We start from the raw sequence: 72,089 nt of genomic DNA, 5'->3' as shown, positions 1-72,089 counted from the left end.
AAAAAATGAGAAAGCACTCCTAAAAAGTAAGACACAATACCTTTGCATGCTTGTAAAACTTGTAGATGTCCAAGCTGAGTTCCTCCTACATACAGTTTCAATTGAATACCACATACACAACCACACGTACACACCCAAGTAAAAAAAAAAACCTAAGAATAAGCTAAGAAGAAAAACAAGAAAGCTTGCGAGGACCATGAGAAAATATATGAAAGGAGAATAGAAGAATACGAGAAGAAAAGAATGTGAAGAAGGCAAAAGAGAGAAAGAGGAAGAAGTAGACGAAGAAGATGAAAAGGAGGTGAAGGCGAGGAAGAGGGAGAAGGGAGTTGGAGTAGGAGTAAGAGTCTGAGTCGGAGTCGGAGTCGGAGGTGGATGAGGACAAGCAGAAGGAAAAGAATGAGAGGAAAGAGGAAAAGTAGAAGAAGACGATTACGATGATGGAAAATAATGGGAGAAGATGAGAAAAATGAAGAAACAAATTAGAATTTTTAGGTTATAAACATAAATAGTGCTTAGTAAAAGAAAAACTTGGAAGCAAAGCTAAAAGCCATTAGAATGTTGGAAAACACTTCGCCAGAGATGGCTTAGAACCAATAGTTCATTATCTAATGATTTTTCCGTTCTAAAATTCCATCCAAGAGTTATTAGTATTTATCAAAACCGTTCCTATCTAATGGTGGACCAAAAGACAAAGACGTTTTTGAAAAAAAGATGGCTTTTCCCGAATGAAATGAAAATTGGATTCATGTAATAAGATAAAGGTTTCCCATTTGTTAACCTGAAAGATATATGTATTGAAAAAAGTACCTCTTGTGCCTGATTACAAATTACAACTAATTGGAGTTCCTCCAAGATACTTCCTCTAGTGCCTGATTAAACACGCACACCCACATGAACCCAATACCAAAGCAAAATAAGTTGATAAAATGAACAAGAATGCTTTTGAGGAACATGGAAAAATACATGAAAGGAGAAAAGAAGAATACTACAATAAAAGAAGGTGAAAGAAAAAGGTAGAAGAGAGAAAAGGAAGAAGTAGACAAAGAATATGAAGAGGAGGAGAATGTGAATAAAAGGGAGAAAGAAGTAGGAGTATGTGGACAATGGGAGAAGTAGGAGTCTTGAGTGCAGTGTGCCTGTCAAGACCCCATCAAAAACTGCCCTAGGACATGGTCCTAGGCATGCATAGACAACCAAGATTGGGCCACTTCCGGAGTCAAGGCGAACGTCATAGGACTTCCTTATGGGTCTAGTGTATGCCCTAGAAAGATTTCAAGAATGGCAAGGGTCAATTAGAACGTGGCTCACGTTTCCCCTCTTGACCTTGCCATGGTTCAGCCTTGACAGCCCCTTAACACTGCCACTGACATGCCATGACAACCTCTTGACACTGTCGCTGACATGTCTTGATAACCCCATGGCACATACCTTGACACTGTCCCTGACATGCCATAGCACGCCTAGTAGCAGCCCAACGTCCAGCAGAGTGCCCAGCTGCAGCCCAATGCCTATCAGCATGCCTAGCAGCCCCATCAGCATGGCTAGTAGTCAGCCCCAAGCCCACCAGCCTGCCCAGCAGCATCAGCAGGCCATCAGCATGCCAACCCCTGCCATGGCAAGCCCAGGATAGGACCACGGACATGCCATGGCTCCTGCTATGGTGCCCACCTGACATGCACCAAGATAGCCCCACAGGCAACAACCCTACTGCCATGACATGCCCAAGACAGCCCCACTAACATGCCATGGCCCTTGCCATGACATGCCTTTGATAGCTCCACTGATATGCCATGGCCCCTGCCATGACATGCCCTTAACAGCCCAAGGTGAAGGTAGTGACATGCCTCAGCGAGCACCAGCAGCACATGGCATGGCCATCAGCATGCAAGGGCCATGTCAGGATAAGCCTGCATGCAGCACAGCACACGAACGCCTGCGCGCGCAACAGCCCAGCACGCACGGTCAGCGTGCACGCCCAGCGCCAGCGCACGCAGGCTAAAGCGTAGGTCCAGCACCCAGCACCCAGGCCCTTGCCTGGGCCATGCCTGGGTCATGCCAGCCACATGCCAGCCAAGGCCACCAAGGGCCAATGCCATGGCCCCCCATGGGCTCCACACCACTATCACTTGTTTATTTATTTATTTTATTTATCAAGTGACCTATTAGGGTTTCCACTTTGTATTCTCTATAAATAGGACCCTTAGCACATTAGTTTACATCTTTTGAACCTTTGGCAAATTTCTTAAATGGGCAGATTATTGTTCATGAGATCACCCTTTCGGTGCTAGGCACTTGAGCTACTTGGGTGAAATTCGTGAATCCCTAGTAGAGGATCATCACCTTACAATTCGTGAATAGGTATTGAATCGTTTATCTATCAATCTTATGAGTATTTCTTTGTTCCATTCAATTATCTATCCTTGTTCATTTTCCATCTTGTTCATCTACACTTTCTTGCATATCTAAATATCCATATAAATCAAAAAGAGTCTTCATATTCCTTTGTTGAGTCCATTCATCTTTGTGCATTCTTGAATTGGTGGTGAAGTTGTTCATCATTATGTTCTTGAATGTTCATACGTGTTCATCCATATATTTTATTGCATCCATTTTGATCCATTCCATACCACATACTCAACCATCATATTGTTTGTCATTCATGCCATAAGTTTGACACACTTTCCATAAATTGCTTCACTCATTCCATTATGTCCTAGCCGTGAGTCATACTTATCATACTTGGCTTGCCCAACTAGCCGTGAGTCATACTTACCATACTTGGCTTGCCCACATAAATCTTTTCATACCCATAAAACCTAGCCGCCAACCTCAAGTCTCTAAAAGGTAATAATTTCCTTTTAGGAGTCTTGCCTCCATCCACTCACACAAACCCTAGCCAACCATTAAGAGTCCGAATTGGCAACTTTCTTAATTTTAGGAAAGTTGACTTATCACAACCACATCCCTTAATTCTAGGAACTTTCCTAGAATCACTCCATTCCTCAAATCTTTCCATCCCTCCAATCACTCAACCAATCCCTTAAATCTCTCATTCCCTAGAATCACTCTAGTCAACCAAGACATTCTTCACTTACCAAAATCGAAACCATATCCTTCCTTGATAGATTCCTACCACTTAGGAATCTTTCCTCAATCATCTCTATCTTCCAATTCCTCCAAATTCGAAATACATCCATTGCTTAACTCCCAATTCCTAACAACTCTCATGCATCTTACCATCTAGAATCAACCCTAGCCACCTTACCCATCATTCAAATCCTATATTCTTTAGCTTATCCTAGCCAATCCCTAAAGTTAAGGAACAACTCTAGATTCATTCAAACATCTTCCAATCCTACCCACCAATCCCTAGTCTCATCTTCCACATCATTTTCAAATCCTAGCATCTCATCCAAGACTCCAACCCTAATCTATCTCTTCCTAATCTCGAAATCATCCTTAGCCACCACACAAAACCCTAGCTATACTTCACCATACCAACCCTAATCATCATCCAAGAGGCCCCAACATCAAGGGCAATCTTCATGCCATTCCACTTAGCATCAAACACCTATATTCATCACTTAGATTACCCGAACTCATCATCATCACCATTTCACCACTAAACATCATACCTTCATCAACCTAGGTCATACATTGCATTATTGTTCAAAGTCCAAGTAAGAGGGCTAAGGTAATCAGTCATCACAAGGAGAACCAAGGCAAGGACAACCCAATGTTTAGGGACTAGACCGAGGTCCCTAACAGTGCCTTCAAGCACTTTTAGTTGTCTGTGTGCAGTTAGGCGTCTTGATCGGTGTCTTACGATAGGTCTCAATAGGCTGCCAAGCCCCGAGTCGATCGCATTAACATATCCGAGCTTGGTGCTAAAAGGCCTTCCTGGATAGGTTTGGGGTCACGGGCTCAGCACGTGATTCTCCTGCCTAGACTCTTAGCTCAAGGAAGGGTTTCGTCATTGGGCTTGGAGTTCCTGAGCTTGGCCTCTTCAGGGATAGGCCTCTCCCTCACAGTACCACGAGAATTCCTATCACGTGCACGTGGTAGGAATTCCTAATACTTTTAGAAAAAATCTATTCATCATCCCAACTCCCATCATCCCATGATATGACATTAAATGATATGTTCACAAGTGAAATGTAATAAATAATTTCAATCACCTAATGCCACATCATAGGATGATGAAAGGATGATGGAAGTTGGGATGATGAGTAGCATTACTCTTCTCGAGGCCAACTGTTTATGTCGTGTTTCGCAACCCAAGCACTTCCGCGATGACTAAGCTCACACTCCTTGCAAACAAGAAAAAAGGGCTTCAGTGACGTCAAAGGTCACTCCGATGCCAAAGTCAGTGAATGACTCTACGAATAACTTTGAAGTATACTAAGAATATTCAAAAGTTGAGAGAGCTCCCATAGAAGGGATGCCCGTTATTTATACTTGATCCGGGTCCTGAGGGAGGTCGTGGCTTGTCAGGTGTCAGACTTGCGAAAGTGTGTCAGCCAGCGGCTCTGCGGCTGAAAGAGGTCGTGGCGTGTCAGCCATGCTAGGTCTGTCCTACTGTGAGGGAAGTCGTGGTGTGTCAAGTGTCAAACCTGCTACCAGTCATTTCCAGCTGCCACGGAGTGTCAGCCTGCAACTCTAACGGCTGAAGGGGATCGTGGTGTACCTGCTGTGCTAGGCCTGTCCTGCGGCTTTTTGCCAAGGTTGGGTGTCAAGTTGTGGGTGAGCCATCCTTCGTATGCAAGGTGCGCAGTTGCATGTTTGGTTTCCTGACACATGCATTTAGGGCAGTGTGCCTCCGAGCACGTTCAGCCGTCCGTGTGTGCAACTGGGCATCTTGCTGGCGTCCTTTCGTAGGCTGCAGAGCCCCGAGTCGATCTCATTGACATATCCGAGCTCGGCACTAAAAGGCCTTCCCAGATAGGTTTGCAGTCACAGCCTCAGCATGTGATTCTCTGGCCTAGACTCTTAGCTGACGGAAGGGTTTCGTCCGTGGGACTGGAGTTCCTGGGCTTGGCCTCTTCAGGCCTGGTCTCTTCCCTCACAGTACCCCGTGAATTCCTATCACGTGCGCGTGGTGGGAATTCATAATACTTTTTAATTACGTTGTTGCTCGTTCTGCTTCCGGCGCTTCAAGTTCTCAAGGCCAACTATCATTGATGGGGCGCCTTTCCCCTTCTCCCGAAACCATCCCACCTCCCGACTATTGACTTGATGTGCTGGCGCCCTTCCCTTTGTATCCTAGGACTTGATTGGTCCATGCCCCTCACTCTCTCAACACGACGCTTCCATTCCTGTCGTCGCTTCAGGGACCGTGCACCGCATGGCGCTTGCTAACGTCACTACTATCAGTGCTGCTTCGTTTCCCGTGCACTCTCCATCCTGCCTTCTTCTTCTTCACCGATGTGATGGCACCCAAAGTTAATCCCATTCCTCCATATTTTGGGGGGGAAACATTGGGTTTCCTCCATCTCCAGTGATGACCTCAGGGCGTTCCGCTCTAAGTACATCCGCGACTACCTATCTATGCCCGACCATTCGTATACTATCGGGAGGAATTTCTTGGGTAGCATTCCCCCCCCCCCCCCCCCGATGAGGCCTGGCCCTCTCCCCGAAAGCACGCTTCAAGCTTTTCTAGCATCCAGGCAAAGCAACCAAGGGTACGCCATGATTCTCCCCCACAGAGTGGTGAGGCTAGCGGTTCTTCTCCTTTTGGCAATCGTGCTGGGGAATCGGGAAGCCGACCCCAAATGCCTCGTGACCGGGACTTCTCGCGAGTGGAGATTCTGATCCTTCAACAAGGGGAAGCACGACGTCATTCCTTGCTACTGGGCCCTCTACTCTGATGAGGTCTCAGCCAGCTCCTGCAGAACCTTTTCCGGACCCGTTGGTTCGTTCCGTAGAAGAATTAGAGGCCTGTGATCTTAAGGCAGCATTTTTTGCCTCTCTGGCGCATTCCCTACCTTATGCACCTAACCCGAAGCTCCTTCTACTGCAACTCAAAGTTCTGATAAGGCCGCCAAACCTGCTTCTCTAACTATGGGGGTCGTTCCCCCTTTCAGCTGCCTGGCCGAGTAGGGTCGATTGCGGCCCAGACTTTCAAGAGCCTCATGTTTTCATATATCTGAGTGATGAAAATGACTCTGAGGCTCTATCTCCTGTGGTGCCTGGCCACTGCAGCGAGACCTAAGGGTCCCTTCCGATTTTCTCTTAGCAGGTAGCGGTCGCGGGCCCTTCATCTTCTTTCAAGGCAGAGGGGACGCAGGCCCCAGCCTCAACCCTGGACGAGGCTTGCGGTGCCACCACCGAGCTTGCGGGCTAGATGTTGCCACCCTTATTTGCCCAGTTATCTTCCTTCATTTGATATATTTCGCTGTGCCTTCTCCACTCTTCTATTTCTCATACATAAATATATCTTGCAGGCCGCAGCCCAATTGGCCATGACGATTAGTGGGGAGAACTGGGAGAGCTGGAGGAGGCCAACCGGGAGCTCGAGACTTTGTCGCACTTTGGATATTTTAGGTTGAAGATGGCGGCCTGAAGAATAAAGAACCTTAAGATCGAGTGGAAGGATCTGATCAACGAGGTGGTGTAGGTGAAGGAACAAAACCAGCTCCTGGAAGAATTATTGCGCGATTCCAAAGAGGTCTCACCAAACTTCCGAACTGAGCTTGGTCACTCGGGAAATGGAGATGAAGGTCACTCGAAAGTAGTTGGAGTCAAATCGAAAAAGAGCTACGAGAGTCTAGGGAGGAGATAGAGTCTGTCTGAAGGGAGTTGGAGGAATCCCAATGGAATCGGGCTCTAGCTGTTGGACAGCGTTCACAGCTATTGTTCGGGTATTTTAGGCATTCTCAAGAGGCTTAGCACTTAAGAAAGTAACTGCAACAGGCTAAGGCGCGCATCGGATGGCGCGCATCGGTGAGCTTTCACAGTCGGGGATTTAGAAGAACATTGACCTCTTATCCGCAACAACGAGATTGTCGCCTGAAGTCTCGTCTAGAGGACATCGCCAAACTTTCCTCGGAGATTCAATCCCGGATCATGAATGGAAATGCCATCCTAGATGGGCCTGGTCTCACGGCTATCTAGAGGGCCTCGATCGAATTCACAATCACTTGTTGCAGAATCCCGAGCTGGACTTGCACATTTTGTCACTATCCTCCCCTCCTTCTAATTCTGAGGCGCAAGCTTATGTTAAAAACTTTGGGAAGCCAAGGTACCCTATTCCCCCTGAGCACTCCTCAACCTTCTTCGCCCTAATGATGGGCTCGACCTCTCCCCCTCCATCTTCTCCCTTTTCTTTTTAATACATTGTAACCTCATATGGCGCTCCTGACTTTTTTGTAACTATGTATGTTTGGTAATAAATGAAATGAAGACGCGTTTCTTGTAGCTGCTGTTCTTTTGTTTCCTTTTCCCTCTCCCTTTCACTTTTCTTGTTGCGATTGTGACTAGGGTTTTGGATTTACTGGTTGGGGGGTCGGGTCCCGGTCCGAAGACTTGGGGCCCTAATCTGTAGTAAGTCAAGTGACCCATTTTCTTGCTAGTGTAAGGGCCTGGCTTCTTTGACAGGGGGTCGGTACCTAATCGGAAGATTTAGGTCCTTACCCCGTAAGGAGTCAAGGAAAGCATTTTCTTGGGATTGTAAGGGCTCGACTTTGTTGGACTGAGGGTTGGTACCCAGTCCGGAGACTTGGGTCCTTACCCGTAGCGAGTCAAGGGACCTATTTTCTTACGAGTGTAAGGACTCGGCTTTGTTGGATGGGGGGTCAGTTCCGAGTCCGAAGACACCCCACAGCGGGTCAAAGGACCCATCTTCTTGCGAGTGTGAAGACTTGACTTTGTTGGACGGGGGGTCCGTTCCCAGTCCAGAGTGAGACCTTACCCCGTAGCGGGTCAAGGGATCTGTCTTCTTGGGAGTGTAAGGACTCGGCTTTGTTGGGCGGGGGGTCGATTCCCATTGCGAAGACTTGGGACTTTACACCGCAACGAGTCAAAGGATCCATCTTCTTGAGAGTGTAAGGCATCGGCTTTGTTGGACAGGCGGTCGGTACTCAGTCCGAGGAGACTTGGGTCCTTACCCAGCAGCGAGTCAAAGGACCCGTCTTCTTACGAGTGTAAGGACTCGACTTTGTTGGGTGAAGGGTCAGTTCCAGTCCGGAGACTTGGGACCTTACCCCACAACGAGTAAAGGGACCCCGTCTTCTTGCGAGTGTAAGGACTCGGCTTTGTTGGATGGGGGTCGATTCCTAGTCCGGAGACTTGGGACCTTATCTCGTAGTGGGTCAAGGGACCCATCTTCTTACGAGTGTGAGGACTCAACTTTGTTGGATAGGGGGTCGGTTCCCAGTCCGAAGACTTGGGTCCTTACCCCACAGCAAGTCAAGGAACCCGTCTTCTTACGAGTATGAGGACTCGGCTTTGTTGGGCAAGGTGTTAGTTCCCAATCTCGAGACTTGGGACCTTATGTTAGGGACCCCGGTCTTGTCCCTCAACATTAAGTTGACGAGCTCGCCTTGGTGAAGATGGTGACCGAGTGATCTTGCCAACTTGCTTAGCCTTTAACAAAGGGTAGGTGTTTGGGAGATGGAATGATGGAGATGATGGTGGAATTGGGTAGGCTAAGTGTCTCTGGTTTGCAATTCACAATGGACAGCTAGGGTTTGTTCCTTGAGTGTGGCACCAAGTGCGATGGTTAAGGTTGATGAGAGATGGTGAGACTAAGGTTTCGGGTGTGTAGCAATTAGGGTTGCCGAAGTGAGCTATTGGGAGTGAGGGTTGGTGCCAAGGTGGATGGAGGCTAGGGTTTCGGATTGCAAGGCAACTAGGGTTGCCTAAATTGGTGAGTGGGGGATTTTTTGAAAGATTCCTAAGTGGTAGGAATCTTTGGGAAATTCGGATTCGGCTAGAAAGGGAAGTCAATGGTTGACTTGAGTGATTTTAGAGATGAGAGATTTAAGGGATTGAAAGGGATTGTCAATTCCTTAAATTAAGGGATTTGAATTTGAAGAAGTCAAGACTCCTAGAAGGAAAGAGTTTCCTTATAGAGACTTGAGGGTTTCGGCTATGGCAACTAGGGATGGAAGAGGGGCAATTAGGGAATCGCTGAATATGGAAAGTGAGGATTAGGGTTAAGGTTTTATGTAAGTGGAGTCAAGGTATGTTATGGCAAGTGGACTAGGGCAAACACTCCAAGGGCCGACACTTAAGTGTTTAGATGGATCAAGACAATGAGCACAAGAAGAACACAATGTAGTCTCAAGAACACTTCAAGAACACTTAAAGACCAATGCACATAAATTAACAAGAACAATGAAGAGACAATGGAAGACAAGAGAATGAATGAATAATACCCATAAGATTGATAAATCCAATCACACTTATTCATGATTGCAAAGTGTGATTCTCTTCTTAGGGATTCACGAATTGCACCTCAAAGAACCCAAGTGCTAAGTACCGAAATAGTTGATCTCAAGAACAAAGCCGTCCAAAAGGAATTTGTCAAAAGATGTAAAAGAAAAGACTAAGGGTCCTATTTATAAGAGTTACAAATTAGAAATCCCCAATAGGTCCCTTGGAAATAAATAAATTAAATAAAAGAAAATAACATAGTGGCATAGGCCAAGCTGGCTGCGGCATGCATGAGCCCATGGTGGGCTAGAATGGTGCGTGGTGGCCTTTGGTCTGGTCCATGGCTAGGTGGCACAACATGGTTTGCTGATGAGCATGGCTTGGTGCCATGCAAGCCCTGCTGGAGGTGAGCCATGTATGCGTGCTGCATGGCTCAGGCTGGTGGCCTGGCCGTTTGGTCCGCATGGCCCAGGTTGGTGGCCTGGGCGCTGAAACTGCAAGGCATGGGCTTGAGCCATGCGCTGAATGGCATGCTTGGTGGGCATGCCACTGGCCTAGCCTGCAAGGCATGGGCTGGAGCCGTACACTGGATGGCATGCCTGCGAAGGCATGCCATTAACCACACTGGTGTGCGGCGTGGGGCGCATGCAAGGGCTTGCTCGTGGCTATGCGGAAGGGCTTGCGCAGGGGTGTGTGTAGGGATCCTCGCATGGGTGAGCCTAGAGGCACTGTTAGGGACCTCAGTCAAGTCCCTAAACACTATGATCTTCACGCCAAGGGTATCCTTGTGATGACCAAATCTTCGTTCCTCTCTTGCTTGATTCTCGACAATAGTGACCAAGATGATCACTTTGGTATGGTGAGATTAGGTGTTTAGGCTTGAATTGATGTATGGAATGGTAGAAAGGTTAATGGAGTGTAAGTCCTCAAAGGTGGAAAGGGGCGCACGACAATGGGGTAACTAGGGTTGGCGCCATTTTGGGGTTTAGGGTTAGGGTTTGGAAGATGGTGTTGGGCAGCTAGGGTTTGTAATTAGGGTTTGGGAATTAGGGTTTGGAGATGGGCGGCTAGGGTTGGACGGCCACAAGGAGTTTGACTTGTGTGATTGATTGAGAGACGGTTCCTAAAATCATAGGACTCAATAGGGAGGGGATATGCCCGGCTATGGGAAGTTGATTGGGTCAAATAGGGTTCTTAAATTATAAGAACACCAATTTGGAAAGGAAAGTGAGCAGCTAGGTCAATCCCAATATGGCTAGTGATTGCTGAAATTGAGAGGAGTGTAGCAAGAGTGATGTGTTTGGTTAGGGCACAAAAAGATGAGGCAACAATTATGGAAAGTTGACAAACACTAGGATTGGTCGAAAATATGGATTGGATGGATTGGAAAAGCAAATGGATGAAGAACACCAAAAACACAATGAATGACACTCAAGAACAAAGCAAAAATACTTATAAATTTGAATGAACAAATGACAATAATCCAACAAATGACTCATGGATTGCACAAGTGTTGAATAAACCTCATATATTAATCAAATGATAAAAACATAGATGACACAACTTGGATTCATGAATTGCACCAAGTTGTAAGAACAAGATAATGAATCACACCTATTCAATGAATTGCAAGGTGTGATCCCCTCTTTGGGATTCACAAATTTCACCCAAAAAGCCCAAGTGCAATGTCACCGTTTATGATCTCTCAAACAATAGTCTTCCCTCTAGGAAATTTGTCAAAAGATTCTAAGGCAAGTGAATGATGTCCTATTTATAAGCAATACAATTTGGAAACCCCTAATAGGTCCCTTGAAAATAAATCAATTTAAAGAAATAAACATGATAGTGGCATGGACCAAGCTTGGACATGGCATGCATGGGCCCATGGTGGGCTAGGTTGGTGCATGGTGTTCTCTGGGCTGGTCCATGGCTAAGTGGTGCAGCATGGCTTGCTGATGGTGAGCCATGTGTGTGTGCTGCATGGCCCAGGCTGGTGGCCTACGCACTGACTCTGCATGGCCCAAGCTGGTGGCTTGGGCGTTGAGGCTGCAAGGCATGGGCTGGAGTCATGCACTGGATGGCATGCCTGGTGGGCATGCCACTGACTTCGCTGGTGTACGGCAGGTGGGCTCGCAGTGTTGTGCTATACGTGGGCGCGCACACGCTTAGAGGCTGTGCAGCGCATGGGCACGCGCATGGCCTTGCAGAACCTAGGCGGGCAGGGCCATGCAACACATAAGAATGCGCACGGGCTTGCGCAATGGGTAGCGCATGGGCGCACGGCGTAGGGCTGCGCGCAATACAACGTGAATGGGCGTGCGGCGCAGTGCTGCGTGCATGAGAGTGCGTGCACACGCCAAGCCACGTGTGGCTACTAACCTAGTTGGGTGCCCCCAGCGTGTTAACGTGTGGGCCAAGACATGCATGTAGGTTGGCCATGGTGCTCTGCCCTTGCCACCCAAGGACAGTGCCAAGGCATGTCCCGAGGCCACTTTTCTAGGGGTTTTAACAACTTACCCAGCAACGAGTCAACCATCTTCTTGCAAGTGTAAGGACTAGACTTTGTTGAACGGGGGTCGATACCTAGTCCTAAGACTTGGGTCCTTACCTCGCAACTAGTCAAGGGACCCAACTTTTTGTGAGTGTAAGGACTCGACTGTGTTGGGCGAGGGTCGGTTTCTAGTCTGGAGATTTAGGACCTTACCCTACAGTGAATCAAGTGACCCATCTTCTTGCAAATGTAAGGACTTAGCTATGTTGGCCAGGGAGTCGTCTCCCAATCTATAGACTTGAGACCTTACCTTGCAGTGAGTCAATGGATTCGTCTTCTTGCGAGTGTAAGGACTCGGCTTTGCTGGCCGGGGGGTTGGCTCCCAGTCGGGATACATGGGAGCTTACCCCGCAAGCTCATTTTTATTCATATATATATATATATATATATATATATTTTAAACAACAAGAGATTTGAGATGAACATCCAGGCGCCACATTCATTCACGGTCGTTCGTACAGAGTATCACAATATACTTCTATACATAATACTTCAGTGTTTGGTGTTCTAGGGTGGGGTAGCTTGTGTCCCTGGCTATTTTTGAGGTGGTAGGAACCGGGTCAGTTGCTCGCAGTCACTACATAAGGGCCTTCCCATCTTGGCCCCAACTTCCCCTCTTTCGGGGCAGTTATCTCAGTCTATCGTAGCACCAGGTCACCTACCTTGAAGGAGCGTGACCTAACCCATCTGTTGAAGTATTGGTCCGCCTTCCATTTGTTATTCGTCGTCCGGACTGCTGCTTCTTCTCTCCTCTCCTCCAGGATATCTAAGTTCTCAGCTAGCCTTTCGTTGTTTGTGTCCGGGTCAAAATATTGGACACGGAATGTGGGGAGTTCGACTTCCGCTGGAATTACTACTTGGCTACTGTAGGTAAGGCTGAAGGATGTCTCCCCGGTGGGAGTCCGAACAGTGATCTGGTAGCCCACAACACACTTGGGAGCTCTTTGGCCCATGCTCTTTTGTGCACCAAAATTATTTTCTTAAGGGTGGAGAGGAGAATTTTGTTGGTTGCCTCGACCTGTTCGTTGGCCTGAGGATGTCCTAGCGAGGAGTACTTCACTTTAATTCGAGCTCTGCGCATCATTCCTAATAATGTGTGCGGTCGAACTATCTTCCACTGTCCAATATGAAGTTTTGTGGTATGCTGAATCAGTAGACCACAGACTTCCGTAAGAATTTCGTGATGGTTCTGCAGGTAATGCTCGCAAGAGCCTCTACTTCGACCCATTTTTGTGAAATAATCAACCGCAATAAAGACAAACTTGGCTCCTCCTCTTGCTGCAGGGAATGGGCCAATCGGGTCCAGGCCCCACTGGGCGAAGGACCACGGGGCTGTGATTGATGTCAGCTCCTTCGTTGGGTAGTGCAGAATCAACTCGTGCTCCTGACACTTTGGGCACAGTAATATCCGACTCGAGTTACTCTCGTAGCAAGAGCACTCCCTCCTAAGTTGCTTCCACAAATCCCTTCGTGAATTTCTGTTAGCATGTATTAGGCTTCATTCGGTGAGAGAGGCATATGAGGAATGACTCAGAAAAACCTCTCTTTGTACAGGGCTCCTTCCAACATGGTGAACCAGGCCGCCCTGTTCTTGACCATTCGTGCTTCTTCCGAGTCATTGGGCAGCTACCCTTTCTGCAGGAATTTCTAGATATTTGTTGCCCACTCGGGAGGTGTTGGGGCCGTGACAGACACCTCCACTCCGATGGAAGGGGAATCGACCATCCTGACTACGATGTGTTCTAGAAGCGGGAGTTCTTCCTACCCTGACGCAACCCTCACTAGACAATCCACCTTCTGGTTTTCTCCTCTTGGCACCTGTTGGATGCTGAAGTAGCGGAAGCGGTCGCGCTCATTGCAGACCAACTTGAGATACTTCTTTAGCCCCCATCATGGCGAATTGCCCTAGTAACCGTGCTTGGGAATCCACCCTCACTTCTATTTCTTCAACTCCTAGTAATCGTGCAACTGTCATTCCGGCCAAGAGCGCTTCATACTTAGCTTCATTATTGGTCGTTTTGAAGGTCAACTTGATTGCATAGTTATGTTCCTCTCCTTACATGGAGATGATGTGCATCCCTACTCCTCTGCCAGCCTAGCAAGACGAGCTATCGACATAGACTTGCTAGGGCATTCCTTGGGGTGCGTTCAAAACTTCTTCCAGAAAATTGGTGAACTTGGCAACAAAATCTACTAACACTTGTCCTTTGATTGCGGCTCGAGGCCAATACTCCATGTCGAATTTATTGAGCTCGATCGCCCACTTTGCAAGTCATCCCGAGGTGTCTGGCTTCTGCTGTACCTTCTTGATGGGGAGATTAGTGAGTACTTTCATCGGGTGGGCCTGGAAATACTACCATCTCCTGGCCGCGATGACTAGGGCGAATACTAACATCTCCGTTTGAGGGTACCTTGCTTCTGCTCCAAGGAAGGCCCGCTCATGTTGTAGACTGGCCACTACCATTCTCCACGTCACGGACAAGTATGGCTAATACCATGTGTGGTGATACTACTAGGTATACCATCAGAGTCTCCCCGGGTCTAGTTTGACTGAGCATTAGGGGATGACTCAGATACAATTTCAAATCGGTGAAGGCTTTTTTGCACGTCTCATCCCACCCCTAGCTTTCTCAGGACTTTGAATAAGGGGTCGTCACCAGTCGGTTGATTGAGCGATGAAATGGTTCAGCACTACTACTCGCTTAGCTAGCCTCTGGACTTCGTGAAGGCTGCGAGGGGAATGCATTCCTAACACTGCTTCCACCTTTCCTGGGTTCGCCTCAATCCCTCTCTCAGAGACCATGAACCCTAAAAACTTACTCGTCTCCACTCCGAACGCACACTTCAAAGGGTTCAACTTCATTGGGTATCACCGAAAGACGGAAAATGCTTCTCGTAAGTTGGCCAAATGTTGTCCGGGCTCTTTGCTCTTCACTAACAAGTCATCTACGTACACCTTCAAATTTCGGTCGATCTGTTGTTTGAACATTTAATTGACTAGTCGTTGGTAGGTTGCCCCCACATTCTTGAGGCCAAATGGCATTACTTTGTAGCAGTAGAAGCCTCGGTCTGTCATGAACGTGTCTTCTCCTCGTCATTCAGGTTCATCCTGATCTGGTTATACCCAGAATATGCGTCCATAATGCTAAGGAGGGTATGCCCACCGTCGAGTCCACAATCAGGTCTATGCATGGTAAGGGGAAGCTGTCTTACGGGCAAGCTTTATTCAGGTCGATGAAGTTGACACACATCCGCCACATCCCCGTTGGCCTTCTTTACTAGAACTACATTAGATAGCCATTCTGGATAATGGACCTCCCAGATGAACCTTGCCATTAGGAGACGGTCCACCTCCTCACCATCACTGCATATTTCTCGGCGCTGAAGGTTCTCCATTTATGCTTAACTCTCTAAGCCACTAGATCAACGCAAAGCCAGTGCTCAATGATAGAGTTGTCAATCCTTGGCATATCCTTATGGCTCCAAGCGAACACGTCCAGGTGTTTTGCTAGGAGGGATATCAGCGCCGCTCTCATCTCCAAGCCCACCTTAGTCCCGATCCAGACCTTTCATGCTGGTGTCAACTGGTCAACTACAACTAGCTCCAAAGGCTCATTGGGTTCTGCTTGCCGAAGAGCCTGTTCATCACGAATCTCTTCATCCCATTCAGTCAGGGGTGGATGTGAACTCAGCTTGGGTGCTTCAACTCTCAGTTGTAGCATTCTCGGGCTAGGACTTGCTCACCGCGAACTTCGCCCAACCCTGAGTCAATGGGGAACTTCATTTTCAAGTGATAAGTAGATGTTACTGCCTTTAAAATATTCATGGCAGGGTGCCCTAGTATGGCATTGTATGAGGATGGAGCCTTGAGGACTAAGAAGTTGGACATGATGGCCGCAGTTTTGGGAGCCTTCCCTGCCAATACTAAAAGGGTGATGGCTCCCATTGGTTGAACAACGTCTCCTGTGAAGCCCTTGAGTAGCATTGGAGCAGAACGCAGTCAGTGTAGGCTGATTACCATCTTCACAAAGGATTCCCAAAACAAGATGTCTGCCGAACTGCTGTTGTCGACTAAGATCCTCTGGGTTTTGAAGTTGCCAGTTGCATTGTTACCACCAGTGCATCGTCATGCTGTGGACGATGCCTTCTTTGTCTCTTGTGTCGAAGGTTATCGTGGGCCCTCCAGTACACTGTGGGGGCCAGTTTGCAACTTTTTTAGTGGCAAACACTTCCTTGTACCACACCTTCCAGGCATGTCCTTTTCGGGCTGATGAAGTTGTCCCGCCTCAGGATACTCCCTGATGATTGTGCTGATCTCCCCGAGTGGCCTATTCTCTGCCTGATCTATGCGGAAGAAGGCGTGGGGGTCCCCGGCAGGGTGCGAGTCCATAAAGGCAGGGAACGAGGGATGAAACCGGAGGAGTCCTCTGACTGGTGCGTCTGATTACGCTGGTCTTTCTCCCTCAGCCCTCTTTAGAGTGTAGCGGTCACGTGTGTTGTGCCGGTTATTCATGTGGAACTCACAATATGGGTGATTTTCCTAATCTCGGGGTACTACCTTTGGGGGCCCGTGCACCGATTCCCTTCCACGTCCAAGTTCTTGTGTGCACGGCTTCCCCATTGGGGATGTACTGGCATTTCTCCCCTGATCTTCGTATTTGACGCTCATCTCTTTCCCTAGTCGTGGCCTCCTCGAGGGCTTGCCGCCTTCCGACCTGCTCGCTCCATCTCGAATTGTCGTGGGGCAGTCAGGGCTTCGAGTGTATCTTCAGCATTGATGAATCCATATGCCCGGTCCATGAACTCCCTTAATGTTGCAGAAGTCTTTCGCGCTGTCTTCGACATGAACAGATTGAGAGGCCAAATTCCTCCTAGGAGGGTCGCCAACGTGATCTTCTCGTCTTAGTCGTCGATGGTCATACGCTCCTAATTGAACCGAGCGAGGTATGACTTCAGGTACTCACCATCACGCTATTTAACAGTCAAGAGGTAAGTTGCCAGGCGTCTCCTTTTCTAACTTGCCAGGAGTTGTGCCATGAAGAGTCGGGCAAGCTCTGAAGCTATTTATCGTTCCTGCTGTCAGCGACCCAAACCAGATCTGGGCAGCTCCTCTCAGCGGTAGTGGAAACGCTCAACAGGAAACTTCCCTGGGAAACATTCATGTGGGCTTTGAATGTCTCTAGGTGCTCCAGTGGTTCTTTGGACCCTTCGTACATTTCCATCTAGGGGACCTTGAACTTGAGGGAAAGTGGCACTGCCATGACCCCTGCGCTATATGGGAAGTCGATGCTGATGAGTAGCTGGTCAACTGTGGATGGCTTGTCTATCTTCTTAACCATCTCCGCGCATTTATCCCCAAGCTCTCAGATTTGAACGTGCATCTTGTGTCTCTCTTCCTCCACCACGGCGTACGCAAGGACCCACCTCGAATCCTCGTGTTCGTTGCCACTATGCTCTAGGCCACGCACTAGCTCTTCATTGGTGCGCTTGAGGGCCACATTCTCCTGTCCTAGCATCCTAACTTCTTCCGTCAGTTTCCTTACTGTCTCCTCCATGCTCACAAGCCTTGCTTCCATCGTCCCTTCCTTATCATCTCCCCTTCGTGTAGCTTCTGACCACCGAGTGGCTGCCGGCATACGAAGTATACGCTTTTATGGAAAATTCATCTCACAGACGGTGCCACTATTGATGTCATGTTTCGTAGCCCAAGCACTTCCGCGATGACCAAGCTCACGCTTCCTATAGACAAGGAAAAAAGGCTCTGGTGATGTCCGGGGTCACTCCGATGCCAAAGTCAGTAAACGATTCTCTACGAATAACTCTGAAGTATTGTAAGAATAATCAAAAGTTGAGAGAGCTCCCATAAAAGGGATGCCCGTTATTTATACCTGATCTGGGTCCTGAGGGAGGTCGTGGCTTGTCAGGTGTCATACCTGCTTCCACTCATTTCCTATTGCCACAGTGTGTTAGCCCGTGGCTCTGGTGGCTGAAGGAAATCATGGCATATCAGTCATGCTAGGCATGTCCTGCTGCTGAGGGAGGTCATGGCGTGTCAATATCAGACTTGCTACCACTCATTTCCTGCTGCCATGGTGTGTCAGCCCGTGGCTCTGTGAGGTGAAAGGGATCGTGGCATGTCAACCGTGCTAGGCCTATACTACAACTTTCTGCCAAGGTTGAATGTCAAGTTTTGGGCGAGCCATCCTTCGTACGCGGGGTGCGCCGCTGCGTGTTGGGTTTCCTAACACATGCATTTGAGTGCAGCATGCCTCTGGGCACGTTCAACCATCGGTGTGTAGCTGGGCGTCTTGCCTGGCATCCTACGGTAAGTCTTGGTAGGCTGCCAAGCCTCTAGTCAATCGCATTGACATATCCAAGCTCGGTGCTAAAAGGCCTTCATGGATAGGTTTGCGGTCACAGGCTCAACACGTGATTCTTCAGCCTGGACTCTTAGCTCACGAAAGGATTTCATCCTTGGGCCATGAGTTCCTGGGCTTGGCCTCTTCGGGCCTGGGGCCCTCAAGGATGAGCCCTACAGGGATGGACCCCTCTCTCACAAGTTGAGAAGAAGAACAAGAAAGTTTTCTAGGAACATGAGAAAATACATGACAAGAGAATAGAAAAAGAATGCGAGAAATAAAGAAGGTGAAGAAAGCAGATGAGAGAAAAAGGAAGAAGTAGACGAAGAATATGAAGAGCTTCCCAAAGAAGAGGGAGAAGGGAGTTGGAGTAGGAGTCCGAGGTGGAGGTGGAGGTGGAGGTGGAGGTGGCGGAGTAGAAGAAGATGAAAAAAATGATGATGGTGGAGAACAGGAGAAGATGAGAAAATGAAGAAAAAAATTAGAATTTTTAGGTTAATTTCATAAACATATATATTCCCTAGTAAAAGGAAAAATCAGAAGCGAAGAGTACATTATACTAAAAAAGAGCATTATAACAAAAATAAATATTGATAATATATTATACGTTATTGAAGTCATCAAAATGTTGGACGCGACTTCTCCAACAAAGTTCATGGACCTTTATATGATAGAACAAAGACCAAAATATATTTAAACAAAGTTTCTAGGTAATATTGAAAGTGACTGCTCCAATATATTCCTTGTCAGTTATTGTCTATAATACAGGAAAAAAAAACAATTACCTTGCAAAGTAGTACATGTATTGAAAAAAGCACCTTTATAGCTTGATTACAACTAATTGGAGTTCCTTCTAGAGACATTTTCAACCAAATAAACAACACATATTTATAAATAGAGAGAAAAAAAAAATGAGAAAGCACTACTAAAAAGTAAGAAACAATACATTGTACGTAGATACAAACACATGCACACGAACACACACCCTTGCGCATGCACACCCAAACTCATGCGCGCAAACCCGCTCACAATGAATAATAACACATAGTTTCAAAATAACACAAGCCCAAAACCACAAGCACATGCAAACACGGATGCACACCGACCTACCCATCCACCAACATGCACATGAACACACACCCACATATCCAAAAGCAAAGCAAAATTGATGAATATTTCATTTTTTCCCAAGTAAAAGGAATAATTACTGAATAATTATAGAAGTAGAGAGTATCTTATACCATAAAAGAACACTATAACAAAAACAAACAATAACAAATAAATTATAGATGCCATCAGAATGTTGGACACAACTGCTAAATATACCACACACAAGCACACAACCACGCGCACACATGAACAAGGACGCCCATTGACCCACACACACACTCACCCTTGCACATGCACGCACAACCACACCCACACTCACACGCACCCAAAGCAAAGCAAATGAGGAGGAGAGGAGGGAATGCGAAGAAATGAGAGTATGGAGTTAGAGCTAGAGTAGGAGAAGGACGAGGATGAAGAGCTGGTGGAAGATAAGAAGAAGATGAAGAGAATGCATAGAAGAGTGACAAGGGAGTTGGAGTAGGCATAGGAATCGGAGTTGGAGTTGGAGTAGGAGTAAGAGTAGGAGTCAGAGTAGGAGAAGGAGAAGGAGGAAGGAGGAAAAAGGAAGGAGTTGGTGGTGGAAGGATAAGAAGAAGATGAAGAGAATGCGTAGAAGAGTGAGAAGAGGGGTTGGAGTTGAAGTTGGAGTAGGAGTAGGAGTAGAAGTAGACGTAGGTAGAGGAGGAGGAGAAGAGGAATGATTAGAAGAAGATGAAGAGCATAGAGGGAAAAGGGAGTTGATGTAAGTGTCGTAGTCAGAGCTAAAGTCGGAGTGGAAGTTAGAGTTGGAGTTGGAATAGGAGTAGGAGTAGGAAGAGGATGAGGAAGGAGGGGGAGAAGTAGAAGCAGAAGGAGAAAAAGTAAATGAAGGAGTAGTAGAAGAAGATAATGAAAATAAAGACGACGACGACGGAGAATGGGAGAAGATGAGAAAAATGAATGAGAAAATTTATAATTTTTAGGTTTAAAATAAATTTAAATAGTCCCTAGCAAATGAAAAATTACTAAAGCAATGAGTACGCTATACCAAAAAAAAAACATAATTTTAAAAGTAAACATTGAGAAATAAATTAAACCTTATTGTAGCCATCAAAATGTTGGATGCGACTGCTATAGTAAAATTCATGCACAAAGCTTCTTATATGATTGAACAAAGGTAAAAAAATATGTTCATTGTCATAGATATTACCTATAATGCGAAAAACAAACAAAAAAATCTATTGTTTTGCAAAATAGTGTACATGTATTAAAAAAACAGCTATAGAATGCTGACTATTAATTGGAGTTCCTCCAAGATATAGTTTCAATGAAGCATTACTAAATAGTAATAGAAATTACCTTTGCATGCTTGTAGAACTTATCGATGTCCAAGTTGAGCTCCTCGTACATACAATTTCAATCGAATACTACACACAAGCAAACCACCACGCGCACACGCGAACAAGGACGCACACTCACCCACCCACCCACACGCACACAAACACGAGAATACCTACTACTCCTGCACATGCACTCACACTCACACACACCCAAAACCAAAGCAAAATAAAGAGGATGGGAACGCGAAGAGATGAGAGTAGGAAGTTCGAGCAGGAGTAGGAGGAGGAGGTGGTGGTGGAAGAATGAGAAAAATATGTAGAGAATGCATAGAAGAGTGAGAAGGGAGTTGGAGTAGGCGTAGGAGTTGCAATCGGATAAGGAGGAAGAGGAGAGAGGAGGAGGAGGAAGGAGTAAAGAGGAAGGAGGAAAGAGGAGAGGAGGTGGAAGGATGAGAATAAGATAAAGAGAATGCGTAGAAGAGTGAGAATGGAGTAAGAGTAGTAGTAGGAGTGGGAGTAGGAGAGGAGGATGAGGAGCAGAGGAAGGATGTGATGAAAATCAAGAGTGTTAGAGGAGGGAGAAGGGAGAAGGGAATTGGAGTAAGCGTAGCAGTGATAGTCAGAGTAGAAAGAGGATGAGGAAGGAGGATGAGACGGAGAAGCAGAAACTGAAAGAGAAGAGGAAGAAGTAGATGAAGAAGATGATGAAAATGAAGACGTGGACGATGATGGAGAATGAGAAAATTACTAAAGCAAAGAGTAGAATGAGAGAAGATGAGAAAAATGAATGAGAAAATTTATAATTTTTAGGTCAATAAAATAAATTTAAATAGTCCTAAGTAAATAAAAATTACAGAAGCAATGAGTACGTTATACTAAAAAAGAACATAATTTTAAAAGTAAACATTGATAAACAAATTATACCTTATTGAAGCCATCAGAATGTTGGACGTGACTGCTACAGTAAAATTCATGCATGAAGATTCTTACATGATGAAATACGTTCCTTGTCATAAATATTGCCTATAATGCAAAAAACAAACAAAAAAAAAAAGTCATTGCTTTGCAAAATAGTACATGTATTAAAACAACACCTATAGAGCCTGATGACCACTAATTGGAGCTTCTCTAAGATACTGTTTCAACTGAGTAAATAATACACAAAGATAAATAGAGAAAAAATGATGAAGCATTCCTAAATAGTAATAGACTTACCTTTGCATGATTGTAGAACTTGTCGATGTGCAAACTGAGCTCCTCCAACATACACAATTTCATTCAAAACTCACAAACAAGCACACAACACACACGCAAACAAAGACGCACCCTCACTCACCCACTAACACGCACACGAACACCTACCCCTGCACAAGCACTCAACCACACCCACCAAAGCCAAAGCAAATTCAAGAGAATGAAGAGAATGCGAAGAGATGAGAGTAAGGAGTTGGAGCAAGAGTAGGAGTCAAAGGAAGAGGAGGAGGAGGTGGTAGTGGTGGAAGACTGAGAGGAATATGAAGAGAATAAGTAGAAGAGTGAGAAGGGAGTCGGCGTAGTAGGCGTAGGAGTCAGAGGAGGAAGAAGAAAGGAGGAAGAGGAAGGAGGAAGGAGGAAGAGGTGGTGGAAGGATGAGAAGAAGATAAAGAGAATGCATAGAAAAGTGAGAAGGATGTTGGAGTAGAAGTAGCAGTAGCAGTAGCAATAGCAATAGAAGGACGAGGATGAGGAGTAGAGGAAGGATGAGATGAGATGAAGATGAAGAGGATAGAGGGAGAAGAGAATTGGAGTAAGTGTAGCGCCCTCGACCCTCCCGTGTTATTTTTGTGGAGTTCGTGACACCGGGATGATGACCACACGGATCACGCACCCCAACAACCAATGCATAGAGTGTGTACAACATGCAATAAGTGTACAAAAATATTCGCAACAGAGAAATAAAAAGGTCTTTCTTACTAAGTACCAGAATTTGTTCAAAACAGTAAAATAACTTTACAAGGATTATACAGTTATCCGACAGATAAATTAAAAACAGGAAATAACATAAGGAAAACAAATCCCATAACGCTGAACAATAACTCAACAACACAGACCTCCGACGGAGCTGATCCCTCGGGTTCATACTCGGGCTCTACGTCAGACTCTACAGCACCAAAAGACGGAACAGTAAGGTAAAACACCATAATGAGATTATGACATCTCAGCAAGTAATTAACCAAAACAACATCTAAAAAATTTAAAACATATTAATAAATTCACGCGTCCTCATACCAACAAATAATACAGAAAACAATATCCACATTTCTTTTTCCCAAAAATACTCTTTTTAACAACTCACGCCAAAAATCTCATTTTGGCCCAGTCATAACTATTATTTTATTATGCATGCACCACGGTCTCCCCTATGGACCGTCCGCACACACTGGCCCTCATCGTCACATCACGGGTAACGTCTGTGCATGAGACTTCATAACGAGCGATGCCCAGTTTCGCACCCAGCGTGTACATGGTCAGCATCCTCTAACCTCGCCAGCCAAAAGGTCACGGAATCGGTACGAGAGCGTTACCGTCTGTTCCCGTCGTCGCCAAGCGACAACTCAGGGGACTTCACGTCAGTCTGTTATGCTCCCGAGTGACCAAAGGAGCTTCATCGAGATAATGCCACATCTCGGCTTGGGGTCGTGATACACACGCACCAAATATTTAGTCTCAATTCCAACAGACAACGTGACATCATAGCACAATTTATTATAAACGATAAATATGCATTACAACAGTTTATTGGAATAAATAATAAAACAACTCATTTACATAAAATAACACTCCATTTACAATTATATAGTTTCACAAATACATAAGTAATCTCAACCTCAAATCCGACCCAAGGCCCAACACCAAAACCAACTACAATCACAACCCAACACTTCAACGGCCCAAGGCCCAATTTCCATCAAACCAACAAATCAATAGTTTTACAATTGAAAATTACAACATTATAATTATAAAGAAGGAAAATTACATACACACAAAGTTAGAAAAAATCTGAAAGATCACTCGAAAGGGCGTTGCTCAAGGTGGCGGCACAACAGCAATTTCCAACAATTCACCAAAACCGATTGTAATACACAATTTTAGAACAAAAACAAGCACAGCCAGACTACAAGCTTTCGGATTAACCACCAAAAATTAAAGAACAAAACTTTAAACACGAAGAGAAACAAGAAGCTTAAACGAGAGAGGAAGATGAGGATTCTCGGGGGATTTTATTTGCAGAAGCCGTGGCCTTTAAATAGGCCAAGTGTGGCGGTTTGCAAGGCATGCGTGTCGCACGGGTGGAAGAAAAGTAAAAACGGCAGCAAGCCGTGGAGGAGAGGTGGCATTTCGCACGAATGCGTGGCACAGCAGCTGGACAGCGCACCACGGAATCTACTGCCTCACGACACCGAGTAGCCCAAGCAAGAAGGAGGTGGTGGCCGTGGGGCGATGGCTTGCCAGCAAGCCTTCGATGCTCAAGCAGAGTGACACCGAGAAAGACCAAGGAAGGAAGAGGTGGCGACAGCGGGTGAAAATGCGTGACTAAGGGCCGCAACAGAGCGACACGGAGCTACCTTAGAAAGGTGGAGGTGGCTCACGGGAGCTGCTGGAACAAGAAGAGAGAAGAAGAAAATAGAAGGAAGAAGAAGAAAGGAGAAGAAGAAGCTGAGTGGCGCAAGGGAGAAACTTATGAAACCCTAAGGGGTTCACTTCAAACGGTGCCGTTTCAGATAGTGAGGAGCTGGGTTACTCGCACAGGCTGGGCTTCGCATGGTGCACGGGTTGGGCTTGAAGCTACACAGGCTGGGTTGGGTTTTAAGCACAACACACACACACGGCCCACAATTAAAATCACACAACACAAATAAAAACACACACAGCCCACCAAACACAATAAAAACAAAGGCCCAAACTGAAAATACACACATTTAAAATAACATAAATAAAATATCACAAATAAAATAAAATAACAAATAACATAAATAAACAAATAAAATAAATCAATTAAATAATCAAAAATAAATAAATACTAAGAAAAATAAAACACATGAAAATTAGGGATCTAACAGTAAGCGTAGTAGTCAAAGTTATAGTCGGAGTCAGAGTAGAAGGAGGATATGGAAGGAAGAGAGGCGGAGAAGCAGAAGGAGAAGAAAAGTAAAGGAATGAGTAAGAGAAGAAGATGATGAAAATGAAGACGTTGACGACGACAGAGAATGAGAGAAGATGAGAAAAATGAAAGAGAAAATTTATACTTTTTAGGTCGATAAAATAAATTTAAATAGTCCCAAGTAGATGAAAAATTATTGAATGTGTGTGTGTTACACAAAAAAAGAACATAATTTTAAAAGTAAACATTGATAAATAAATTATACCTTATTGAAGCCATCAGAATGTTGGACACAATTGCTTTGCAAAATAGTGTACATGTATTAAAAAAATATCTATAGAGCTTGACCGAGTAAATAATACATGTATTAAGTATAGTTTCAATTGAATACCACACACACAAGCAGGCAAACTCACCCATTGACCCACCAACCCACACGCACACTCTCACCCCTTGCACATGCACGCATGCCCACACGGTCCCAAAGCCAAGCAAAATGAATAAGAGGGAGTCAAAGGAAGAGGAGGAGGAGGAGGATGAGCTGATGGAAGAATGAGAAGAAGATGAAGAGAATGCATTGAAGAGTGAAAAGGGAGTTAGAGTAGGCGTAGGCGTAGGAGTTGGAGTAAGAGTAGGAGGAAGAGGAGGGAGGAGTAGGCGGAAGGAGGAAAAAGGAATGAGGTGGTGAAATGATAAGAAGAAGATGAAGAGAATGCGTAAAAGAGTCAAAAGGGGGTTGGAGTAGGCATAGGAATAAGAGGAGGAGTAGATGAAGGAGAAGATGAAGATGAAGATGAAGAGCGTAGAGGAGGGAGAAGGGAGATAGAGTAAACATAGCAGTCAAAGTCATAGTCAAAGTCTGAGTCGAAGTAGGAGTTAGACTCGGAGTGGGAGGAAGAGAAAGGAGGAGTAGGAGGAGGAGAAGCAGAAGCAGAAGCAGAAGGAGAAGAAATAAAGGGAGGAGTAGAAGAACAAGATGATGAAAATGAAGACGACGTTGATAATGAAGAATGGGAGAAGATGGGCAAAATGAAGAAAATTTATTATTTTTAGGTTAATAAAATAAATTTAAACAGTTCGTAGTAAATGAAAAATTATTGAAGCAATGAGTGCGTTATACTAAAAAAGAGCATAATTTCAAAAGTAAACATTGAGAAATAAATTATACCTTATTGAAGCAATCAGAAAGTTGGACACGACTGTAACAGTAAATACATGCACAAAGCTTCTTATATGATCGAACAAAGGTAAAAAAATATGTTCATTGTCGTATATATTGCCTATAATGCAAAAAACAAACAAAAAAAGCAATTGCTTTGCAAAACATTTATTAAAAAAGCATCTATAGAGCCTGGTACTAATTGAAGTTCCTCTAAGATACATAGTTTCAACCGAGTAAATAATACACATAAAAATAAATAGAGAGAGAAAATGATGAAGCACTGCTAAATAGTAATAGACATTACCTTTGCATGCTTGTAGAACTTGTTGATGTCCAAGCTGAGCTCCTCCTACATACAATTTCAATCGAATACCACAAACAAGCACACAACGCACATGCAAGAACAAGTACGCACCCACACCCACCCGCGAACACAAACATGAACACCTACCCATGCACATGCACATGCACATGCACTCACACCACACCCACCCAAAACCAAAGCAAATTGAAGAGGAGGAGGAGAAAGCGAAGAGATGAGAGTATGGAGTTGGAGCAGGAGTAGAAGTCGGAGAAGGAGTTAGATTAGGAGGAGATGGTGGGGGAAGAATGTGAAGAAGGTGAGAAAAATAAGTAGAATGATGTGAAGGACTTGGCGTAGGCGTAGGAGTCGGAGTCGGGGGAGGAAAGAGGAAGGAGGAAGAGGAATGAGGAAGGAGGGAGGAGGGAGGAGGGAGGAGGGAGGAGGAGGAGGTGGTGGAAGGATGAGAAGAAGATGAGGAGAATGCGTAGAAGAGTGAGACAGATGTTGGAGTAGGAGTTGGAGTAGGAGTAGGAGGAGAAGGATGAGGAGTAGAGGAAGGATGAGATGAAAATGAAGAGCATAGAGGTGAGAGAAGAGAATTGGAGTTAGTGTAGCAGTCAAAGTCGTAGTCGGAGTGGGAGGAGGAGGAGGAGGCGGAGAAGCAGAAGCGGAAGGGGAAGAAGTAAAGGAAGGAGTAGAAGAAGAAGATGATCAAAATGAAGACGTTGACGACGATAGAGAATGAGAGATGATGAGAAAAATAAAAGAGAAAATTTATACTTTTTAGGTTAATAAAATAAATTTAAATAGTCCCAAGTAAATGAAAAATTACTAAAGCAATGTGCGTACGTTATACTGAAAAAGAACATAATTTTAAAAGTAAACATTGAAAAGTAAATTATACCTTATTGAAGCCATCAGAATGTTGGACGCGACTGCTACAGTAAAATTCATGCACGAAGATTCTTATATGATGGAAGAAAGGTAAAAAAAAAATATGTTCCTTGTCATTGATATTGCCTGTAATGCAAAAAACAAACAAAAAAAGCAATTGCTTTGCTTTTATAGTATACATGTATTAAAAAAATATCTATAGAGCCTGACCGAGTAAATAATACACATAAAGATAAATAGAGAGAGAAAATGATGAAGTATTGCTAAATAGTAATAAACATTATTACCTTTGCATGCTTGTAGAACTTGTAGATGTCCAAGCTGAATTCCTCCTACGTATAGTTTCAATCGAATACCACACATACACATACACAACCACACACACACGCAAACAAGCACGCACACTCTCACCCCTTGCACATGGACGCACACCCATGCACACCCAAAGCCACACAAAATGAAGAGGACGGAGGGGAATGCAAAGAAATGAGGGTAGGGAGTTGGAGCAGTAGTCGGAGGAAGAGGAGGAGGAGGACGACTTGGTGGAAGAATGAGAAGAAGATGAAGAGAATGCGTTGAAGAGTGAAAAGGGAGTTGGAGTAAGCGTAGGAGTTGGAGTAGGAGTAGGAGGAAGAGGGGGGAGGAGTAGGCGGGAAGAGGAATGAGGAATGAGGTGGTGAAAATATGAGAAGAAGATGAATAGAATGCATAGAAAAGTCAGGAGGCGGTTGGACGATGTAGGAGGAGGAGGAAGAGGAGTAGATGAAGGATAAGATGAAGATGACAAGCGTAGAGGTGGGGAGAAGGGAGATAGAGTAAACATAGTAGTCAGAATCATAGTCGGAGTCGGAGTCGGAATAGGAGGAGGATGCCCTGGACGAGGAAGGATGAGAAGCAGAAGCGGAAGGAGAAGGAGAAGACGTAAAGGAAGGAGTAGAAGAACAAGATGATGAAAATTAAGACAACGCTGACGATGAAGAATGGGAGAAAATAAATTAAATTGTCCCTAGTAAATGAAAAATTACTGAAGCAATGAGTACATTATACTAAAAAAGAAAATAAATTTAAAAGTAAACATTTAGAAATAAATTATACATTATTGAAGCCATCAAAAAGTTGGACGCAACTACAACAATAAATTCATGCATTAAGCTTCTTATATGATTGAACAAAGGTAAAAAAAAAAAAAAATGTTCATTGCCATATATATTGCTAGTAATGCAAAAAACAAACAAAAAAGGCAATTGCTTTGAAAAACATGTATTAAAAAAACACCTATAGAGCCTGGTGACCACTAATTGGAGTTCCTCTAAGATACAGTTTCAACTGAGTGAATAATACACAAAGATAAATAGAGAGAGAATTACCTTTGCATACTTGTAGAACTTGTCGAATACCACAAACAAGCACAAACGCACATGCGAACAAGGACGCACCCTCACCCACCCACCAACAAGCCCACAAACACGAACACATACCCCTACACATGCACATGCACTCACACCCACACACCTACACACACCCAAAACCAAAGCAAATTGAGGAGAAGGAGGAGGAGAATGCGAAGAGATGAGAGTAGAGAGTTGGAGCAGGAGTAGGAGTCAGAGGAGGAGGTGGAGATGGTGGTGGAAATTGAAAAGAATATGGAGAGAATAAGTAGAATAGTGAGAAGGGAGTTGGCGTAGGCGTAGGAGTCGGAGGAGGAAGAAGGAGGAAAGAGGAAGGAGGAAGGAAGAGGTGGTCGAAGGATGAGAAGAAGATGAAGAGAATGCATAGAAGAGTGAGAAGGATGTTGGAGTTGGAGTAGGAGTAAGAGGAGGAGGATGAGAAGTAGAGGAAGGATGAGATGAAGATGAAGAGCGTAAAGGAGAAGGGAATTGGAGTAAGCGTTGCAGTCAAAATCGTAGTCGGAGTCAGAGTAGAATGGGGAAGGAGGAGGAGGCGGAGAAGTAAAAGGAGAAGAAATAAAGGAATGAGTAGAAGAAGAAGATAATGAAAATGAAGACGTCTCGACAACGACAGAGAATGAGAGAAGATGACAAAAATGAAAGAGAAAATTTATTCTTTTTAGATTAATAAAATAATTTTAAATAGTCCCAAGTAAATAAAAAATTACTGAAGCAATACATACATTATACTAAAAAAGAACATAATTTTAAAAGTAAATATTGGTAAATAAATTATACCCGATTGAAGCCATCAGAATGTTAGACGCGACTGCTACAGTAAAATTCATGCACATAGATTCTTATATGATGGAAGAAAGGTCAAAGCATATGTTCCTTGTCATTGATATTGCCTGTAATGCAAAAGACAAACAAAAAAAGTAATTGCTTTGCAAATTAGTGTACATGTATTAAAAAAAAATATCTATAGAGCCTGACCGAGTAAATAATACACAAAAAGATAAATAGAGAGAGAAAATGATGAAGCACTACTAAATAGTAATAAACATTACCTTTGCATGCTTGTAAAACTTGTAGATGTCCAAGCTGAATTCCTCCTACGTATAGTTTCAATCGAATACCACACACACACGCAAACAAGCACACACACTCACCCATTTGACCCACCGACCCACACTCTCACCCCTTCCACATGCATGCATGCCCACACGCAACCAAAGCCAAGCAAAATGAAGAGGAGGGGGGAATGCAAAGAAATAAGAGTAGGGAGTTGGAGCAGGAGGAGGAGGAGGAGGATGGGCTGGTGGAAGAATGAGAAGAGAATGCGTTGAAAAGTGAGAAGGAAGTTGGAGTTGGAGTAGGAGTAGGAGGAAGAGGAGGGAGGAGTAGGCAGAAAGAGGAAAGAGGAATGAGGAATGATGTGGTGAAAAGATAAGAAAAAGATAAAGAGAATGCGTAGAAAAGTCAAAAAGGGGTGTTGGAGTAGAAGTATGAGTACGAGTAGGAGTAGGAGTAGGAGGAGGATGAGGAGGAGGTGGAGTAGAGGAAGGAGGAGATGAAGATGAAGAGAGTAGAGGGGGAGAAGGGAGACAGCGAAGATAAGAAAAGTCAAAGTTGTAGTTGGAGTCGGAGTAGGAGAAAGATGGGGGAGGAGGAGGAGAGGCAGAAACGAAAGCAGAAGAAGTAAACAAATGAGTAGAAGAAGAAAATGATGAAAATGAAGACAACGCTGACGAAGGAGAATGGGAGAAGATGAGAAAAATGAAATAGAAAATTTATAATTTTTAGGTTAATAAAATAAATTTACATATAGTCCCTAGTAAATGAAAGATGACTGAAGCAATGAGTACATTATACTTAAAAACAACATAATTTTAAAAGTAAAAATATTGAGAAATAAGTTATACCTTATTGAAACCATCAGAATGTTGGACGCGACTGCAACAATAAAATTCATGCAGAAAGCTTCTTGTATGATTGAACCAAGGTAAAAAAAAAATATGTTCATTGTCTTGCCTGTAATGCAAAAACAAAAAAAACAAAAACAAAAAAAGCAATTGCTTTGCTAAATTGTATTAAAAAAACACCTATAGAGAGTCTTTTGGCCACTAATTGGAGTTCCTCTAAGATACAGTTTTAACCGAGTAAATAATACACAAAGAGATAAATAGAGAGAGAAAATGATGAAGCATTGCTTAATAGTAATAGATTTCCCCTGCATGCATGTAGAGCTTGTTGATGTCCAAGTTGAGCTCCTCATACATACAATTTCAATCGAATACCACAAACAAGCAAACAACGCACACGTGAATAAGGACGCATCCTCACCCACCCACCAACACGCACACGAACACAAACACCTACCCATGCACATGCACTCACACCCACACCCATACAAAACAAAAGCAAATTGAAGAGGAGGAGAATGCGAAGAGATGAGAGTAGGGAGTTGGAGCAAGAGTAAGAGTCAAAGGAGGAGGAGATGGTGGTGGAAGACTATGAAGAATAGGAAGAGAATAACTAGAATAGTGAAAAGGAAGTTGGCGTAGGCGTAGGAGTCAGAGTCGGAGTAAGAGGAAGAAGGAGGAAAGAGGAATGAGGAAGGAGGAGGAGGTAGTAGAAGGATGAGAAGAAGATGAAGAAAATGCGTAGAAGAGTGAGAAGCATGTTGGAATAGGAGTAGGAGGAAGAGTAAAGGAAGGATGAAGATGAAGAGCATAGAGGAGGGAGAAATGAATTGGAGTAAGCGTAGCAGTAAAAGTCGGAGTCGGAGTCGGACTGGGAGGATGAGGAGGAGGAGGAGGAAGAAGGGGGGCCGGAGAAGCAAATGCGGTAGGAGAAGAAGAAAAAGAAGGAGTAGAAGAAGAAGATGATTATGAAAATGAAGACGTCAACGACGACAAAAAATGAGAGAAGATGAGAAAAATGAATGAGAAAATTTATAACTTTTAGCTTAATAAAATAAATTTAAATAGTCACAAGTAAATCAAAAATTATTGAAGCAATGAGTACGATATACTAAAAAGAACATAATTTTAAAACTAAACATTAATAAATAAATTATACTTTATTGAAGCTATCCAAATGTTGGACGCGACTGCTACAATAAAATTCATGCATAAGGATTCTTATATGATGGAAGAAAGGTCAACTTGTCATAGATATTGTATAGTGTACCTGTATTAAAAAAAAACCTATAGAGCCTGGTGACCACTAATTGGAGTTCCTCCAAGATACAGTTCCAACCGAGTCAATAATACACATAAATATAAATAAAAAGAGAAAATGATGAAGCATTGCTAGATAGTAATACACATTACCTGTAGAACTTGAAGATGTCCAAGCTGAGTTCCTCCAACGTATACATTCAATCGAATACCACACACACACATACACAACCACACACACACGCAAACAAGCACACACACTCACCCATTTGACCCACCGACCCACACCCACACTCTCACCTATTGCACATGCACGCACGCCCACACGCACCCAAAGCCCAGCAAAATGAGGAGGATGAATGGGAATTGCGAAGAAATGAGAGAAAGGAGTTGGAGCAGCAGGAGGAGGATGAGCTAGTGGAAGAATGAGAAGAAGATGAAGAGAATGTATTGAAAAGTGAGAAGGGAGTTGGAGTAGGCGTAGGAGTTGGAGTAGGAGTCGGAGTAGGAGGAAGAGGAGGGAGGAGTAGCCGGAAGGAGGAAAGAGGAATGAGGTGGTGAAAAGCAAAGAAGACAATAAAGAGAATGCGTAGAAGAGTCAGAAAGGGTTGTTGGAGTAGGAGTAGGAGTAGGAGGTGGAGGTGGAGGTGGAGGTGGAGGTGGAATAGAGGAAGGATAAGATGAAGATGAAGAGCGTAGAAAAGGGAGAACGGAGATAGAGTAAACATAGCAGTCAGAGTCGTAGTCGAACTCGGAGTAGGAGGAGGATGGGGGACGAGGAGGAGATGCAAAAGCGGAAGGAGTAGAAGTAAACGAAGGAGTAGAAGAATAAGATAATGAAAATGAAGATGATCCGGACGATGGAGAATGGGAGAAGATGAGAAAAATGAATGAGAAAATTTATAATTTTTAGGTTAATAAAATAAATTTACATATAGTCCTTAGTAAATGAAAAATTACTGAAGCAAAGAGTACACTATACTAAAAAAGAACATAATTTTAAAAGTAAATATTGAGAAATAAGTTATACCTTATTGAAGCCATCAGAATGTTGGACGCGACTGCAACAGTAAAATTCATGTAGAAAGTTTCTTATATGATTGAACAAAGGTAAAAAAAAAAAAAAAAAAAAAAAAAAAAAAAAAAAAAAAATATGTTCATTGTGTTGCTTGTAATGCAAAAAACAAACAAAAAAAGCAATTGCTTTGCAAAACATGTATTAAAAAAACACCTATAGAGTCTAGTGACCACTAAGTGGAGTTCCTCCGAAATACAGTTTCAACCAAGTAAATAATACACATAAAGATAAATAGAGAGAGAAAATGAGGAAGCGTTACTAAATAGTAATAGATTACCTCTGCATGCTTGTAGAGCTTGTCGATGTCAAAGTTGAGCTCCTCCTACATACAATTTCAATCGAATACCACAAACGAGCACACAATGCACACGTGAATAAGGACGCACCCTCACCCACCCACCAACACGCACATGAACACGAACACCTACCCATAGACATGCACTCACACTTGGACCCACACAAAACCAAAGCAAATTAAGGAGGAGGAAAATGCAAAGAGATGAGAGTAGTGAGTTGGAGCAAGAGTAGGAGTCGGAGGAGGAGGAGATAGTGGTGGAAGACTGAGAAGAATATGAAGAGAATAACTAAAACAATGAGAAGGGAGTTAGCGTAGGCATAGGCGTAGGTGTCAGAGTTGGAGTAAGACAAAGGAGGAGGAAAGAGGAAGGAGGAAGGAGGAAAAGGAAAGAGGATGAGGTAGTGGAAGGATGAGAAGAAGATGAAGAGAATGTGTAGAAGAGTGAGAAGGATGTTGGAGTAGGAGTAAGAGTAGGAGGAGGAGGAGGAGGAGGAGGAGGAGGAGTAGAGGAAGGATGAAGATGAAGAGCATAGAGGAGGAGGGCGAAAGGAATTGGAGTAGTACGTGTAGCACTAAAAGTCGAAGTCGGAGTCGGAGGAGGGAGGAGGCAGAGAAGCAGATGCGAAAGAAGAAGAAGTAAAGGAAGGAGTAGAAGAAGAAGAAGATAATGAAAATGAAGACGTCGACGACGACAGAGTGTGAGAGAAGATGAGAAAAATGAATGAGAAAATTTATAACTTTTAGCTTAATAAAATAAATTTAAATAGTCCCAAGTAAATGAAAAATTATTGAAGCAATGAATACGTTATACTAAGAGCGAACGTAATTTTAAAAGTAAACCTTGATAAATAAATTATACCTTATTGAAGTGATCAAAATGTTGGACGCGACTGCTACATTAAAATTCATGCACGAGGATTCTTTTATGGTGGAAGAAAGGTCAACTTGTCATAGATATTGTATAGTGTACCTATATTAAAAAAAAAACCTATAGAGCCTGGTGACCACTAATTGGAGTTCCTCCAAGATACAGTTCCAACTGAGTAAATAATACACATAAATATAAATAGAGAGAGAAAATGATGAAGCATTGCTAGATATAGTAATACACATTACCTATAGAACTTGTAGATATCCAAGTTGACTTCCTCATACGTATAGTTTCAATTGAATACCACACACATATACACAACCACACACATGCAAACAAGCACACACACTCACCCATTTGACCCACCGACCCATACCCACACTCTCACCCCTTGCACACGCACGCATGCCCACACGCACCCAAAAGCCAAGCAAAATGAAGAGGGGGAGGGGAATGCAAAGAAATGAGAGTAAGGAGTTGGAGCAGGAGGAGGAGGATGAGGATGAGCTAGTGGAAGAATGAGAAGAAGATGAAGAGAATGCGTGAAAAGTGAGAAAGGAGTTGGAGTTGGAGTAGACGTAGGAGTTGGAGTAGGTCTAGGAGTTGGAGGGAGGAGTAGGCGGAAGGAGGAAAGAGGAATGAGGTGGTGAAAAGATAAGAAGAAAATGAAGAGAATGTGTAGAAGAGTCAGAAATGGATGTTGGAGAGGAGTAGGAGTATGAGTAGGGGGAGGAGGAGGAGGAGGAGGAGGAGGAGGTAGAGTAGAGGAAGGATAAGATGAAGATGAAGAGCATAGATAAGGGAGAAGGGAGATAGAGTAAACATAGCAGTCAAAGTTGTAGTCAAAGTCGGAGTAGGAGGAGGATGGGGGAGGAGGAGGAGACGCAAAAGCGAAAGGAGAAGAAGTAAACGAAGGAGTAGAAGAATAAGACGACGCTGACGATGGAGAATGGGAGAAGATGAGAAAAATGAAGGAGAAAATTTATAATTTTTAGGTTAATAAAATAAATTTACATATAGTCCTTAGTAAATGAAAAGTTACTGAAGTAATGAGTACATTATACTAAAAAAGAACATAATTTTAAAAGTAAATATTAATAAATAAGTTATACCTTATTGAAGATATCAGAATGTTGGACATGACTGCAACAATAAAATTCATACACAATGCTTCTTATATGATTTAAGAAAGGTAAAAAAAAAAAAAATATGCTCATTGTCTTGCTTGTAATGCAAAAAACAAACAAAAGAAGTAATTGCTTTGCAAAACATGTATTAAAAAAGAAAAACTCCACGTGCAGTCACTCTTACGTACTATTTGCGCACTTTACTAATCTGATTGGTTGCATCACTTTTTTTTAATATAAAATAATTGATTTGGCCAATCACATCAATAGAGTAAGCAAGGTGTACGCAAAAATGATTGTATGTAGCAAAACTCATTAAAAAAACACTTATAGAGCCTAGTGACCACTAATTGGAGTTCCTCTAAGATACAGCTTGAACCGAGTAAATAATACATATAAAGATAAATAGTGAGAAAATGATGAAGCATTGCTAAATAGTAATAGATTACCTTTGCTTGCTTGTAGAGCTTGTCGATGTCCAAGCTGAGCTCCTCCTACATACAATTTCAAATGAATACCACAAACAAGCACACAACGCACATGCGACTAAGGACGCACCCTCACCCACCCACCAACACCCACACGAACACGAACACATACCCATGCACATGCACTCACACCCACACCCACACAAAACCAAAGCAAATTGAAGAGGAGGAGGAGAATGCTAAGAGATGAGAGTATGGAGTTGGAGCAGGAGTAGGAGTCGGAGGAGGAGGAGATGGTGGAGGAAGACTGAGAAGAATATGAAGAGAAGAACTAGAACAATGAGAAAGGAGTTGGCGTAGGCATAAGAGTCAGAGTTGGAGTTAGAGGAAGAAGGAGGAAAGAGGAATGAGGAGGAGGTAGTGGAAGGATGAGAAGAAGATGAAGAGAATTCGTAGAAGAGTGAGAAGGATGTTGGAGTAGGAATTGTAGAGGAGGAGGACGGGTAGAGGAAGGATGAAGATGAAAATTGTAAAGGAGGGAGAAAGGAATTGGAGTAAGCGTAGCAGTAAAAGTCGAAGTCGGAGTAGGAGGAAGAGAAGGAAGGAGGAGGGAGGAGGGAGGGGACAAAGAAGCAGATGCGAAAGGAGAAGAAGTAAAGGAAGGAGTAGAAGAAGAAGATGATGATGAAAATGAAGACGTCGACGACGACAGAGAATGAGAGAAGATGAGAAAAATGAATGAGAAAATTTATAACTTTTAGGTTAATAAAATAAATTTAAATAGTCACAAGTAAATGAAAAATTACTGAAGCAATGAGTACATTATACTAAAAAAGAACCTAATTTTAAAAATAGACATTGATAAATAAGCGATCAAAATGTTGGACACGACTGCTACAATAAAATTCATGCACGAGGATTCTTATATGATGGAAGAATAGGTCAACTTGTCATAAATATTGTATAGTGTACCTATATTAAAAAAAACCTATAGAGCCTGGTGATCACTATTAATTAGAGTTCCTTCAAGATACAGTTCCAACCGAGTAAATAATACACATAAATATAAATAGACAAAGAAAATGATGAAGCATTGCTAGATAGTAATACACATTACCTGTAGAACTTGTAGATCTCCAAGCTGAGTTCCTCCTCCATATAGTTTCAATCGAATACCACACATACACATACATAACCACACACACACGCAAACAAGTACACACACTCACCCATTAGACCCACCGACCCACACCCACACTCTCACCTATTGCACATGCACGCACGCCCACACACACCCAAAGCCCAGCAAAATGAGGAGGATGAATGGGAATTGCGAAGAAATGAGAGAAAGGAGTTGGAGCAGCAGGAGGAGGAGGAGGATGAGCTAGTGGAAGAATGAGAAGAAGATGAAGAGAATGCGTTGAAAAGTGAAAGGGGAGTTGGAGTAGGCGTAGGCGTAGGAGTTGGAGTAGGAGGATGAGGAGGGAGGAGTAGGCGGAAGGAGGAAAGAGGAATGAGATGGTGAAAAGATAAGAAGAAAATGAAGAGAATGCGTAGAACAGTCAGAATGGGGTGTTGGAGTAGAAGGAGTAGGGAAAGGAGGAGGAGACAGAGTAGAGGAAGGATAAGAGGATGATGAAGAGAGTAGAGGAGTGAGATAGAGTAAACATAGCAGTCAAAGTCATAGTCGAAGTCAGAGTAGGAGGAGGATGGGGGAAGAGGAGGAGACGCAGAAGCGGAAGGAGAAGAAGTAACCGAAGGAGTAGAAGAATAAGATGATGAAAATGAAGATGACGCTAATGATGGAGAATGGGAGAAGATGAGTAAAATGAAGGAGGAAATTTATAAGTTTTCGGTTAATAAAATAAATTTACATATAGTCCTAGCAATGAGTACATTATACTAAAAAATAACATAATTTTAAAAGTAAAAATATTGAGAAATAGATTATACCTCATTGAAGCCATCAGAATATTGGACACGACTATAATAGTAAAATTCATGCACAAAGCTTCTTATATGATTGAACAAAAGTAAAAAAAAAATATATATATATGTTCATTGTCTTGCCTGTAATGCAAAAAACAAACAAAAAAAGCAATTGCTTTGCAAAACATGTATTAAAAAAACACCTATAGAGCCTAGTGACCACTAATTGGAGTTCCTCTAAGATACAGTTTTAACCGAGTAAATATTACACATAAAGATAAATAGAGAGAGAAAATGATGAAGCATTGCTGAATAGTAATAGATTACCTCTGCATGCTTGTAAAGCTTGTCAATGTCCAAGCTGAGCTCCTCTTACCTACAATTTCAATCGAATACCACAAACAAGCACACAACGCATACGTGAATAAGGACGCACCCTCACCCACCCACCAACACGCACAGGTACCCATGCACATGCACTCACACCCATAACCACACAAAACCAAAGCAAATTGAAGAGGAGGAGGAGAATGCGAAGAGATGAGAGTAGGGAGTTGGAGCAGGAGCAGGAGTAGGAGGAGGAGATGGTGGTGGAAGATTGAGAAGAATATGAAGAGAATAACTACATTAGTGAGAAGGGTGTTGGCGTAGGCGTAGGAGTCAGAGTTGGAGTAAGAGGAAGAAGAAGGAAAGAGGAAGGAGGAAGGAGAAGGAGGTAGTGGAAGGATAAGAAGAAGATAAAGAGAATGCGTAGAAGAGTAAGAAGGATGTTGGAGTAGGAGTAGGAGGAGGAGGAGGAGTAAAGGAAGGATGAAGATGAAGAGCATAGAGGAGGGAGAAAGGAATTGAGTAAGAGTAGTAGTAAAAGTCGTAGTAAGAGTCGGAGTAGGCGGTGGAGGAGGAGGAAAGAGAAGGGAGGGGGCAGAGAAGCAGATGCAAAAGGAGAAGAAGTAAAGGAAGAAGTAGAAGTAGAAAAAGATAATGAAAATGAAGACGTCGACGACGACAGAGAATGAGAGAAGATGAGAAAAATGAATGAGAAAATTTATAATTTTTAGGTTAATAAAATAAATTTAAATAGTCCTAAGTAAATGAAAAATTACTGAAGCAATGAGTACGTTATACTAAAAAAGAACATAATTTTAAAAGTAAACATTGATAAATAAATTATACCTTACTGAAGCCATCAGAATGTTAGACGCTACTGCTACAATAAAATTCATGCATGAGGGTTCTTATATGATGGAAGAAAGGTCAACTTGTCATAGATATCGTATAATGTACCTGTATTAAAAAAACCTAGAGAGCTTGGTGACCACTAATTGGAGTTCCTCCAAGATACAGTTTCAACCAAGTAAATAATACACATAAAGATAAACAGAGAGAAAATGATGAGGCATTGATAGATAGTAATACACATTACATGTAGAACTTGTAGATGTCCAAGCTGAGTTCCCCCTATGTATAGTTTCAATCGAATGCCACACACACACATACACATACACAACCCACAGACACGCAAACAAGCACGTACACTCACCCCATGCACCCGCACCCACGCCCGCACCCATATGCACCCAAAGCCAAGCCAAATAAAGAGGATGAGGGGAATGCGAAAAAATGAGAGTGGAGAGTTGGAGGAGGAGTCGAAGGAGGAAGTTGAGCTGGTGGAAGAATGAGAAGAAGATGAAGAGAATGCGTTGAAGAGTGAGAAGGGAGTTGGAGTAGTATGCATAAGAGTTAGAGTGGGAGGAAGACGAGAGAGGAGAGAGGAGTAGGAGGAATGAGGAAGGTGGTGGTGAAATGATGAGAAGAAGATGAAGAGAATGCATAGAAGAGTGAGAAGGGGGTTGGCGTAGGAGAAGGAGGAGTAGAGGAAAGATAGGATGAAAATGTAGAGCGTAGAAGAGGGGAGAAGGGAGATAGAGTAAGCATAGCAATCAGAGTCGTAGTCAGAATTGGAGTAGGTGGAGGACGAGGGAGGTGGAGGAAGGAAAAGGAGCAGAAGCAGAAATAGAAGCGGAAGGAGAAGGAGAAGAAGTAAAGGAAGAAGTAGAAGAAGACGACAATGACGATGGAGAATGGAAGAAGATGAGAAAAATGAAGGAGAAAATTTATAATTTTTAGGTTAATAAAATAAATTTAAATAGTCTAGTAAATGAAAAATTATTGAAGCAATGAGAGTATGTTATACTAAAAATTAACATAATTTTAAAAGTAAACAATGATAAATAAATGATATCTTTTTTAAGCCATCAGAATGTTAAACATGATTGATGCAGTAAAATTCATGTACAAAGCTCTTATATGATTGAACAAAGGTAAAAAAAATATGTTCATTGTCATAGATATTGCCTCTAATGCAAAAAAAAAAAACAAAAAAAGTAATTGCTTTGCAAAATAGTGTACATGTATTAAAAAGACACCTATGTGTATTATTTACCGTTTTGAACTGTAAATAATACACATAAAGATATATCGAGAGAGAAAATGATGAAGTAATGCTAAATAGTAATAGACATTACCTTTGTATGCTTGTAGAACTTGTAGATGTCCAAGCCGAGTTCCTCCTACATTTTCAATCGAATACCACACACACATACACAACCACACGCACACGCAAACAAGCATGCACACTCACCCACCAACCCACCCACACTGCACACACCCCTGCACATGCACGCACAACCACACCCAGAACCACACTCACCCAAAGCCAAAGTGAAATTCATTGATCTATCTATCTAAATAAAAGAAAATTCAAGAATTTTTGAGAAGTAGAACAAGAGAGCTTCCGAGGATCAAGAGAAAATAAATTGAAGGAGAAGAGAAGAATATAAGTAGAATAGAAAGGTAAAGAAGGCATAAGAGAGAAAGATGATGAATTAGACGAAGAAGATGAGATGAAGATGAGAAGAAGGAGAAGGCAAAGAAAAGAGTATGGAGTTGGAGTAGGAGTATGAGCAAGAGGAGTAGAAGTAGAAGTAGAAGTAGAAGTAGAAGTAGGGATATGATTCAGAGGAAGAGGTGGAACCAGAAGTAGTAGGAGAAGAAATAGAGGAAGAACAAGAAGATAAAGAGTAGGAGAAGGGGAATAAGAGGAAGAAGGGAGTCAGAGTAGGTATAAGAGTAAGAGTAGGCGTTGTTGTCGGATCAGGAGGAGGAGAAGCTAAAGCTAAAGAAGTAGAGGAAGGACAAGGAGAAGAAGAAGATGGTGATGACGATATTGAAGAATGGGAGAAGATGAGAAAAATGAAGGAAAAATTAGAATTTTTAGATTAATAACATAAATATATAAATATTCCCTAGTAATTGAAAAATTATTGAAGCAGACTACGTTATACAAAAAAATAAAATTGATAAAATAAATTATACCTTATTGAAGCCATCAGAATGTCAAACGTGACTACTCTAACAAAACTCATGCACCTTCTTATGTGATGGAGCAAAGGCCAAAAAATATGTTCCTTGTCATTATTGTCTGTAATGGAGGAAAAAAAAAAGAAAAAAAAAAACAATTGCCTTGTAGAGTATTACTTGTATTATAAAAAGAACATCAAGAGCCTGACTACAGCTAATTGGAGTTCCTCCAAGATAAAGTTTCAACTGAATAAATAACACTTAAAGATAAATAGAGATAGAAAATGAGAAAGCACTTGTAAAAAGTAAGACGCAATACATTTGCATGCTTGTAGAACTTGTAAATGTCCAAGCTGAGTTCCTTTTATATACAATTTCAATCAAATACCACACACAAGCACACTCACCCACACACACACACAAAAATACAAACCCCTGCACATGCACTCACACCCACACGCACCCAAAAAAGCAAAATGAAGAGGAGGAGGAGAATGCAAAAAAATGGGATTAAGGAGTTGGAGTAGGAGGAGGAGGTGGAGGACGAGGTGGTGGAAGGATGAGAAAAAGATGAAGAGAATGCGTAGAAGAGTGAGAAAGGAGTTGGAGTAGGCGTAGGGGTTAGAGTTGGAGTAGAAGTAGAAGTAGGAGTAAGAGTAGGAGGAGGGAGGAGCATAAGGAAAGAGGAAAGAGGAATGAGGAAGGAGGAGAGAAGCGGAAGCGGAAGGAGAAGAAGTAGAGGGAGAAGATGACGACGACAATAGTGGCAAAGAATATGAAAAGATGAGAAAAATAAAAGAAAAAATTATAATTTTTAGGTTAATAATATAAATATAAATATTCCCTAGTAAAAATGGAAAGTTATTGAAGCAGAGAGTACAGTATACTAAAAAAGAAACATAATTTCAAAAGTAAACATTGATAAATAAATTATACCTTATTGAAGCCATTATGATGTTGAACGCAACTGTTACAGTAAAATTCATGCACATTCTTGTATGATGGAACAAAGGCAAAAAAATATATATTCATTGTCATAGATATTGTCTCTAATGCAAAAAACTAACAAAAAAAAAAAAATTGCCTTGCAAAGTAGTGCATATATTAAAAAAAAAAAACACCTATAAAAGCTTGTTGACAACTAATTGGGGTTCCTCCAAGATATAGTTTTAAGCCAATAAATAATACTCATAAAGATAAATAGAGAAAGAAAATGAGAACGCACTGCTAAAATGTAAGACATACCTTTTCAAGCTTGTAGAAGTTGTAGATGTCCAAGTTGAGTTTCTCCTATATATAATTTCGATCGAATATTACAAACATGCACACAATTACGCGCACATGCAAATAAATACGCACACTTACCCACCCACGAACGCGCACTCCTACACTTGCATGCACACCCCTACCCATACACAGATGCACCATACCCATACGCACTCACAACCAAACACCCATACCCATACCCATACACAGATGCACACCCATACCCATACGCACTCACAACCAAACACTTTCGCCCACCCACACACGCACGCTCGCCCACATACGCACACAACCAGACACCCACCCTCACATACACAACCAAACGCACGCACACCCACATGCACCCACAACCAAATGCCACACACCCCTCCCCCGCAGACGCACACAACCTCTCACACCCATCCACGCATGCACAACCTCTCACACCCACGTTCTTTAAAATCATATGCTAACCTAAATTTAGTTCAGCCAATTTGCTATGCAAACCAGCTTCATACGTTCTTTTTCCCCGAGAAATGAATTGCAAAAGGTTCTTAAGTGTTGTACTTCAAATTATAAATTTCTACCATTTTCGAGAAAGTAGAATCAACCCTAGATATTCAAAGTCAAAGATGGGCTAGACATCAAAAAGGTTCGATTACATTAACCACCACATCACAAACCATTCCAGGGTTTCACACCTAAAACTCGCCATGATATTGACAAACATACAGGAAACAGTGAGATTCGTTCCCCTGTTTTGTCAAAACCCCCCTGTTATGGGGCAACCAAATTTATGCCAACACCTGAAACTTTATTTTCCTCAGTTTCAGAAATACCATGCTTTCTGGACTTCAAGTCTAGATTTCAAAGTACAAATAACATTCCCAGTCCAATCTGAGAGTTGTCAAACAATAAAAAAATTTTAGGAAAAAACTTTTTTTTGAGTACCTGAAATCTCATCCTTCAGTGCGTCACCTCAATGTTCCTGGAAGAACTTCCAGACTCTACGATGGAGCAGAGAAGCTAAACCGAAAGCCAGTCTTGCCACGGTCACGATCATGTTGCTTGACTATGTAATAGAAGTTGCCCTCTAGGCGGAAAAGTTTTGTGGGGACAACAATCCCAACTCCTACAGAGCTTCGGAATGACTCTAGGAACTTACGAAAAGAGAAATTCCGAAACTCATTCTCTGTCAGTTCAGCAAGGTTTCCAGCACCAGCAAAAATAATGTGCCCATGGATTCCTCAGTCTCTTAACCACTTAATTGGAAGATCAAAAGAAAGGTCTGCAAAAGCAGTAACAGCAAGGTCTCCTCCAAGAAAATCCCTTCCAGGAAAATCGGAATTCTCATCATTAGGTTTATCTTTAATTTGCCTTCGCGGCTCTGTAGGTCCAATCCCCTTGTCTTAAATCCCCACGCAGTTTGTTGGGCCTCCGACAGTGCAAATTGGAGAGAAATCACCCCCTAGGAAGAATCTTTCAGGCAAGGGCGATGGATTGTCCAAAAATCCACGGCCCCATGGAAATATAACACCACCAGAGATCCCTAAGTTGAGTGCAGCATGATTAAAGCCAAAGGTTACAGCATAACGAAGATCTAACTCCTGACCCAAAAACCACAAGTTCCTGGGTTTCGCACTTAAGAATAAGTTCTCGTGAGTAAGAATATAAATAAGCTTACCTGACTCAAATCCTTTTCAATATCGACATTCATCATGTGGGTCCTAGTGATTTGATGATGCAACTTCTCAAGGGTCCTTCTTCTAGCATCTTCCCTGTTGTCCTCTGCAATCTTCAGGGAGTTGTTAATAGCATAATTCTCCAGTTCTTGACACTCTGTTTCTGCAATCCTCCCTAATCACGGAAATTATTTCTATATATCTCTTGCCACTGCAGAACTAGAATACGAGGATGACGATGAAGAAGGCCCTCCTCTTCCATCATCATACACGAATCTCTCTCTCTCTCTCTCTCTCTCTCTCTCTCTCTCTCTCTCTCTATTTTTTTTTCTAAGCATCTATCTATCTATTTATGTGTGGGTGAAGAAGATGAATCACATATGAGAGGCGTCGAGGAAATGCAGTACAAACGTTGCAAGTTTTCGAATAAATTTCGGACCGTTGGAATTCCTTGCAGTTTTTTGAATTTGTTTTTTTTTTTTTTTTTTTTAAAAAAAATTGTTTTGAAATAGCCGTTTTTCGAAATTTTGCATCCGTTCCTTTTTACTGCAAATTTCATTTTTTACTGCATATTACGGTTATTTACAAGCTAATAGTACACGGTAAAGAGTAAACACACCCATATGAATTGTTACTAGTATAAAACTATATATAAATATATATTTCTTATTAAAAAAAAACCTCTATTTGCAAATGAACTCAAATAAAAGATATATCATATAAAAATCATTTTTTGCGCAGTCTATTTTTAAAAAACTGGACCCACCATGAAAACAGAAAATGTGTAAAAAAAAAAAAAAAAAACTTCTCTTTTGTAATAGGACCCACAATTTTACAAAAGGTCGAGAACTTGTTTATTTTGAATTTATACCAGTTAGCATTACTCTATATCATAAACGTGGAGTATATAGAGACATAACACATTAACACATTAAAAAAAAAAAACGCATTAACATATAATTTTATTTTTATATTTTATAAGTAATTGGGGTAAAAAAAAAATTGTATAAATCATCTGTATGCTTATAATTTTCTCAGCATCCAATCGTGGGATAATGGGTAAATAAAGAAACAGTAGCATTATTTATTGGCATCCTATAACATTAGTACGTTGACACAACAAAAATTGCAAATAACAAAAGTATATATAAAAGATATTTAAATGGCATGCTTGTGGGTATTTAATAGGAAACTAAACATTCTTCCCATAGAATTTTTAAGAAAAATGATTAAAATGTATGCATTTAATATAAAAAGCCATTTACCTAAAGGTCTGTGGTCTAGTTAACATAATTTCCAATCTCCAAAATGGAGGTATGGTGTCCGAAATCCCTCTCCCCAAATCAATATATGTGTGTATATATATATATATATATATATATATATATATATATATATAAAAGAAGCCATTTTAACACACTTGTTAGGCTCAAGTTTAGATTTGTAGAAACCCGACACTCAAACTTTGCATGATTTTCAAAACTTCAATGTATGGTGATGGGTCATTGGAAAAAATGATAGATACATTTTGAACCCTTAGATTATTGAGATTTTATATTTTGTACTTCAAATACAAATTAAATATATTGCATTAGGAATAACTACATAATTATGTTCAGATACTCCGCAAAAGTACCATTGCATAATTGACTATAAACGATTAGAAGTTTGCATGATACTTTTAAGTCCAGAGTGGTTTTCCATGCTTAAGATACATCGATGGACAAAAATGTCTATCTTGAACTCAGTTGGTTCATAAATGAATAGTGTACTATTGATCATGAATAAGCTAAAGATATTATGTGGCATCCAACCTTTCATAATATTCATTATCACATCCTCTATATATACATGTTTTTAAAGTCGTCGTAGGGAGAGTAGCATTGTGAATATATCTCAACAATCCCTCATTCACGATGACCATTTGGTGCATCGAGATCTCTCAATCCACCTCAAATCAATTAGTATTAGGGGAGACATTCAAATTTTTATGGCATTAGACTTGAACCATGTAGGCCAACTTTTAGAGTCATCGCAAGGAGCGACATTAGACTTGCACCATCTTACCCCACAGTTGGAAAAGTGATGCACCTAAAACAGCAAAGACAGATAAGATCTTAAGCGGCAAGAAATTTATAGATAGAAATTACTAAACGGTTCAAAATGAGTTCAAGGACTTGTGAAGATGCGAGTCTTCAGTAAAACCAAATGCAATCAAATAAATAACCTACAAAGAGATCTAATGGCAATACAGAATCTTGCAAGATGAAAATTTAGGGGTGTAATCGGTTCGGTCAAGTTCGATCGGTCTAAAGGGGGTTTTTTGGATCAAAGACCAAAACTTCTAGTCCACCCTTTTTCCACTTTGGACCGGACCGATTATACCTATGGATTGGACTAGGCCATTAGCTATCGGTCCAGTCCGGTCGGTCCAAAAGGGGTGTTCTTATAAATTTTTTAATCCATTTTTTCTTAACAAATAAGTTAAATGATAAAAATTATATAAAAATAAAAAATAAAATTTAAGTGACGTCTTTAATGTGGATTATCTAATTGACTCATTAATAAAATCATTAATTATAATTATATTAATGATATTACTAACTTAGTACTGCATAACCTAGATCAATTTATACCTTAGTCACTGTTAATGATAGTTAATACATGATGACCATATTGACTATCATTGATTTTACTAACTTAGTACCACATAGCTTGGATCGATTAAGACCTATTCACTGCCAATGATAGTTAATACATGATGACCTATATTAAAATTTTGATATTTTATATATGGTTAATCAATAATTTGTCCATGGATATTTCATACTTTTAATTTAGGTATCTTACTAAAAAATGTACATAACTATTTTAACTAATTTGCTATTGAGAATATTAATAGTATATTTTCACATTTTATGGTATATGATCACAAGTTAGATGAAAATTACATAGTTAAGTTATACAACTACAATCATTTATTTTTTATATATAATTAAAAATATATATTTTTATATAAAAAATAATTTAAATATATATTTATATTTTGGTCGGTCTAGTCCAAAACAAGATACCCCGAGATTGGACCAAAAATAAAAAAATCTATAAAATACTGGATCGAGACCAACCATAACTATTTTCGGTCTAACCGATCAGAACCATTCATTCCGGTCGGATTTTCTGGTCTAGACAGAAAATTTCACCCGTAATGAACATTTTAAGCGTCCCATCCTTCTTTCTAACAAATAGTACTGGTGCTCTCCAAGGCTACTCGACCTAATAAATTCCTTCGTCAATAGTAATTGATCCATCAGTTCTTTCAACTTTGTTGGGGGGACTCCTATAAGGTGCCTTTTGTATTGGAACTGTCCCAAGTCCTAGTTCAATCGAAAATTCAATTTCCTTAAAAGGTGGTAATCCTAGCAACTCCCTGAATACTTTTGGGAACTTGCCCACTACTAGTATTCCTTGCACCTCTTTAGGTTCCTTTTCCTTAAGCACTAAGTGCACTAATTAGGCTTCGGCTCCACTCACCAACTTCTTCTTAGCCTGCGGTGAGGTAATTATTCCTAGCATTGATCGAAACTGCCTTAGAATACTCTGCCTTCTATTCCAAGTGTTCGGAATGCTACCGTTTGTTGTCAGCATTCAATTCTTGGAAAATTCCTACACAACTAGTCCATGCAATGATATCGAAACCCAATAAGTTGAACCCTACCAAGTCTGCCTCCACGATGACTCCGTTCATCTCTAAGATCTTGGTGCAAAATTTCATTTCTCCGTTCGGTAGTAACACTACGAAAACCCTCTGCTACATTGGTTCTGCTTGAAGACCGCTTATTCTAGCAACCATAGTGGATACGAATTATTGGGATGCACCCAAGTCAAATAAGGTACTTGCGTATAGTTAAACACTTTTAACTCGTCCTGAAATGACTGAACAACTCGCTTCTTACACTATGCTCCTAAAATTACAAACTAGTTAGCTAAGGTTGGAATCTCATACCTGTGATGACACCTACCTCTTGAGTCTCTGGGGCGTCCTCATCGATTTCTCCTGGAGTGAGGGACTCTTCACTTGTATTTCCTGCCTTTTTGAACATTTCCTATGAAATCATTTCCATGGATCCCAATTCCTTGGATCCCAATTCTCTTGGCGTTCCACCATATCGCCACCTCTCCTTGGACCAGATAACTCGTGTATATAGTACCTTCTTACTTTTTGTGCATCCACACACTTCGAAATTCCTCTCAATATCCATAATCCATGTATTTGCCTTCGTTGGTCCTTTAATACCAAAGAATCCTGGGTAATGGTAGACCAGAAATCTTTTAAACATGCACACTCGTTGCTCTTCCCCTAAGATTATTGACTTATTGTATCTGCATTTGGAATTGATAGATAGAGTTCATGTTGCTATTGTGGCACATCTGTGATATGATTAAGCGTCTTAGCTAATTCACTATCTCTCCCGTCACACGATGGATCTCCCTTGTGATTGTCGTAGGTCACTCGCCACGTGGAACTCTCGTTCGCATCATATTTTAGTCCTACCACACAATCCAAGCCTATCACTTCCAAGCTTAACTCTCACCCACAACTAATTGGAGTTCCTCCTCGATATAGTTTCAACTGAATAAATACACACATAAAGATAAATAGAAAGAAAAAAAATGAGAAAGCACTCCTAAAAAGTAAGACACAATACCTTTGCATGCTTGTAAAACTTGTAGATGTCCAAGCTGAGTTCCTCCTACATACAGTTTCAATTGAATACCACATACATAACCACACGTACACACCCAAGTAAAAAAAAAAACCTAAGAATAAGCTAAGAAGAAAAACAAGAAAGCTTGCGAGGACCATGAGAAAATATATGAAAGGAGAATAGAAGAATACGAGAAGAAAAGAATGTGAAGAAGGCAAAAGAGAGAAAGAGAAAGAAGTAGATGAAGAAGATGAAAAGGAGGTGAAGGCAAGGAAGAGGGAGAAGGGAGTTGGAGTAGGAGTAAGAGTCTGAGTCAGAGTCGGAGTCGGAGGTGGATGAGGACAAGCAGAAGGAAAAGAATGAGAGGAAAGAGGAAAAGTAGAAGAAGACGATTACGATGATGGAAAATAATGGGAGAAGATGAGAAAAATGAAGAAACAAATTAGAATTTTTAGGTTATAAACATAAATAGTGCTTATTAAAAGAAAACTTGGAAGCAAAGCTAAAAGCCATTAGAATGTTGGAAAACACTTCGCCAGAGATGGCTTAGAACCAATAGTTCATTATCTAATAGATTTTTCCGTTCTAAAATTCCATCCAAGAGTTATTAGTATTTATCAAAACCATTCCTATCTAATGGTGGACCAAAAGACAAAGACGTTTTTGAAAAAAAGATGGCTTTTCCCGAATGAAATGAAAATTGGATTCATGTAATAAGATAAAGGTTTCCCATTTGTTAACCTGAAAGATATATGTATTGAAAAAAGTACCTCTTGTGCCTGTTTACAAATTACAACTAATTGGAGTTCCTCCAAGATACTTCCTCTAGTGCCTGATTAAACACGCACACCCACATGAACCCAATACCAAAGCAAAATAAGTTGATAAAATGAACAAGAATGCTTTTGAGGAACATGGAAAAATACATGAAAGGAGAAAAGAAGAATACTACAATAAAAGAAGGTGAACGAAAAAGGTAGAAGAGAGAAAAAGGAAGAAGTAGACAAAGAATATGAAGAGGAGGAGAATGTGAATAAAAGGGAGAAAGAAGTAGGAGTATGTGGACAATGGGAGAAGTAGGAGTCTTGAGTGCAGTGTGCCTGTCAAGACCCCATCAAAAACTGCCCTAGGACATGGTCCTATGCATGCATAGACAACCAAGATTAGGCCACTTCCGGAGTCAAGGCGAACGTCATAGGACTTCCTTATGGGTCTAGTGTATGCCCTAGAAAGATTTCAAGAATGGCAAGGGTCAATTAGAACGTGGCTCACGTTTCCCCTCTTGACCTTGCCATGGTTCAGCCTTGACAGCCCCTTAACACTGCCACTGACATGCCATGGACAACCTCTTGACACTGTCGCTGACATGTCTTGATAACCCCATGGCACATACCTTGACACTGTCCCTGACATGCCATAGCACGCCTAGTAGCAGCCCAACGTCCAGCAAAGTGCCCAGCTGCAGCCCAATGCCTATCAGCATGCCTAGCAGCCCCATCAGCATGGCTAGTAGTCAGCCCCAACGCCCACCAGCCTGCCCAGCAGCATCAGCAGGCCATCAGCATGCCAACCCCTGCCATGGCAAGCCCAGGATAGGACCAAGGACATGCCATGGCTCCTGCTATGGTGCCCACTTGACAGCACCAAGATAGCCCCACAGGCAACAACCCTACTGCCATGACATGCCCAAGACAGCCCCACTAACATGCCATGGCCCTTGCCATGACATGCCTTTGATAGCTCCACTGATATGCCATGGCCCCTGCCATGACATGCCCTTAACAGCCCAAGGTGAAGGTAGTGACATGCCTCAGCGAGCACCAGCAGCACATGGCATGGCCATCAGCATGCAAGGGCCATGTCAGGATAAGCCTGCATGCAGCACAGCACACGAACGCCTGCGCGCGCAACAGCCCAGCACGCACGGTCAGCGTGCACGCCCAGCGCCCAGCGCACGCAGGCTAAAGCGTAGGTCCAGCACCCAACACCCAGGGCCTTGCCTGGGCCATGCCTGGGTCATGCCAGCCACATGCCAGCCAAGGCCACCAAGGGCCAATGCCATGGCCCCCCATGGGCTCCACACCACTATCACTTGTTTATTTATTTATTTTATTTATCAAGTGACCTATTAGGGTTTCCACTTTGTATTCTCTATAAATAGGACCCCTAGCACATTAGTTTACATCTTTTGAACCTTTGGCAAATTTCTTAAATGGGCAGATTATTGTTCATGAGATCACCCTTTCGGTGCTAGGCACTTGAGCTACTTGGGTGAAATTCGTGAATCCCTAGTAGAGGATCATCACCTTACAATTCGTGAATAGGTATTGAATCGTTTATCTATCAATCTTATGAGTATTTCTTTGTTCCATTCAATTATCTATCCTTGTTCATTTTCCATCTTGTTCATCTACACTTTCTTGCATATCTAAATATCCATATAAATCAAAAAGAGTCTTCATATTCCTTTGTTGAGTCCATTCATCTTTGTGCATTCTTGAATTGGTGGTGAAGTTGTTCATCATTATGTTCTTGAATGTTCATACGTGTTCATCCATATATTTTATTGCATCCATTTTGATCCATTCCATACCACATACTCAACCATCATATTGTTTGTCATTCATGCCATAAGTTTGACACACTTTCCATAAATTGCTTCACTCATTCCATTTTGTCCAAGCCGTGAGTCATACTTATCATACTTGGCTTGCCCAACTAGCCGTGAGTCATACTTACCATACTTGGCTTGCCCATATAAATCTTTTCATACCCATAAAACCCTAGCCGCCAACCTCAAGTCTCTAAAAGGTAATAATTTCCTTTTAGGAGTCTTGCCTCCATCCACTCACACAAACCCTAGCCAACCATTAAGAGTCCGAATTGGCAACTTTCTTAATTTTAGGAAAGTTGACTTATCACAACCACATCCCTTAATTCTAGGAACTTTCCTAGAATCACTCCATTCCTCAAATCTTTCCATCCCTCCAATCACTCAACCAATCCCTTAAATCTCTCATTCCCTAGAATCACTCTAGTCAACCAAGACATTCTTCACTTACCAAAATCGAAACCATATCCTTCCTTGATAGATTCCTACCACTTAGGAATCTTTCCTCAATCATCTCTATCTTCCAATTCCTCCAAATTCGAAATACATCCATTGCTTAACTCCCAATTCCTAACAACTCTCATGCATCTTACCACCTAGAATCAACCCTAGCCACCTTACCCATCATTCAAATCCTATATTCTTTAGCTTATCCTAGCCAATCCCTAAAGTTAAGGAACAACTCTAGATTCATTCAAACATCTTCCAATCCTACCCACCAACCCCTAGTCTCAGTCTTCCACATCATTTTCAAATCCTAGCATCTCATCCAAGACTCCAACCCTAATCTATCTCTTCCTAATCTCGAAATCATCCTTAGCCACCACACAAAACCCTAGCTATACTTCACCATACCAACCCTAATCATCATCCAAGAGGCCCCAACATCAAGGGCAATCTTCATGCCATTCCACTTAGCATCAAACACCTATATTCATCACTTAGATTACCCGAACTCATCATCATCACCATTTCACCACTAAACATCATACCTTCATCAACCTAGGTCATACATTGCATTATTGTTCAAAGTCCAAGTAAGAGGGCTAAGGTAATCAGTCATCACAAGGAGAACCAAGGCAAGGACAACCCAATGTTTAGGGACTAGACCAAGGTCCCTAACAGTGCCTTCAAGCACTTTTAGTTGCCTGTGTGCAGTTAGGCGTCTTGATCGGTGTCTTACGATAGGTCTCAATAGGCTGCCAAGCCCCGAGTCGATCGCATTAACATATCCGAGCTTGGTGCTAAAAGGCCTTCCTGGATAGGTTTGGGGTCACGGGCTCAGCACGTGATTCTCCTGCATAGACTCTTAGCTCAAGGAAGGGTTTCGTCATTGGGCTTGGAGTTCCTGAGCTTGGCCTCTTCAGGGATAGGCCTCTCCCTCACAGTACCACGGGAATTCCTATCACGTGCACGTGGTAGGAATTCCTAATACTTTTAGAAAAAATCTATTCATCATTCCAACTCCCATCATCCTCCCATCATCCCATGATATGACATTAAATGATATGTTCACAAGTGAAATGTAATAAATAATTTTCAATCACCTAATGCCACATCATAGGATGATGGAAGTTGGGATGATGAGTAGCATTACTCTTCTCGAGGCCAACTGTTTATGTCGTGTTTCGCAACCCAAGCACTTCCGAGATCACTAAGCTCACACTCCTTGCAAACAAGAAAAAAGGGCTTCAGTGACATCAAAGGTCACTCCGATGCCAAAGTCAGTGAATGAATCTACGAATAACTTTGAAGTATACTAAGAATATTCAAAAGTTGAGAGAGCTCCCATAGAAGGGATGCCCATTATTTATACTTGATCCGGGTCCTGAGGGAGGTCGTGGCTTGTCAGGTGTCAGCCTTGCGAAAGTGTGTCAGCCAGCGGCTCTGGCGGCTGAAAGAGGTCGTGGCGTGTCAGCCATGCTAGGTCTGTCCTACTACTGAGGGAAGTCGTGGTGTGTCAAGTGTCAAACCTGCTACCAGTCATTTCCAGCTGCCACGGAGTGTCAGCCTGCAACTCTAACGGCTGAAGGGGATCGTGGTGTTCCTGCTGTGCTAGGCCTGTCCTGCGGCTTTTTGCCAAGGTTGGGTGTCAAGTTGTGGGTGAGCCATGCTTCGTATGCAAGGTGCGCAGTTGCATGTTTGGTTTCCTGACACATGCATTTGGGGCAGTGTGCCTCCGAGCACGTTCAGCCGTCCGTGTGTGCAACTGGGCATCTTACTGGCGTCCTTTCGTAGGCTGCAGAGCCCCGAGTCGATCTCATTGACATATCCGAGCTCGGCACTAAAAGGCCTTCCCAAATAGGTTTGCAGTCACAGCCTCAGCATGTGATTCTCTGGCCTAGACTCTTAGCTGACGGAAGGGTTTCGTCCGTGGGACTGGAGTTCCTGGGCTTGGCCTCTTCAGGCCTGGTCTCTTCCCTCACAGTACCCCGTGAATTCCTATCATGTGCGCGTGGTGGGAATTCATAATACTTTTTAATTACGTTGTTGCTCGTTCTACTTCCGGCGCTTCAAGTTCTCAAGGCCAACTATCATTGATGGGGCGCCTTTCCCCTTCTCCCGAAACCATCCCACCTCCCGACTATTGACTTGATGTGCTGGCGCCCTTCCCTTTGTATCCTAGGACTTGATTGGTCCATGCCCCTCACTCTCTCAACACGACGCTTCCATTCCTGTCGTTGCTTCAGGGACCGTGCACCGCATGGCGCTTGCTAACGTCACTACTATCAGTGCTGCTTCGTTTCCCGTGCACTCTCCATCCTGCCTTCTTCTTCTTCACCGATGTGATGGCACCCAAAGTTAATCCCATTCCTCCATATTTTGGGGGGGAAACATTGGGTTTCCTCCATCTCCAGTGATGACCTCAGGGCGTTCCGCTCTAAGTACATCCGCGACTACCTATCTATGCCCGACCATTCGTATACTATCAGGAGGAATTTCTTGGGTAGCATCCCCCCCCCCCCCCCGGTGAGGCCTGGCCCTGGCCCTCTCCCCGAAAGCACGCTTCAAGCTTTTCTAGCATCCAAGCAAAGCAACCAAGGGTACGCCATGATTCTCCCCCACAGAGTGGTGAGGCTAGCGGTTCTTCTCCTTTTGGAGGTTCTGCGAAGGCATGCCATTAACCACACTGGTGTGCGGCGTGGGGCGCATGCAAGGGCGCGGGTGCAAGGGCTTGCCCGTGGCTATGCGGAGGGGCTTGCGCAGGGGTGTGTGTAGGGATCCTCGCATGGGTGAGCCCAGAGGCACTGTTAGGGACCTCAGTCAAGTCCCTAAACACTATGATCTTCACGCCAAGGGTATCCTTGTGATGACCAAATCTTCGTTCCTCTCTTGCTTGATTCTCGAACAATAGTGACCAAGATGATCACTTTGGTATGGTGAGATTAGGTGTTTAGGCTTGAATTGATGTATGGAATGGTAGAAAGGTTAATGGAGTGTAAGTCCTCAAAGGTGGAAAGGGGCGCACGACAATGGGGTAACTAGGGTTGGCACCATTTTGGGGTTTAGGGTTAGGGTTTGGAAGATGGTGTTGGGCGGCTAGGGTTTGCAATTAGGGTTTGGGAATTAGGGTTTGGAGATGGGCGGCTAGGGTTGGACGGCCACAAGGAGTTTGACTTGTGTGATTGATTGAGAGACGGTTCCTAAAATCATAGGACTCAATAGGGAGGGGATATGCCCGGCTATGGGAAGTTGATTGGGTCAAATAGGGTTCCTAAATTATAAGAACGCCAATTTGGAAAGGAAAGTGAGCAGCTAGGTCAATCCCAATATGGCTAGTGATTGCTGAAATTGAGAGGAGTGTAGCAAGAGTGATGTGTTTGGTTAGGGCACAAAAAGATGAGGCAACAATTATGGAAAGTTGACAAACACTAGGATTGGTCGAAAATATGGATTGGATGGATTGGAAAAGCAAATGGATGAAGAACACCAAAAACACAATGAAAGACACTCAAGAACAAAGCAAAAATACTTATAAATTGAATGAACAAATGACAATAATCCAACAAATGATTCATGGATTGCACAAGTGTTGAATAAACCTCATATATTAATCAAATGATAAAAACATAGATGACACAACTTGGATTCATGAATTGCACCAAGTTGTAAGAACAAGATAATGAATCACACCTATTCAATGAATTGCAAGGTGTGATCCCCTCTTTGGGATTCACAAATTTCACCCAAAAAGCCCAAGTGCAATGTCACCGTTTATGATCTCTCAAACAATAGTCTTCCCTCTAGGAAATTTGCCAAAAGATTCTAAGGCAAGTGAATGATGTCCTATTTATAAGCAATACAATTTGGAAACCCCCAATAGGTCCCTTGAAAATAAATCAATTTAAAGAAATAAACATGATAGTGGCATGGACCAAGCTTGGACATGGCATGCATGGGCCCATGGTGGGCTAGGTTGGTGCATGGTGTTCTCTGGGCTGGTCCATGGCTAAGTGGTGCAGCATGGCTTGCTGATGGTGAGCCATGTGTGTGTGCTGCATGGCCCAGGCTGGTGGCCTACGCAATGACTCTGCATGGCCCAAGCTGGTGGCTTGGGCGTTGAGGCTGCAAGGCATGGGCTGGAGTCATGCACTGGATGGCATGCCTGGTGGGCATGCCACTGACTTCGCTGGTGTACGGCAGGTGGGCTCGCAGTGTTGTGCTATACGTGGGCGCGCACACGCTTAGAGGCTGTGCAGCGCATGGGCGCGCGCATGGCCTTGCGGAACCTGGGCGGGCAGGGCCATGCAACGCATAAGAATGCGCACGGGCTTGCGCAATGGGTAGCGCATGGGCGCACGGCGTAGGGCTGCGCGCAATACAACGCGTATGGGCGTGCGGCGCAGTGCTGCGTGCATGAGAGTGCGTGCACACGCCAAGCCACGTGTGGCTACTAACCTAGCTGGGTGCCCCCAGCGTGTTAACGTGTGGGCCAAGACATGCATGTAGGTTGGCCATGGTGCTCTGCCCTTGCCACCCAAGGACAGTGCCAAGGCGTGTCCCGAGGCCACTTTTCTAGGGGTTTTAACAACTTACCCAGCAACGAGTCAACCATCTTCTTGCAAGTGTAAGGACTAGACTTTGTTGAACGGGGGTCGATACCTAGTCCTAAGACTTGGGTCCTTACCTCGCAACTAGTCAAGGGACCCAACTTTTTGTGAGTGTAAGGACTCGACTGTGTTGGGCGGGGGGTCGGTTTCTAGTCTGGAGATTTAGGACCTTACCCTACAGTGAATCAAGTGACCCATCTTCTTGCAAATGTAAGGACTTAGCTATGTTGGCCAGGGAGTCGTCTCCCAATCTAGAGACTTGAGACCTTACCTTGCAATGAGTCAATGGATCCGTCTTCTTGCGAGTGTAAGGACTCGGCTTTGCTGGCCGTGGGGTTGGCTCCCAGTCGGGATACATGGGAGCTTACCCCGCAAGCTCATTTTTATTCATATATATATATATATATTTAAACAACAAGAGATTTGAGATGAACATCCAGGCGCCACATTCATTCACGGTCGTTCGTACAGAGTATCACAATATACTTCTATACATAATACTTCAGTGTTTGGTGTTCTAGGTGGGGTAGCTCGTGTCCCTGGCTGTTTTTGAGGTGGTAGGAACCGGGTCAGTTGCTCGCAGTCGCTACATAAGGGCCTTCCCATCTTGGCCCCAGCTTCCCCTCTTTCGGGGCAGTTATCTCAGTCTATCGTAGCACCAGGTCACCTACCTTGAAGGAGCGTGACCTGACCCATCTGTTGAAGTATTGGTCCGCCTTCCATTTGTTATTCGTCGTCCGGACTGCTGCTTCTTCTCTCCTCTCCTCCAGGATATCTAAGTTCTCAGCTAGCCTTTCGTTGTTTGTGTCCGGGTCAAAATATTGGACATGGAATGTGGGGAGTTCGACTTCCGCTGGAATTACTACTTGGCTACTGTAGGTAAGGCTGAAGGATGTCTCCCCGGTGGGAGTCCGAACAGTGATCTGGTAGCCCACAACACACTTGGGAGCTCTTTGGCCCATGCTCTTTTGTGCACCAAAATTATTTTCTTAAGGGTGGAGAGGAGAATTTTGTTGGTTGCCTCGACCTATTCGTTGGCCTGAGGATGTCCTAGCGAGGAGTACTTCACTTTAATTCCGAGCTCTGCGCATCATTCCTAATAATGTGTGCGGTCGAACTATCTTCCACTGTCCAATATGAAGTTTTGTGGTATGCTGAATCAGTAGACCACAGACTTCCGTAAGAATTTCGTGATGGTTCTGCAGGTGATGCTCGCAAGAGCCTCTACTTCGACCCATTTTTGTGAAATAATCAACCGCAATAAAGACAAACTTGGCTCCTCCTCTTGCTGCAGGGAATGGGCCAATCGGGTCCAGGCCCCACTGGGCGAAGGACCACGGGGCGAAGGACCACGGGGCTATGATTGATGTCAGCTCCTTCGTTGGGTAGTGCAGAATCAACTCGTGCTCCTGACACTTTGGGCACAGTAATATCCGACTCGAGTTACTCTCGTAGCAAGAGCACTCCCTCCTAAGTTGCTTCCACAAATCCCTTCGTGAATTTCTGTTAGCATGTATTAGGCTTCATTCGGTGAGAGAGGCATATGAGGAATGACTCAGAAAAACCTCTCTTTGTACAGGGCTCCTTCCAACATGGTGAACCAGGCCGCCCTGTTCTTGACCATTCGTGCTTCTTCCGAGTCATTGGGCAGCTACCCTTTCTGCAGGAATTTCTAGATATTTGTTGCCCACTCGGGAGGTGTTGGGGCCGTGACAGACACCTCCACTCCGATGGAAGGGGAATCGACCATCCTGACTACGATGTGTTCTAGAAGCGGGAGTTCTTCCTACCCTGACGCAACCCTCACTAGACAATCCACCTTCTGGTTTTCTCCTCTTGGCACCTGTTGGATGCTGAAGTAGCGGAAGCGGTCGCGCTCATTGCAGACCAACTTGAGATACTTCTTTAGCCCCCATCATGGCGAATTGCCCTAGTAACCGTGCTTGGGAATCCACCCTCACTTCTATTTCTTCAACTCCTAGTAATCGTGCAACTGTCATTCCGGCCAAGAGCGCTTCATACTTAGCTTCATTATTGGTCGTTTTGAAGGCCAACTTGATTGCATAGTTATGTTCCTCTCCTTACATGGAGATGATGTGCATCCCTACTCCTCTGCCAGCCTAGCAAGACGAGCTATCGACATAGACTTGCTAGGGCATTCCTTGGGGTGCGTTCAAAACTTCTTCCAGAAAATTGGTGAACTTGGCAACAAAATCTACTAACACTTGTCCTTTGATTGCGGCTCGAGGCTAATACTCCATGTTGAATTTGTTGAGCTCGATCGCCCACTTTGCAAGTCATCCCGAGGTGTCTGGCTTCTGCTGTACCTTCTTGATGGGGAGATTAGTGAGTACTTTCATCGGGTGGGCCTGGAAATACTACCATCTCCTGGCCGCGATGACTAGGGTGAATACTAACATCTCCGTTTGAGGGTACCTTGCTTCTGCTCCAAGGAAGGCCCGGCTCATGTTGTAGACTGGCCACTACCATTCTCCACGTCACGGACAAGTATGGCTGATACCATGTGTGGTGATACTACTAGGTATACCATCAGAGTCTCCCCGGGTCTAGTTTGACTGAGCATTAGGGGATGACTCAGATACAATTTCAAATCGGTGAAGGCTTTTTTGCACGTCTCATCCCACCCCTAGCTTTCTCAGGACTTTGAATAAGGGGTCGTCACCAGTCGGTTGATTGAGCGATGAAATGGTTCAGCACTACTACTCGCTTAGCTAGCCTCTGGACTTCGTGAAGGCTGCGAGGGGAAGGCATTCCTAACACTGCTTCCACCTTTCCCGGGTTCGCCTCAATCCCTCTCTCAGAGACCATGAACCTTAAAAACTTACTCGTCTCCACTCCGAACGCACACTTCAAAGGGTTCAACTTCATTGGGTATCACCAAAAGACGAAAAATGCTTCTCGTAAGTTGGCCAAATGTTGTCCGAGCTCTTTGCTCTTCACTAACAAGTCATCTACGTACACCTTCAAATTTCGGTCGATCTGTTGTTTGAACATTTAATTGACTAGTCGTTGGTAGGTTGCCCCCACATTCTTGAGGCCAAATGGCATTACTTTGTAGCAGTAGAAGCCTCGGTCTGTCATGAACGTTGTCTTCTCCTCGTCATTCAGGTTCATCCTGATCTGGTTATACCCAGAATATGCGTCCATAATGCTAAGGAGGGTATGCCCACCGTCGAGTCCACAATCAGGTCTATGCATGGTAAGGGGAAGCTGTCTTACGGGCAAGCTTTATTCAGGTCGATGAAGTTGACACACATCCGCCACATCCCCGTTGGCCTTCTTTACTAGAACTACATTAGATAGCCATTCTGGATAATGGACCTCCCAGATGAACCTTGCCATTAGGAGACGGTCCACCTCCTCACTATCACTGCATATTTCTCGGCGCTGAAGGTTCTCCATTTATGCTTAACTCTCTAAGCCACTAGATCAACGCAAAGCCAGAGCTCAATGATAGAGTTGTCAATCCTTGGCATATCCTTATGGCTCCAAGCGAACACGTCCAGGTGTTTTGCTAGGAGGGATATCAGCACCGCTCTCATCTCCAAGCCCACCTTAGTCCCGATCCAGACCTTTCATGCTGGTGTCAACTGGTCAACTACAACTAGCTCCAAAGTCTCATTAGGTTCTGCTTGCCGAAGAGCCTGTTCATCACGAATCTCTTCATCCCATTCAGTCAGGGGTGGATGTGAACTCAGCTTGGGTGCTTCAACTCTCAGTTGTAGCATTCCCGGGCTAGGACTTGCTCACCGCGAACTTCGCCCAACCCCGAGTCAATGGGGAACTTCATTTTCAAGTGATAAGTAGATGTTACTGCCTTTAAAATATTCATGGCAGGGTGCCCTAGTATGGCATTGTATGAGGATGGAGCCTTGACGACTAAGAAGTTGGACATGATGGCCGCAGTTTTGGGAGCCTTCCCTGCCAATACTAAAAGGGTGATGGCTCCCATTGGTTGAACAACGTCTCCTGTGAAGCCCTTGAGTAGCATTGGAGCAGAACGCAGTCAGTCTAGGCTGATTACCATCTTCACAAAGGATTCCCAAAACAAGATGTCTGCCGAACTGCTGTTGTCGACTAAGATCCTCTGGGTTTTGAAGTTGCCAGTTGCATTGTTACCACCAGTGCATCGTCATGCTGTGGACGATGCCTTCTTTGTCTCTTGTGTCGAATGTTATCGTGGGCCCTCCAGTACACTGTGGGGGCCAGTTTGCAACTTTTTTAGTGGCAAACACTTCCTTGTACCACACCTTCCAGGCATGTGCTTTCCGGGCTGATGAAGTTGTCCCGCCTCAGGATACTCCCTGATGATTGTGCTGATCTCCCCGAGTGGCCTATTCTCTGCCTGATCTATGCGGAAGAAGGAGTGGGGGTCCCCGGCAGGGTGCGAGTCCATAAAGGCAGGGAATGAGGGATGAAACCGGAGGAGTCCTCTGACTGGTGCGTCTGATTACGCTGGTCTTCCTCCCTCAGCCCTCTTTTAGAGTGTAGCAGTCACGTGTGTTGTGCCGGTTATTCATGTGGAACTCACAATATGGGTGATTTTCCTAATCTCGAGGTACTACCTTTGGGGGCCCGTGCACCGATTCCCTTCCACGTCCAAGTTCTTGTGTGCACGGCTTCCCCATTGGGGATGTACTGGCATTTCTCCCCTGATCTTCGTATTTGACGCTCATCTCTTTCCCTAGTCGTGGCCTCCTCGAGGCTTGCCGCCTTCCGACCTGCTCGCTCCATCTCGAATTGTCGTGGGGCAGTCAGGGCCTCGAGTGTATCTTCAGCATTGATGAATCCATATGCCCGGTCCATGAACTCCCTTAATGTTGCAGAAGTCTTTCGCGCTGTCTTCGACATGAACAGATTGAGAGGCCAAATTCCTCCTAGGAGGGTCGCCAACGTGATCTTCTCGTCTTAGTCGTCGATGGTCATACGCTCCTGATTGAACCGAGCGAGGTATGACTTCAGGTACTCACCATCACGCTATTTAACAGTCAAGAGGTAAGTTGCCAGGCGTCTCCTTTTCTGACTTGCCAGGAGTTGTGCCATGAAGAGTCAGGCAAGCTCCGAAGCTATCTATCGTTCCTGCTGTCAGCGACCCAAACCAGATCTGGGCAGCTCCTCTCAGCGTTAGTGGAAACGCTCAACAGGAAACTTCCCTGGGAAACATTCATGTGGGCTTTGAATGTCTCTAGGTGCTCCAGTGGTTCTTTGGACCCTTCGTACATTTCCATCTAGGGGACCTTGAACTTGAGGGAAAGTGGCACTGCCATGACCCCTGCGCTATATGGGAAGTCGATGCTGATGAGTAGCTGGTCAACTGTGGATGGCTTGTCTATCTTCTTAACCATCTCCGCGCATTTATCCCCAAGCTCTCAGATTTGAACGTGCATCTTGTGTCTCTCTTCCTCCACAGCGGCGTACGCAAGGACCCACCTCGAATCCTCGTGTTCGTTGCCACTATGCTCTAGGCCACGCACTAGCTCTTCATTGGTGCGCTTGAGGGCCACATTCTCCTGTCCTAGCATCCCAACTTCTTCCGTCAGTTTCCTTACTGTCTCCTCCATGCTCACAAGCCTTGCTTCCATGGTCCCTTCCTTATCATCTCCCCTTCGTGTAGCTTCTGACCACCGAGTGGCTGCCGGCATACGAAGTATACGCTTTTATGGAAAATTCATCTCACAGACGGTGCCACTATTGATGTCATGTTTCGTAGCCCAAGCACTTCCGCGATGACCAAGCTCACGCTTCCTATAGACAAGGAAAAAAGGCTCTGGTGATGTCCGGGGTCACTCCGATGCCAAAGTCAGTAAACGATTCTCTACGAATAACTCTGAAGTATAGTAAGAATAATCAAAAGTTGAGAGAGCTCCCATAAAAGGGATGCCCGTTATTTATACCTGATCTGGGTCCTGAGGGAGGTCGTGGCTTGTCAGGTGTCATACCTGCTTCCACTCATTTCCTATTGCCACAGTGTGTTAGCCGTGGCTCTGGTGGCTGAAGGAAATCATGGCATATCAGTCATGCTAGGCATGTCCTGCTGCTGAGGGAGGTCATGGCGTGTCAATATCAGACTTGCTACCACTCATTTCCTGCTGCCATGGTGTGTCAGCCCGTGGCTCTGTGAGCTGAAAGGGATCGTGGCATGTCAACCGTGCTAGGCCTATACTACAACTTTCTGCCAAGGTTGAATGTCAAGTTTTGGGCGAGCCGTCCTTCGTACGCGGGGTGCGCCGCTGCGTGTTGGGTTTCCTAACACATGCATTTGAGTGCAGCATGCCTCCGGGCACGTTCAACCATCCGTGTGTAGCTGGGCGTCTTGCCTGGCATCCTACGGTAAGTCTTGGTAGGCTGCCAAGCCTCTAGTCAATCGCATTGACATATCCAAGCTCGGTGCTAAAAGGCCTTCATGGATAGGTTTGCGGTCACAGGCTCAACACGTGATTCTTCAGCCTGGACTCTTAGCTCACGAAAGGATTTCATCCTTGGGCCATGAGTTCCTGGGCTTGGCCTCTTCGGGCCTGGGCCCCTCAAGGATGAGCCCTACAGGGATGGACCCCTCTCTCACAAGTTGAGAAGAAGAACAAGAAAGTTTTCTAGGAACATGAGAAAATACATGACAAGAGAATAGAAAAAGAATGCGAGAAATAAAGAAGGTGAAGAAAGCAGATGAGAGAAAAAGGAAGAAGTAGACGAAGAATATGAAGAGCTTCCCAAAGAAGAGGGAGAAGGGAGTTGGAGTAGGAGTCCGAGGTGCAGGTGGAGGTGGAGGTCGAGGTGGCGGAGTAGAAGAAGATGAAAAAAATGATGATGGTGGAGAACAGGAGAAGATGAGAAAATGAAGAAAAAAATTAAAATTTTTAGGTTAATTTCATAAACATATATATTCCCTAGTAAAAGGAAAAAATCAGAAGCGAAGAGTACATTATACTAAAAAAGAGCATTATAACAAAAATAAATATTGATAATATATTATACATTATTGAAGTCATCAGAATGTTGGACGCGACTTCTCCAACAAAGTTCATGGACCTTTATATGATAGAACAAAGACCAAAATATATTTAAACAAAGTTTCTAGGTAATATTGAACGTGACTGCTCCAATATATTCCTTGTCAGTTATTGTCTATAATACAGGAAAAAAAAACAATTACCTTGCAAAGTAGTACATGTATTGAAAAAAGCACCTTTATAGCTTGATTACAACTAATTGGAGTTCCTTCTAGAGACATTTTCAACCAAATAAACAACACATATTTATAAATAGAGAGAAAAAAAAATGAGAAAGCACTACTAAAAAGTAAGAAACAATACATTGTACGTAGATACAAAACACATGCACACGAACACACACCCTTGCGCATGCACACCCAAACTCATGCGCGCAAACCCGCTCACAATGAATAATAACACATAGTTTCAAAATAACACAAGCCCAAAACCACAAGCACATGCAAACACGGATGCACACCGACCTACCCATCCACCAACATGCACATGAACACACACCCACATATCCAAAAGCAAAGCAAAATTGATGAATATTTCATTTTTTCCCAAGTAAAAGGAATAATTACTGAATAATTATAGAAGTAGAGAGTATCTTATACCATAAAAGAACACTATAACAAAAACAAACAATAACAAATAAATTATAGATGCCATCAGAATGTTGGACACAACTGCTAAATATACCACACACAAGCACACAACCACGCGCACACATGAACAAGGACGCCCATTGACCCACACACACACTCACCCTTGCACATGCATGCACAACCACACCCACACTCACACGCACCCAAAGCAAAGCAAATGAGGAGGAGAGGAGGGGAATGCGAAGAAATGAGAGTATGGAGTTAGAGCTAGAGTAGGAGAAGGACGAGGAATGAAGAGCTGGTGGAAGATGAGAAGAAGATGAAGAGAATGCGTAGAAGAGTGACAAGGGAGTTGGAGTAGGCATAGGAATCGGAGTTGGAGTTGGAGTAGGAGTAAGAGTAGGAGTCAGAGTAGGAGAAGGAGAAGGAGGAAGGAGGAAAAAGGAAGGAGTTGGTGGTGGGAAGGATAAGAAGAAGATGAAGAGAATGCGTAGAAGAGTGAGAAGAGGGGTTGGAGTTGAAGTTGGAGTAGGAGTAGGAGTAGAAGTAGACGTAGGTAGAGGAGGAGGAGAAGAGGAATGATTAGAAGAAGATGAAGAGCATAGAGGGAAAAGGGAGTTGATGTAAGTGCCGTAGTCAGAGCTAAAGTCGGAGTGGAAGTTAGAGTTGGAGTTGGAATAGGAGTAGGAGTAGGAAGAGGATGAGGAAGGAGGGGGAGAAGTAGAAGCAGAAGGAGAAAAAGTAAATGAAGGAGTAGTAGAAAGAAGATAATGAAAATAAAGACGACGACGACGGAGAATGGGAGAAGATGAGAAAAAATGAATGAGAAAATTTATAATTTTTAGGTTTAAAATAAATTTAAATAGTCCCTAGCAAATGAAAAATTACTAAAGCAATGAGTACGCTATACCAAAAAAAAAAACATAATTTTAAAAGTAAACATTGAGAAATAAATTAAACCTTATTGTAGCCATCAAAATGTTGGATGCGACTGCTATAGTAAAATTCATGCACAAAGCTTCTTATATGATTGAACAAAGGTAAAAAAAATATGTTCATTGTCATAGATATTACCTATAATGCGAAAAACAAACAAAAAATCTATTGTTTTGCCAAAATAGTGTACATGTATTAAAAAAAACAGCTATAGAATGTTGACTATTAATTGGAGTTCCTCCAAGATATAGTTTCAATGAAAGCATTACTAAATAATAATAGAAATTACCTTTGCATGCTTGTAGAACTTGTCGATGTCCAAGTTGAGCTCCTCGTACATACAATTTCAATCGAATACTACACACAAGCAAACCACCACGCGCACACGCGAACAAGGACGCACACTCACCCACCCACCCACACGCACACAAACACGAGAATACCTACTACTCCTGCACATGCACTCACACTCACACACACCCAAAACCAAAGCAAAATAAAGAGGAGGGGAACGCGAAGAGATGAGAGTAGGAAGTTCGAGCAGGAGTATGAGGAGGAGGTGGTGGTGGAAGAATGAGAAAAATATGTAGAGAATGCATAGAAGAGTGAGAAGGGAGTTGGAGTAGGCGTAGGAGTTGCAATCGGATAAGGAGGAAGAGGAGAGAGGAGGAGGAAGAAGAGTAAAGAGGAAGGAGGAAAGAGGAGAGGAGGTGGAAGGATGAGAATAAGATAAAGAGAATGCGTAGAAGAGTGAGAATGGAGTAAGAGTAGGAGTAGTAGGAGTGGGAGTAGGAGAGGAGGATGAGGAGCAGAGGAAGGATGTGATGAAAATCAAGAGTGTTAGAGGAGAGGGAGAAGGAATTGGAGTAAGCGTAAGCAGTGATAGTCAGAGTAGAAAGAGGATGAGGAAGGAAGATGATAGAGAAGAAGCAGAAACTGAAAGAGAAGAGGAAGAAGTAGATGAAGAAGATGATGAAAATGAAGACGTGGACGACGATGAGAATGAAAAATTACTAAAGCAAAGAGTAGAATGAGAGAAGATGAGAAAAATTGAATGAGAAAATTATAATTTTTTTAGTCATATCAATAAATAAATTTAAATAGTCCTAAGTAATATAAAAATTACAGAAGCTAATGAGTACGTTTATATAAAAAAGAACATAATTTTAAAAGTAAACATTGATAAACAAATTATACCTTATTGAAGCCATCAGAATGTTGGACGTGACTGCTACAGTAAAATTCATGCATGAAGATTCTTACATGATGAAATACGTTCCTTGTCATAAATATTGCCTATAATGCAAAAAACAAACAAAAAAAAGTCATTGCTTTGCAAAATAGTACATGTATTAAAAAAACACCTATAGAGCCTGATGACCACTAATTGGAGCTTCTCTAAGATACTGTTTCAACCGAGTAAATAATACACAAAGATAAAATAGAGAAAAAATGATGAAGCATTCCTAAATAGTAATAGACTTACCTTTGCATGATTGTAGAACTTGTCGATGTGCAAGCTGAGCTCCTCCAACATACACAATTTCATTCAAAACTCACAAACAAGCACACAACACACACGCAAACAAAGACGCACCCTCACTCACCCACTAACACGCACACGAACACCTACCCCTGCACAAGCACTCACAACCACACCCACCAAAGCCAAAGCAAATTCAAGAGAATGAAGAGAATGCGAAGAGATGAGAGTAAGGAGTTGGAGCAAGAGTAGGAGTCAAAGGAAGAGGAGGAGGAGGTGGTAGTGGTGGAAGACTGAGAGGAATATGAAGAGAATAAGTAGAAGAGTGAGAAGGGAGTCGGCGTAGTAGGCGTAGGAGTCGAGGGAGGAAGAAGGAGGAAGAGAAGGAGGAAGGAAGAGGTGGTGGAAGGATGAGAAGAAGATAAAGAGAATGCATAGAAAAGTGAGAAGGATGTTGGAGTAGAAGTAGCAGTAGCAGTAGCAATAGCAATAAGAGAGGAGAGATGAGGTAGAGGAAGGATGAGATGAGATGAAGATGAAGAGGATAGAGGGAGAAGGGAATTGGAGTAAGTGTAGCGCCCTCGACCCTCCCCGTGTTATTTTTGTGGAGTTCGTGACACCGGGATGATGACCACACGGATCACGCACCCCAACAACCAATGCTCAGAGTGTGTACAACATGCAATAAGTGTACAAAAATATTCGCAACGAGAAATAAAAAGGTCTTTCTTATAAGTACCAGAATTTGTTCAAAACAGTAAAATAACTTTACAAGGATTATACAGTCATCCGACAGATAAATTAAAAACAGGAAATAACATAAGGGAAACAAATCCCATAACGCTGAACAATAACTCAACACACAGACCTCCGACGGAGCTGATCCCTCGGTTCATACTCGGGCTCTGCGTCAGACTCTACGGCACCAAAGACGGAACCGTAAGGTAAAACACCATAATGAGATTATGACATCTCAGCAAGTAATTAACCAAAAACAACATCTAAAAAATTTAAAACATATTAATAAATTCACGCGTCCTCATACCAACAAATAATACAGAAAACAATATCCACATTTCTTTTCCCAAAAATACTCTTTTTAACAACTCACGCCAAAAATCTCATTTTGGCCCAGTCATAACTATTATTTTATTATGCATGCAACACGGTCTCCCCTATGGACCGTCCGCACACACTGGCCCTCATCGTCACATCACGGGTAACGTCCGTGCATGAGACTTCATAACGAGCGATGCCAGTTTCGCGCCCAGCGTGTACGATGGCCAGCATCCTCTAACCTCGCCAGCCAAAAGGTCACGGAATCGGTACGAGAGCGTTACCCGTCTCGTCTGTTCCCGTCGTCGCTAAGCGATAACTCAGGGGATTTCACGTCAGACTGTTACGCTCCGAGTGACCAGAGGAGCTTCATCGAGATAATGCACATCTCGACTTTGGGGTCGTGATACACACGCACCAAATATTTAGTCTCAATTCCAACAGACAATGTTGACATTACATCACAATTTATTATAAACGATAAATATGCATTACAACAGTTTATTGGAATAAATAATAAAACAACTCATTTACATAAAATAACCCTCCATTTACAATTATACAGTTTCACAAATACACGAGTAATCCCAACCTCCAATCCGGCCCAAGGCCCAAACCAAAACCAACTACAATCACAACCCAACACTTCAATGGCCCAAGGCCCAATTTCCATCAAACCAACAAATCAATAGTTTTACAATTGAAAATTACAACAGTATAATTAATAAAATTGGAAAATTACATATACACGAAGTTAGGAAAAATCTGAAAGATCACTCGAAAGGGCGTTACTCAAGGTGGCGGTACAACGGCAATTTCCAACAATTCACCAAAACCGATTGTAATATACAATTTTAGAACAAAACCAAGCACGGCCAAACTACAAGCTTTCGGATTAACCACCAAAAAATTAAAGAACAAAACTTTAAAACACGCAGAGAAAACAAGAAGCTTAAATGAGAGAGGAAGATGAGGATTCTCGGGGGATTTTATTTGTAGAAGCCGTGGCCTTTAAATAGGCCAAGTGTGGTGGTTTGCGAGGCATGCGTGTCGCACGGGTGGAAGAAAAGTAAAAACAGCAGCAAGCCGTGGAGGAGAGGTGGCATTTTGCACGAACGCGTGGCACGACAGCTGGACAATGCACCACGGAATCCCACTGTCGCACGACACCGAGTAGCCCAAGCAAGAAGGAGGTGGTGGCCATGGGGGGGATGGCTTTGCCAGCAAGCCTTCGGTGCTCAAGCCGAGTGACACCGAGAAAGACCAAGGAAGGAGGAAGGGTGGCGACAGCGGTGAAAATGCGTGACTAAGGGCCGCAACCGAGCGACAGGAGCCTGCCTTTAGAAAAGGTGGAGGTGGCTCACGGCAGCTGCTGTGGAACAAGAAGAGAGAAGAAGAAAATAGAAGGAAGAAGAAGAAAGAGAAAAAGAAGCTGAGCGGCGCAAGGGAGAAACTTATGAAACCCTAAGGGTTCACTTCAAACGGCGTCGTTTCAGATAGTGAGGGCTGGGTTACTCGCACGGGCTGGGCTTCGCATGGTGCACGGTTTGGGCTTGAAGCTACACGGCTGGGTTGGGTTTTAAGCACAACACACACACACGACCCACAATTAAAATCACACAACACAAATAAAAACACACACAGCCCACCCAACACAATAAAAACAAAGGCCCAAACCGAAAATACACACATTTAAAATAATATAAATAAAATATCACAAATAAAATAAAATAACAAATTACATAAATAAACAAATAAAATAACACAATTAAATAATCAAAAATAAATAAATACTAGGAAAAATAAAACACATGAAAATTAGGGATCTCACAACCTCCCCCCCTTAAAAGAAATTTGGCCTCGAAATTGCCAAGCTCCTTTATTGATTCCAAAACAAGATACATCACAAAGTTCAAAACAAGATTGAGAAAGAAAACAAACATTCAAAAACTACCCAAACAAGTAAGGGTAGAACTTTCTCATGTCTGCCTCTCTCTCCTACGAAAAATCCTGAGCTAAAGGATCTCCCTAAGATACCATAACTAGAGGTATCGTCTTGGATCTCAATTGTTGCTCCTTTCTGTCCAAGATCTGAGTTGGCACAACTTCATACGTGAGATCAGGCAGGTGTTGAATGCTTCCTGGATCAACGAAACGTGGCTCTTGCTGTCTAAAGCTCTTATTTAATGACGACACGTGGAAAACATCATGAATCGCTCCAAAATATTCTGGCAAGGCAAAACGATAAGCAACTGGTCCAACCTTCTCCAGAATCTAAAAAAGGCCAACATACCTCGGGCTAAAGTTTCCATTTCTTACCAAAACGCTTGACGCCTTTCATTGGAGAAACTTTGAGGTATACACAATCACCTTCGTCCAAATAATAGATCTCTTCTCCTCGTGTCCGAATAGCTTTTTCTGACGACTCTGTGCAGCTGCCATCTTGTCTCTTATAACTGTAACCCTGATTCCTCATCTCTTGCACAATTTCTGGTCCAAGTAGAGAGTCCCTTCGCCAACTTCATCCCAAAAACAAGGGAGATCTGTACTTCCTCCCATAAAGAGTTTCATAAGGGGGGCCATTTGAATAGTCGCTTGAAACTGTTATTATAAGCAAAATCTATAAGTGACAGATGATTTTCCCAACTTCCTTTGAAATCCAAAACACAAGCTTGCAACATATCCTCAAGGGTCTGAATAGTGCGTTCTGATTGACCGTCGGTTTGAGGATGATAAGCATTGCTAAATTTTCAACTTGGTGCCCAAAGCTATTTGCAAACTCTTCCAGAAGTGAGACGTGAATCGTGGGTCTCTATCTGACACTATACTCTTGGGTATTCCATGAAGACGCACAATTTTCTTGACATATAACCGAGTCAAACTTCCCAAAGTATCAGTGTTAGAAATAGGTAAGAAATGGGCACTCTTGGTTAACCGATCAATAATAACCCAGATTGAATTCTTTCCACTAGGCATCCTTGGTAGTCCAATTACAAAAGTCCATTGCGATGTCGTCCCATTTCCACTCGGGAATAGGGAGTGGTTGAAGATAGCCAGCGGGCCTCTGATGCTCAGCTTTAAACCTGCCGACAAGCTGTACATTTTGCAATAAACAAAGCAATGTCTCTTTTCATACCTTTCCACCAAAAACTCTTCTTCAAGTTCTCGGTACATCTTTGTACTTCCAGGATGAACTAAATAAGGGGCTGCATGTGCCTCAGTCAAGATTCTTTCTTTAAATTCTGAATTTGTAGGAATCACTCTACGATTAAGGAATAAAAGAATGTCATCTCTGCTTAGACTGAAATGCGCAGGTCCTTGCGACTTCTTGACTCTTTCTTTAATATCTAATAGCTTAGAGTCATTTTCCTGCAGAGTCTTTAACTCCTCAAAATCAAGAACTCGAATATCATGAATTGAAGTCAACACCTCTTCCTGCTGTGAACTCTCAACAAGAAGTCTCCTCGTACCAAAAAGAAGAGAGTCTAACCCAGGTGACTCAACCTCATCAACCGAATAAGACTTCCGACTGAGCGCATCTGCAACCTGATTTGCTTTTCCTGTGTGGGTACTTAATCTCACACTGATAATCATTCATTAACTCTAACCATCTCCTCTGTCTCATGTTAAGATTTTTCTGCGAGAATATGTTTAAGGCTCTTATGATCAGTGTAAATTTCACAAGTCTCACCATATAAATAGTACCGCCAAATTTTGACAGAGAAAACGACAGCTGCTAACTCCAAGTTGTGCGTGGGATAATTCTTCTCATAATCATTCAATTGATGGGATGCATATGCCACAACTCTTCCCTTCTACATAAGAACAAATCCCAAACCAAATTTCGAAGCATCACTAAAAACCACAAACGGCTTATGAGGTTCCGAAAGTGTCAAAACTGGTGTTGTAGTTAAACTCTTCTTCAGCTCCTGAAAATTCTTCTCGCATTTGTCGGACCAAAAAAATTCCACATTTTTTCCTGGTAAGAGTAGTGAGAGGTCCAGACAATCGAGCAAAGCCTTCCATAAACCTGCGATAGAATCCGGCAAGTCCCAAGAAACTCCGAATTTCATTGTACCGTTGAAGGACGTGGCCATGCCAAGACAACTTCGACCTTACTTGGATCAACTGCTACTCCATCTCAGGACATAACATGACCAAGAAATTTAATCTCCTCCAACCAAAATTCACACTTGTTCAGATTTGCATAGAGCTGATTATCTCTTAACTTACCCAAAACCAATTGAAGATGACTGGCGTGCTCTTCCGATTCTTGAGTTATAGACCAAAATATCATCAATAAAAAACTATCACAAAGGAATCTAGATAGGGTCGGAATACTCTATTCATCATATCCATAAATGTTGTAGGGGCATTGGCTAATCCAAACGGCATTACTTTAAAACTCATAATGCCCATACCTAGACCTAAAGGCAGTCTTAGGTATATCCTGATCCTTTATCCTCAATTAATAGTATCCCGACTTTAAGTCAATTTTTTTAAAAAAGTAGTAGCACCTTGGAGTTGATCGAATAAATCATCAATTTGAGGTAGGGGTACTTATTCTTAATGGTTACCTTATTGAGCTCTCCGGTAATCTATACACATTCTAAGGGTACCATCCTTCTTTTTAACAAATAGCATTGGTGCTCCCCAAGGTGAAAAACTAGGCTGAAAAAACCCCTTATCAACCAGTTCCTGTAATTAACTTTTCAACTCTTTTAATTCCGTTGGCGCCATTCGGTACGGGGCCTTATGAACTGGTGCCGCACCGGATTCTAGATCAATGGCGAACTCCAAATCACGAACAGGTGAC

At 43.0% G+C, this 72,089-nt stretch overlaps 1 long non-coding RNA gene across 1 annotated transcript; it reads left to right on the top strand.

The window, feature by feature from the left end:
• Positions 1-22,792: 22,792 nt before the first annotated feature.
• On the top strand, positions 22,793-24,055 carry LOC121248764. Its single transcript, XR_005937511.1, has 2 exons — positions 22,793-22,880; positions 23,991-24,055. It is a non-coding gene; the product is annotated as an uncharacterized LOC121248764 (long non-coding RNA).
• Positions 24,056-72,089: the final 48,034 nt, after the last annotated feature.

The sequence above is a fragment of the Juglans microcarpa x Juglans regia genome, chromosome 2D, assembly GCF_004785595.1.
Source record: "Juglans microcarpa x Juglans regia isolate MS1-56 chromosome 2D, Jm3101_v1.0, whole genome shotgun sequence".
NCBI classification, from domain to species: domain Eukaryota; kingdom Viridiplantae; phylum Streptophyta; class Magnoliopsida; order Fagales; family Juglandaceae; genus Juglans; species Juglans microcarpa x Juglans regia.
Note: the sequence above shows the minus strand (reverse complement) of the source record. Positions and strands in the feature narration are given on the sequence as shown.